The sequence below is a fragment of the Castanea sativa genome, chromosome 5 (genome assembly GCF_040712315.1).
Source record: "Castanea sativa cultivar Marrone di Chiusa Pesio chromosome 5, ASM4071231v1".
Classification (NCBI taxonomy): domain Eukaryota; kingdom Viridiplantae; phylum Streptophyta; class Magnoliopsida; order Fagales; family Fagaceae; genus Castanea; species Castanea sativa.
The window spans coordinates 65,198,159-65,270,247 of NC_134017.1; the positions used below are offsets into that span (position 1 = coordinate 65,198,159).

General features: G+C 34.4%; 5 protein-coding genes across 5 annotated transcripts; 1 reads left to right on the forward strand and 4 right to left on the reverse strand.

Annotated features, from left to right (window-relative positions):
- Window positions 1-27,374: 27,374 nt before the first annotated feature.
- On the reverse strand, window positions 27,375-29,213 carry LOC142637242 (uncharacterized). The gene is made up of 2 exons (XM_075811524.1): window positions 29,080-29,213; window positions 27,375-28,136 (listed from the first exon to the last, which is right to left on the reverse strand). The coding sequence occupies exons 1-2, from the start codon at window positions 29,092-29,094 to the stop codon at window positions 27,747-27,749; spliced, it is 405 nt and encodes a 134-aa protein (XP_075667639.1). The 5' UTR covers window positions 29,095-29,213; the 3' UTR covers window positions 27,375-27,746.
- Window positions 29,214-41,016: 11,803 nt separating this feature from the next.
- LOC142636585 (uncharacterized) lies at window positions 41,017-43,209 on the reverse strand. Its single transcript, XM_075810850.1, has 2 exons — window positions 42,804-43,209; window positions 41,017-41,862 (listed from the first exon to the last, which is right to left on the reverse strand). Exons 1-2 carry the CDS (start codon window positions 42,816-42,818, stop codon window positions 41,410-41,412), a joined length of 468 nt encoding a protein of 155 aa, XP_075666965.1. The 5' UTR covers window positions 42,819-43,209; the 3' UTR covers window positions 41,017-41,409.
- A 9,754-nt stretch (window positions 43,210-52,963) lies between these two features.
- Window positions 52,964-58,798, reverse strand: LOC142636108 (uncharacterized). Its single transcript, XM_075810187.1, has 8 exons — window positions 58,581-58,798; window positions 58,372-58,465; window positions 55,244-55,363; window positions 55,044-55,092; window positions 54,616-54,715; window positions 54,485-54,546; window positions 54,264-54,322; window positions 52,964-53,438 (listed from the first exon to the last, which is right to left on the reverse strand). Exons 1-8 carry the CDS (start codon window positions 58,730-58,732, stop codon window positions 53,334-53,336), a joined length of 741 nt encoding a protein of 246 aa, XP_075666302.1. The 5' UTR covers window positions 58,733-58,798; the 3' UTR covers window positions 52,964-53,333.
- A 2,205-nt stretch (window positions 58,799-61,003) lies between these two features.
- On the forward strand, window positions 61,004-62,831 carry LOC142636304 (uncharacterized). The gene is made up of 5 exons (XM_075810481.1): window positions 61,004-61,495; window positions 61,602-61,713; window positions 61,811-61,892; window positions 62,268-62,319; window positions 62,426-62,831. The coding sequence occupies exons 1-5, from the start codon at window positions 61,025-61,027 to the stop codon at window positions 62,570-62,572; spliced, it is 864 nt and encodes a 287-aa protein (XP_075666596.1). The 5' UTR covers window positions 61,004-61,024; the 3' UTR covers window positions 62,573-62,831.
- Window positions 62,832-62,923: 92 nt separating this feature from the next.
- On the reverse strand, window positions 62,924-66,386 carry LOC142636305 (uncharacterized). The gene is made up of 6 exons (XM_075810482.1): window positions 65,701-66,386; window positions 64,658-64,769; window positions 64,355-64,526; window positions 64,080-64,267; window positions 63,795-63,926; window positions 62,924-63,331 (listed from the first exon to the last, which is right to left on the reverse strand). The coding sequence occupies exons 1-5, from the start codon at window positions 66,267-66,269 to the stop codon at window positions 63,801-63,803; spliced, it is 1,167 nt and encodes a 388-aa protein (XP_075666597.1). The 5' UTR covers window positions 66,270-66,386; the 3' UTR covers window positions 62,924-63,331; window positions 63,795-63,800.
- Between the last annotated feature and the right edge of the window lie 5,703 nt (window positions 66,387-72,089).

The following is a 72,089-nucleotide window of genomic DNA, read 5'->3' on the forward strand; positions in this document are numbered from 1 at the left end:
CATGCTGGTCAAAATGAGTAAAAAAGGCTGCGACCTCATTCGCTGGGTCTAGAATTGTGGCAAAACTGCTGCCCACCTCAAACTGAGAGGGGATAGTGGGAAGCGAACCTGGTAGGAGATGTGAAGAGTGGTATAAGAAATCGTGAAGCAAACCAATTGAATTTACGATGATAGAATGAGGAAGAGAAGGGAAGGCAGCAGACTCACTAGGGCCTGTAAGAATGAGGGCTGTGGGAATGGCAGAAACAGGTGCTGTGGGAACAACAGAAACAGGTGTAGAAGATATGGCAGAAGCGGGTGCTACAGGTGCGGCAGGAGAAATGGCCGTAGGCATATCTTTGTCTGTTGCAACTCCTGGCTCCTCAAAGGTCTCTGCAATTAGAAGAATGGACATGCAAAATAAAGTGAGACCACATTAGAGGGATATACAGGTGCATATACATATATATATATATAAATAAATAAATAAATAAAAAGAGGAAGGCAAAAGAAAAAAAGAACCATATAAAAGGAAAAAAAAGTGGAACTTAGCGAAATAAAGGGGAAGCATACCCATTGTCTTAGTCTCGTGGCCCATGCTCTCCTCTTCCTCAGATTCAGAAATTCTCTTCTTCATGATAGGTTCGTCGTCTGGGTCCTCAAGAACATCTTCAAATCCCTCAAAAGACATTTTCGCGTTAGGCCCACGTGTGGCATAGATAGGAATGGAAGAATGAGTAACCACCAAGGAAGAACCATCCTTCGTGGCCTAAGATAGAGCCGTGAAAGGATCATTGGTAGAGAAAACAAAAGGGGTGGCAGGAGAGACAAAGAAGAAATGGCCTCCTCTTAGGGAGTAAGTGTTTTGGCAGGAATGAGAGCAGTCTCACTAACCCTTCAGTAAGAACTCCCTGTGCAACAGCAGGAGTGGTAGAAGTGGCAAGGAACACCACATCTGCCTCATCAAAGAAACCCTTCATAGGTGTGCCCATTGAGGCATAAATCTCCTCAACTGTGGGGTGATACACAGAGATAGGCTCGGGCTCGGGCTCGGCCTGGGAAACAAAGAGGAAGGTTAATAACATATAAAAAATAAAATAAAAAAATAGAAAGAAGAAAGAAGGAAGAAGGAAAGAGACATACCTTGAACTCGAGCTCATCGAGTGAAATAGGATGGGTGGCAGAGTTACCCGCAGGAAGAGCCTCATACAAAAATAATAAAGAAAAAGAAAAAGGCAGAGCTGACATACTCTCCACTTGGTAGTAGTGGGTGTGAGAGGAGGAGAAGTCTTCGTTTTGTTGCCTCGGGTCCTGTTGGAAGGAGGGACATCAGTAGATGGCCGCGGAACAGTAGGCCTAAACTTGCCTGCGGTTGGGCGCCTGCTGGAACGGGTACAAACAAAGAAAGGAGTAGCGCTCTCTAAAACTATGTTGCCCATGAAAGGAAGGTCACTCTCAAGACATACAATATCTGAACAGGTTTCAGAGGAATCATCACCTTTCATCTTCTTTGCAGACTTAGGCTTGGCAGAACTCTTCTTCGCAGGCACGGGAATGTTGGTCACCTTCACCCTCTTCACCCAACCCGCGGGACAATCACCGGCATGCCAAAACCACCCCCTTTCCTCCTCAACCCACTCAAATATGGCGGTTCGGCTCTACTTCCTGGCATACGCCAATACAGACTTAGAAGGCAGAAGTAATCGAGGATTGGCAGAGACAACCACGCCAAGCCCATCAAGAGGAATAAGAGAAAATCCATGATTGCCCATCAGGAGGAATGAAGTCATCACTGCCTGCCAATACCTGTGCATAGCCATGGTACAAACACCCTCCCTCTGCGAACTTGGAATAGTAACGGCAGTAAAGCGCTCGCTCCAAAACTCAAAGGCTGTGTGTCGCAAGAATGGCCAAACGGAAGTAGGGGACTCCATGAGAAAAGAAATATCATCAGGAATATCCTGATCCAGCCCAAATTGCCTTCTCACCTTGTTAGCAGGGTAATGTACAAATCTGACACCCTCATCAGCCAGGTAAGGCAACCACTTGGCATTGGTGGCTACCAAGTAGGTGATACTCCTCTCCTCAAAGCCAGTCAATGAGGTAGTGGTACTAGCAGTATCAACAAATGGACCCATCACAGAATCCGCACATGTGTAACTTGTGCCTAAATTCCTATATGCTTTCCACGAAAATCCAACCCCCTTATCAAAGAACTCAACAGTAGGATGGCCAATCAGTTCAAGCCAACCCAATGAAAAACCAACAGAAAATCAGAGTCAAACCTGCCACAGAAATCAGTGAGGACCTTTGGCCATGAACGATACTTCTCCTTAGCAAAACGGACGGGCCTACACTTTGCCAAATGCCTAGCACAACGCTCATACAACAAATGTTACAAAATAGTACTATGGACAGAGGAAGTAACTATATGGTAGGAACCTACTTGACTCTTATCACTTCGCAGGATGTTTAACTGAACATACAAATGCCCAAGGAACATGAGTGCTAGTGGCAAACTCACCCCAACAGAAATATTAATAGCTAATCGAAAATACAGAAGCTTCACAGCATAGTGGGGATGAGAGCCAAAGACAAACTTATAAAGCCAGAACGTGATGAAGGCCGCGCGGCGAGCAGCAACGGAGAGCTTGGAAGGGGAACTAATCCAAAATGACAACTTTGCATTGCCACTCATTCTTTTCTTCAATTCAGCCTCCACGGCCTCTTCCTCCAAAGAAAGCTCTAAAGCGCTAGGATTGACATCACCAAGGATGGGCAAAAGTAATTGGTTCACCACATCTTCCAAAGTCACCGTGATCTCACCGCAGGAAAGAAAGAAAGTGTAAGTAGCGGTGCACCATCGACGAACCAAATGGCGAAGGCTGAACAAATCCTTGAAGTTAGATAAAAGGTGGGATGAAATAATAGCCTTCAATACACCGGCTTGCTGTAGCAACCCCATGAAGCCCATGTCAAACAACTCCCTATCTACCCACTCCTTCCAACCCAAAGCGGCGCCTAACCCAAATTCAAAATGAATGGGAACAAGGAGTGAAGTGCCTTGGCGGATGGCAAGGTCAAAAATCGAAGAAGCCAACGGAGCCCAAGAAACATCAGTATTGCGACGACAAAGGGCAAGCCACACACGGCCTGGTTGCGACAGCACGTGATCACCAGGAACTTTAGGGAAATGGTCATGGACATCGTACCAGGGATCTATAAAAGGAGTGCACTTACTATTCGGATCGCGTTGTTCCTCTTCCTCATCGGAATGGTCCGATTCAAAATAAGTGGTTACTTCACCTACCTCGCGCACGATAGGATCATCGGAGACAACCTCTTTTCCCTTACGATGGGAAGAGGCTTGACTTTTCGCCAGCATCATGGAGTATTGGTTGATCGGAGTAGATGGTTTGTAATGTTTGGGAAGAAAGGCACGGAGAAGTAAGGGGAAAGGAGAGAGTGTTTGTGTCCGAAACATGAAAGGACTCTTTCTTATATACCAACGCCATTAAGAGTGGTACGAAGAGATGTGATGGGTCAATCATCAGATAAGGGAAGGTATTAATGAAGTGGAGGTTATGTTTTAGAATAACTGCTAAATCGAGAAATTCAAAGAGACAACACTGTTCATGGCAAGAAAAGAAAAAAAAAGTATATATATACATGTAAATACGAGTTGGGGTCCACTATTTGAAAAAGCCCATGAAGGAAAAGAGGAAGAAGAGAATAGGAGGGATAGGAAAGTCTTTATTCGCAAATGAATTGCAGGAGCATTTCATATGCTCAGGGGGCTAAATGTTGATGCTCATTTTGGAAAGCCCAATAGGAAGAAGAAGCCCAACAACGTGAGCAGAAGAGAGTTAGTAATTGGATAGAAAAGCCATTAAGCCCAAGCGGTAGGAATAATGGATCATGGGTCCATAAAACAAACAAACGGATTTTGAGAAAACAAACGGGCCTAAAAAGGCCCGGAAAGGGAGAAGTAGCAAACCCATGGGCAGTATGTAGAGAAGTAAGAATGGACCACAGTAGCCACAGCAGGCCCGAAGTAACGCAAGTAAAGAAAGTAAAGGGTAATGGAGAGTCTATAAGCCCCAAGGATGAAGGATAGAGTAATTGGATCAGGGAAGCCCAAGGAGTTAGTAAAAGCCCATTGGAAACATAGAATTAGAAATGGCTAAGGATGCCCAAGGAAAGTAAATGAGCTTAGGATGCCCAAAAGGAAAATAAATGAGACACAAGAGCCCACAAGTAACATAGTAAAGAAAGCCCAATGATCATATTGGGTTATCAAAAAAAGAAATAAGCATCAAGCCCAAAGAGGCCCAACAGGTTTGGGACAAAGAACACCACAACAAGAATAGCAAAGTGATGCGGCAGGAAATGAAATCAAGACTACAAGAAAAAGCAAAAGAATGGTCGGAGGGAAGGAAAGCCCATAATTATGCAAAGCCTAGCCCCTAAAAGGAGCAAGCCAATAGAGAATGAGAAAATAGGAAACAGCTCACGCCGTAAGAAGTCAAAGATGGACGGCAGAATGTGCAGACGAGCCTCTAGGCTGTGGCAAATGCATGAGCAGCAAGCAGATTTTGGACAAGCATGGAAGTGAAGCAGGCGTAGGGCCCAGACACTACCAACCTGTACCCATCTAATACAAGGAGTGGTGGGTCATGGGTCAGAAATAAGAGGACATGGTCTAGCAGTGGGGAGAGGGGAAAACCTATTTTGTGGTTCCTACTTACGTTCTTTTGGGGGAAGTGTCCTGCTGGGATGACATACTGTCCAAAAGAAGCAACGATAAGTTAGAACCACTAGGTGCATGCCATGAGGGATGAGAGAGAGAGAGAGCACCCACGCTGTGGCAGGTAAGAATACCATGAAAAGCAAACAAACAAAATAGCCCTCTTCGTCTGATGATGTGGAGTGGCGTGGCCAGCACAGGTAAGTGGTGTTGGCTAGGCAACTGACCATTCCGTAATGGTCGACAAGGACACCCACACTAGACAAAGGTGGTTAAGGGCTAAAATGGTAAAAATCAGTCGTGATAGGCACTATACAAAGGACCCTTGCTGTGCATAGTAAAAAGAAAGGGGGCATGAACACAGTGATATTAATCTCTAAAAAGAAAAATCACAACAACTAGGCAAGCACCGAGAAAGAAAATGAAAAGAAAAGAAAAGAATTAGAGAGAACAAAGAAAACAAAATGGAGAGAATAGAATGGCAGACATACACCAGATAGGTTGATTCCCTCTCTCCCTCTAAAGCCCAAGCTCTCTGCCAAAGGCAAAAGATCCTTCTGGGTATCGGTCTTTTAGGTCTGTTCCCTTAAAGCAATTAATTCCTTCTTGTAAGAGATTTTCGTGTTAAGGAAATGGTTCCCTTCTTGACTTAGGCCCAGTAACATAATGTGTGGGCCTTTTTTGCAAATGTTGGGCTGGGCCGCTTGTTGTTGCACTAGGCCCAAAGTTTTCTGGATTAGGGAGTTGCGACCGGTCCAATAGCAACCTTCCTTGGTCTGGCTTGTGCTCAAACGATGCCCCTATTAACTAGGCTTTGATCACATGCCCATGGCAAGTAGAACTATTACATTAATTATGACAAGCAGATACAATAAAGACAATAATGGAAATTCCTTTGCAATTCGGACAAAAGTGAGTAATGGGCTTTAATAAGGAATGCCCGTTTTATGAAACAGCAACAAATGGTAAGTATTGAATGAATAACAGTAAGCTTATTAAAAGAAATAATTGTCAGTCTGCCGTATCGAGTTACGTTACCAAATCTAAGTCAAGAAGGTGAATCACCTCTTCAAAGTGACTAATCTCTCTAAAAGGAGAAATTAATTGCTTTGAAGGGGCGGGCCTAAATGACTTGTGTTTAGAGAGGTCCTTCGCCATTACCAGAAAACATAGGTCGGAGAGGGAGAGGGAGATTAACCTACTCGGTGCATGCCTACCACTCTGTTCTCTCTGTTTTTTACTCTTCTTTCTATTCCTTAGTTCTTTCCTTCCTTTCTCTTTGTTTTTTACTCCTCTTTCTATTCTCTCTCATTCTTTCTTTCCTTTTTCTTGGTTTTTTAACTCTCAGTGTTTTTTCTTAGTTCTAGTGATTATCCTCCCAGAGGTTCCCCCTCGCTGTGCACAACGAAGGTCCCTTATATAGTGCTAGGCGTGCCTGACTTTTACCATTTTAGCCCTAAACTATTTTTTGTCTGGTGCGGGTGTCCTTGCCGACTATTACTAATTAGTCAGTCACCCAACCAGCGCCACTTACCAGCATTGGCCGCGCCATTCCACCTCACCAGACAAAGAAAACTCTTTTGTTTGTTTGCTTGCCACGGCACCCTTGCCTGCCACGGTGTAAGTACTCTCTTCCTCTCTGTCCTTCATGGCATGCACCTAATGGTTCCAACTCAGCTTTGCCTCTTTTGGGTGGTATGTCATCCCAGCAGGACACTGTCTCCAAAAGAGCTTGAGTAGGAAACACAAAAATGAGTTTTTCCCCCTCCCCACCACCAGACCATGCCCTCTTACCTCTGACCCATGACCCACCATTTCCTGTATTGGCTGGGTACAGGCTGGTGGTGTTTGGGTCTTGTGCGTGCCTCTATGCTCGTCCAAATTCTGCTCGTTGCTCATGTGTTTGCCGTGGTCTGAAGGTCCATCTGCCCATTTTTTCGTTCATCATTGGCTTCTTATGGCGTGGGTTGCTTCCTCTAACTTTTCATTTATGGCTTGCCTTTTTTTAGGGGCTTGGCCTTGCCCGATTGTGGGCTGTTCCGTGCTTTTATTCTCAGCGTTGTTATTTGCTTCCTGCCACATCATTTATGCCAGCCGTGAAGTTTGCTTGACCCAGGGCTGTTGGGCCTCTTTCGGGCGTTACTGTTCATTCCTTCTCTGATGGCTCAATAAACTCATTGGGCTCCTTTACTACTTGCGGGCTCCCTCGTCCCACCTACTTCCCCTTGGGCATCCTTGGCCCTTTTACTTTCTTAGGGCAACCTCGACCCTTTCTAATTCTATACTTCCCATGGGCCTTTACTAACTCCTTGGGCTTCCTTGGCCTAAGTGCTTCATACTTCATCTTTGGGGCTCATGGATTCCCATTACCCCTTACTCTCTTACATCACTTTTCTACATCCATACTGCCTATGGGTTTGCTATTTCTTTCTTTCGGGCCTTCTTAGGCCCATTTACTTCTTCATGGTTCATTTGTTTGCTTTATGGACCCATGATCCATTATTCCTACCACTTGGGCCTAATGGAATTTCCATCCTACTCTCTTCTACCCATGTCTTTAGGCTTTCCCTCTTTCTGGGCTTCTAAAGAAAAATGAGCATCTGCACATAACTCGACACAGCGAACTAACTTTTTTCTCTTTGATTCAATAAGCTTATTACTATCTCTTTTGTATTTATTTCTGCTATTTCATAAATAAAAAAAAGGGCATTCCTTGTCGTGGCCCTTTATTTACTTTTGTCTGAGTAGCAAACGTATCTCTTTTGTTATCTTTGTTATATCTTGTTTGCCGTAATTTTTCATAACAGCTCTATCTGTCATGGCATGTGATAAAAAAATCCTTGATAAACGGGGCATAGTTTGTGCACAAACCGGACAAAGGAGGATTGCAATTGGACCGGTCCCAACTCCCTAATCCAAAACATTGTAGGCCTAATATAGCAGGAGGCAACCCAGCCCAACATTACAAAAGGCCCACCACAATAATAAACTGAAGATGTTTTATTTTCGGTTAACCTTACAATATTTTATTACTACATAAGTTTTTGAGACCTCAAAATTTTACACGCCATTATATATATATATATATATATATATATATATATATATATATATATATATATATAATTGAATTCAAAGTTCATTTAATTTTTGAATGCTTTATTAGAATTTTGGCACTTTAAATTTTATTTTAAATGATGGAATACTTTTTTTTTAAAATTATATAGATATAATAGAATTTTTTATAATGTCCGCTCCATGATAATTGTCATCTATTATCAAGTCAAAATACCAATGATAGAATATAGAGTTAGAATATTATCATTATAATAATAATAATAATAATAATAATAATAATAATAATAATAATAATAATAATAATAATAATAATAATAATAATAATAAACTGCTTAATTCTTACTGTAGAATATTTAGTTCCATATACAAAAACAACTATTTCTCTCCAAAAAAAAAAAAAATACAAACACAACTATAATATATAAATAAATGCCAATTAATAATTTTTATAATGATCAAATTTCATATTTATAAAAGAAAAAAGAGGAAAAAAACTATATTATATTAAAATTTCCTGTGCCTCGGATGGATAATCAACTAGTCTATATATTGGTGGTTTCATGTTTTTTTTTTCATATTTCCTATGGAGGTTGCTACATCAAATTGTTGGTAAGTTCTTGATTTTCAAAGTATATGTAATTAACCAAGGCAAGGTATTTTTATTCTCTTACAAATTTCAAATTTAATTTTGATTGTAAATGTACAATATTTGGAATAGATCTAGTTTTTGTTCCACTGCTTTATCATGCGTGTGATGTATGATGGTTTTCCCAACAATACTAACAAATTAAAAAAATCAGCAATCTATACATTATTCACAATCACAAACACATTCGCTTTAAACAAACAAAGGAAAAATAAAGGTAGCAGTCTCTGAGGACACTATGAATTCATTTAGCATGAACATAGAAACACACTTTGCAGGGGATTCCTTGACCAAATAACGTATAGAACAAGTGCATGGTTAGAAAATATAACGACAAACAAGACACTATGGAGCACGGACAACAGGAGCGGATCTAGGATTTCAAGCTAGGGGGCCAAAGTATTAAAATAAAAAAAATAAAAAACCAAATAGGTATCCATATATAGGAATGGCAATGGGTTGAGTTCGAGACGTTTTTTTTATGCCCGAACCCGACCTGCAGGCCTACTCTCAAAACTCGAACCCACTCTATTTAATAAACAGTTTTTTTTAAACCTTAAACCCACCTTGTCAGGCCCTGCCCAACCATGCCACGATTTGGGCCCAATCCATGCCCCATAATTAATAAAATGATTGCTTGAAGCCTATACCATGGCCCAATCAAAAAAAAAAAAATGTTTTCCTAGATTCAAGTAGCTTGAATTTAGGCAAACATTTTTTTTTATTTTTTACTCGCAGGAGTATACTTAGGTAGAGAAAATCATACAAATCAAAGAATGAAATTCCCACATACAAAAATGGTTGAAAAATAATAAAGATTTGAACTTTGGTAGAGAAAATCAAAGAATGAAATTGGAAAATTGAAAAATAAAAAGACCCACCAGGAAATTTTGGATGAACAATGACCAAAGATTTATGATGGAGAAACATGGAGGGAGCGAGACAGCCGGGCTAAGGCAGTGAGGCGAGGGAACGAATGGGGGTACGATCGGCGGCGGTGATGCAAGGATGAGAGTGAGAGTGATTGAGGGTGACAATGTGTGAGGGTGAGGGAGGGGGTGACTAGGCTAAGGCAGTGAGGTTGAAAGTGAGAGGTGGCTGGGTGTGTTTGTTGAGAGAGAATTAAGAGAAAATGAGAGAGGTTAGGGTTATGTTTTATTATAATATATATAGGTTTTTTGTAATTTTACTTTTATTCTAAACAGGTCGGGTTCGGGGTGAGTATTGCAAAAACCCGGACTTGCTTCAGGTTTTATTTTAAAAATCTAGTCCTGAGTCTACTGTTATTGGGTCGGGTCGGGTAACAATTTCCATCCCTGTCCATATAGTATTAACAAACTATCAACCAAGATAAATGCACAAAATTATTGTTTCTTAATACTTTAAGATGCAATCATCCACCGACAACGACAAAAAAAAAACACAAAATAATATTGTTTCTGAAGAGCATTAGCTATTTTAAAAAAAAAATCCACAAACCAAAAATTACTTTTTCTACTTTAATATAGCATTTGAAATGTCTCGTACAATAGTGTTTTCGATATTTGGTGTTCTAAATACTAAAATATTTAGCATTTAGAACACTTAATACTAGTACTCTAATACTAGGTCGACTAGGATTTTTATTTTTTATTTTAAAGTTTTGTTTTTATTAAGTTTTTGAGTTAAGTAGTTGCTAGTTGAGTTAGGCTAAGTAAAAGGGAGGGGTTCAAGTTTTTGAAAGAGGGAGGCCCAACTCTAGAAATAAAAATATATAACCAATAAAAAAATTCTTTTTTTTTTTCTTGGGGCAAGGGGCCCTAATTTTTTTTTTCTTTGGGCCAAGGTGGGTCCAGGCCCCCTTGGGGCCCCTTTGGGTTCGTCCCTACATTAAATTGTCTTTCATGGTACTATAATTGGGAGAGAGAATTGAACCCTAGATGTTTCCATTAGAAACATTAGGAGGGGGATCCAAATCCTGCATTTCTCTCTCTCTCTCTCTCTCTCTCTCTGTGCAGTGGATTGTATATAGCAGGGCGTTTCTATACTTGTAGTTATATTAATGGTGGATTGTCCAATCAAGTTGGTAACTTTAATAAATGATACATCAGATAGTTTTAGCCAAATTATCTAATTGGGGGTTGGGGATATCTAGAAACAACCTTTTTTTTTTCTCTGTCTTTAATCAATGCAGTAATTGTTTCCTCTTGAATTTGATCACCATAAGGAACCACACAAAGAACCCCAAGAGTATAATATGACAGAGGTGAATATTTTCACATAAGTGGTGAAGATAGTGTTCCACAAGTATTCATTCAACAACATTCCCATACAAGAAGACATACTTTTTGTGTCTACATTTCTCAAAAACATGCGAAACATACTAGTATAGAATTTGGGGATACTACAACAAGGGGAAGACCTTCACTTCTAATCATATGCAGGGTTCTCTAATGAACTGGTGGTCAACTATTCAACCTAGCCTCTTGCAGAATGGTGCTCTTGCCTCAAAAGTTTTGACTTCAATTTCCATAACTCCCAATGGTCTCTTGACTCATTTGCTCATAGCTGCCATTACCCTTCCATAGTCATCACAACAGATAATTATCAAGGAGCTGATAGAAGTGTTGTAGCAGAGCAAGTGATTATTGATCAAATGTAGACACAACAACCTTCAGTGCTTGAAGTTTTGAGTAACATAAGCAAAAGAAAGAAGCTAAAACAAGATGGAAAAGAAGCTGCATAAATGACAGTGTAGTTTAGTTAGTGTTTTAATTTTTATAATGGAATGGCTTGTAGTTTTTTGTATTGATAGTTTAGTTCACAAGTGTCACACACGACTGAGGTGGTTATGTTGGTTGTTAGATTCTTCAGTCTATTAAGTTAGTTTTCCTTTGATTGGGGATTTACTTTGATTTCCTTCCTTTTCTTTTTCGATCATTGCTATTGCACTAAGCATTCTAATTTCATCACCATTGTTGCTTTCTTAAGGTTTCCCATCACCATCACTACTTTCTTTTCAAAGTTCTTGAAGTTCTTCAATGGCAATTGGTACAGCAAGTGCTTCCACTTCTGAATCTTCATCTTCTTCTTCGCAAGATTCATGTAATCCAAACGATCCTCTGTTCTTGCATCATGGAGAAAATCCAGGTGCTATTCTCACTTTTAAGCCACTGATTGGGGGTGAAAATTACCTTGCTTGGGCAAGACCAGTGAGAAAATCTCTCATTGCCAAGAATAAACGTGGTTTCATAGATGGTTCTTTAACCATCACTTCACCTTTGATTGATTCACCAAATGTAACTCAAGCTTGGATTTAAGCTGATAATATGGTTGCCACATGGACCATTAACTCAGATTCTCCAAAGATCCAAGCAAGCATCATATATAGGGACTCTGTTTTGGAGATTTGGACTAATCTCAAGGACACTTTTTGTCAAGGCAACAGACCTAAGGTGTTCAACATTCAAAAGCAAATTGCTGAGCTTCATCAAGGTGAGCAATCCATCACTAATTACTTCACTTAACTCAAGATTCCATGGGCTTGAATGATACATTCTTTCAAAGTCAAGACACATATTCTATTGATGGATCCACTTCCATCAATTAACGAAGCTTACTCTTTGTTCATCCAAGAAGAAAAGTAGAGATTAGTTGGAGGTTCTCTTCAAGATGAGTCAATTGCCTTGGCTACAAAGGCACACAATTCTAGTTATAATTCCAAAGGAAAAGAGTGGCCCTTGTGTACTCACTGTGGAAAATTAGGTCACACAGTGGATAAATACTACAAGTTGCATGGTTTTCCACCAGGATTTAAGTTCAAGAATAATAAGAATGCTATGACACATCAAATTGCATCCAATCTTGATGCATTTCAAGGGATTGCAATTGCCACAAGCCAAGAATTCAATCCTATTGTTGTTACCGCACATACACCAACTTTCACGCCTGATCAATACCAACAATTTCTAGCTGTGATTGATTCTTCTTCAATTACAGCTCAGCCAACTACACCAGGCCAGGATTTCTACATGACAAATAATGTTGCCTTGCCATCCAACACTGTTGTAGGTAACCCTACTCACCTTAAGCATTCTGTGTTTTCTACCAAAGTGGTTAACAGAAGAGCTTATGGAATTGAAACATGGGTAATTGACACTTGAGCCATTGATCCCATTGTTTGTTCAATGCATTTATTAACTTCTTTTACTAAAATTTCACATACTATGGTTGAATTGCCTAATAGGGAAGCTATCCTTGTTACTCATATTGGTACTATAAAACTTTCCCCTCATGTCACCCTTACAAATGTGCTTTAGGTTCCCTCTTTTTCATTTAATTTGTTGTCTGTTAGTGCCATGACCCATTCTCAACCCCTTTGTCTTGTTTTTCTGTCCACATATTATTTTATACAGGACCTTACTTGTTGGAGCACGATGGGAATGGTCCAAATGCATAATGGTCTTTACCTATTACAAGGATCAAGCCTCTCTCAAGCTACCGATTCACTTGTTGAGTTCCTTACTAGGCACAAGTTTAGGTCTTTTACTGCTGCCTCTTCTTCTATTTCTTCAAATAACATGTATTCTCTTTGGCATTCCAGATTAGCACATCCATCTGATGTAAAACTTCATTCATTAAGTCATATGTTTCCCTTCCTTCATAATTGTTGTACTACAGATTGTATTGTTTGCCCCTTAGCCAAACAGAAAAGGCTTCCCTTTATCTTTGATAATAAAAGATCCATTCATTGTTTTGATCTTGTTCACATGGATGTTTGGGGTCCTTTTTCTGTATCAACTGCTGATGGTCATAAATCTTTTCTTACTGTTGTTGATGATGCATTAAGGGCTATTTGGGTTTTCCCTTTAAGGTCTAAATCAGAAGACAATTGATTCCTTCATTTTACACTATGGTACAAACTCAGTTTGGAATCAAAATAAAATCCATTAGAACTGATAATGCCTTGGAATTCAATTTAATTGATTTTTACAATTCTAATGGTGTGGTTCATCAACAAAGCTATGTTTACACTCCACAACAAAATTCTATTGTGGAGAGGAAACATCAGCATATTCTTTCAACTGCTAGGGCATTACAAATTCAGTTTAGTGTTCCCCTTTCTTTTTGGGGTGACTCTTTTCCTATTGTTGTCTATCTCATTAATAGACTACCATCTCCTTTTTTGCAAAATAAAACTCCATACGAGGTCCTCTTTAATTAGGTTCCTTCTTATTCTCATCTTAGGACTTTTGGCTGCCTTTGTTATGCAACTAATGTCAATCCTCATAACCATAAATTTTCTCATAGGGCTAGAAAATCGATGTTCCTAGGCTATCCTTTTAATGTCAAAGGGTACAAGCTTTTTGATCTAGAATCACATTCTTTCTTTATATCTAGAGATGTGGTTTTTCATGAAGAAGTTTTCCTTTTCTCTCAGATTGTGGTTCCCTCATCCACTTCCGTCATTCCTTTACTTAGTATACCTATTGTTCCTTCTGTTTTTCTTGATTCACCTTCTAGTACTTCAGTTTTTGTTCCAGCATCATCTACTATATCTGATGATTCTATAATCCAAATTCATCATGATTTTGATGAGGATGTTCAGGGCTTTCCTGATGAACCTGAACATCCTGATCCCGCCTTCATCCCGATCCCGCCTTCGTCCCTAGAAGGTCCACTAGAGTTTCTAAGCCACCTTCATACCTTGAAGCTTATCACTGTAATTAGGTGACATCTGGTCTTGTTTCAATTCAGCCTCCTTCAGGTACTTCACATCCTATTTCTTCTTATCTTTCCTATGCCAACTCGTCACCCATATACAAAACCTTTTGTTGTTCCATATCCACTATCACAGAACCTAAGAATTATTCACAAGCAGTTGGTGATCCCAAATGGCATGTAGCCATGGTTGCTGAGATTGCAGCATTGGAGGCTAATAATACTTGAACTTCAACCTCTCTTCCCCCTAGTAAGCAACCTATAGGTTTTAAAAGGGTGTATAGAGTTAAGTATTGGTCAAATGGATCCATTGAAAGATACAAGGTAAGACTGGTTGCCAAGGGATTCTCTCAAAAGGAAGGTTTGGATTATATTAAAACCTTTTCCCCTGTGGCTAAAATGGTTTCTGTCAAGTGTGTGCTTGCAGTGGCTACTATGAAAAGCTAGTTCCTCAGCCAACTTGATGTTAATAATGCATTTCTTCATGGTGAATTGCAAGAAGAAGTTTATATGACTCTTCCACTGGGCTTCCATAGCAAGGGGGAGTAGGTTTGCAAACTCAACAAGTCACTATATGGTCTTAAACAGGCATCTCGAATGTGGTTCTCAAAGTTTTCAGTTGCCTTAGTTCAGTAGGGGTTCACTTAGTCCAAGGCAGATTATTCACTGTTTACTAGACAACAGCGTGAGTCTTTTATTGCTTTGTTAGTCTATGTTAATGATGTTTTGATAGCAAGCAATGATAAGGAGCAGATTGAACAGTTTAAAGTCTTGCTGGATTAGAAGTTCAAATTGAAAGATTTAGGGCATTTAAAGTATTTTCTTGGCTTGGAAGTGGCTAGGACAGCCAATGGTATAGCCCTTTGTCAAAGGAAATATGCATTGGAGATTGTAAATGCTCATTTTTCTTTGGAAGCCCAGCAGGAGGAAGAAGCCTAACAACGTGGGCAAAAGAAAGTTGGATAGAAAAACCATTAAGCCCAAGCGGCAGGAATAATGGATCATGGGTCCCTAAATTAAACAAATGGACCTGAAAGAAGTAAAAGGGTCTAAAAAGGCCCAGAAAGAGAGAAGTAGAAAACCCATGGGCTCTATGGATGTAGAAAAGTGAGAACGGGCCACAGCTGCCACAACATGCCCAAAGCAATGTAAGTAAAGAAAGTAAGGGGCAATAGAGAATCCATAAGCCCCAAGGATGAAGTATAAAGTACTTAGGCCAAGGAAGCCCAAGGAGTTAGTAAAAAGCCCATGGGAAGCAAAGAATTAGAAAGGGCCAAGGATGCCCCAAGAAAGTAAATGGGCCAAGCATGCCCAAAAGGAAGTAAGCAGGATGCGGGAGCCTGCAAGTAATGTAGTAAAAGGCCCAATGATTTTATTGGGTCATTGGAAAAGGGGTGAACAGCAAGCCCAAAGAGGCCTAGCAGTCCTGGGTCAAGTAAACATCGCGGCAGGCAGGAAATAATGGCAAGGCTAAGAATAGAACACGAAGAATGGCACGAAGGAAGAGAAGCCCACAAGCAGGCAAAGCCCAACAAGAATGAGAAATCAATAAAGCTACCCATGCTGTAAGAAGTCAAGAAAAAACGGCAGAACAGGAAGACGAACCTTCAAACCGCGGCAAGTGCATGAGCAACAGGCAGATTTTGGACGAGTATGGAAGTAAGAAACGCGCAAGGCCCAGACACCACCAACCTGTACCTAGCCAATATAGGAAGTGGTGGGTCATGGGTCAGAGGTAAGAGGGCATGGTCTAGCGGTGGGGAGGGGGGAAAACCTATTTTTGTATTTCTTGCTTAGGCTCTTTTGGAGCCAGTATCTTGCTGGGATGACATACCGCCCAAAAGAAGCAAAGCTGAGTTGGAATCACTAGGTGCATGTCATGAGGGACGGAGAGGAAGAGAGTACTTACACTGTGGCAGGTAAGAATGTCATGGCAAGCAAACAAACAAAATAGTCTTCTTTGTCTGGTGAGTTGGAGTGGCACGACAGCACAGGTAAGTGGCACTAGCTGGACGACTGACCAATCAGTAATGGTCGGCAAGGATGCCCACACCAGACAAAGACAATTAAAGGCTAAAATGGTAAAAGCCATCCGTGACAAGTATTCTATAAGGAACCCCGACTATACATGGGAAGGAGGGGGGACGACAACAATAATTAAAAGAGAGGGAACCATAAGGACTAGGTAAAAAGCACAAAGAGATAAATAAAAAATAAAAAATAAAAACGAAAGGGAAAAGAAAGAAAGAATCGGAGAGAAAAGGAAAAAGAAAAAAGAAAAAAAGAGAATAGTACAACAGGCATGCACCGAATAGGATGATTTCCCCCTCTCCCTCTCAAACCATGCTCTCTGCTAAAAGCAAGAAACTCATCTGAGTACAAGTCATTTAAGGCCCATTCCCTCAAAGCAGTTAATTTCTTCACTGAAGAGATTATTCGCATTGAGGAAATGGTTTTTTCCTTCTTGACTTAGACCCCGCGACATAACTCTGCACGGTAGACTAATATTTCTTTGTGATTCAATAAGCTTATTATCACCTGTTCCGTATTTATTTGTATTGCCCTCTCATAAAACATGTGTTTCTTGTAACGACCCACTATTTATTTTGTCTAAGTGGTGAGTGAATCTTTGTTATTATCTTATTTGTATCTGCCAGCCGTAATTGTCATAATAGCTCTACCTACCAAAGGCGTGCGATTAAAGCCTGGGAAAAACTAGGCATAGTTTGCACACAAGCTGGACCAAGGTGGATTGCAATTGGATCGGTCCCAACTCCCTGATCCAGAACACCTCGGGCTTAGTATGGCACGAACCAGTTCAACCCAATACCATACAAAAGACCCGCTACAAAGATTTTAGAAGATGCAAGTTTACTTGGTTGTAAGCTTGTGAAGGTCCCTATGGAACAAAACCTAAAGCTTAGCAAGTATGAGGGTGACTTACTTGATGATCCAAGTAAATTTAGGAGATTGGCACGCTGTTATACTTAACCATTACAAGACCTGACATTACTTATGCAGTGCATAAGCTAAGTCAGTTCATGACTAAACCAAGGAAGCCACATTTTGAAGCTGCTTTGAAGGTGTTGCATTATTTGAAGAATGAACTAGGCAAAGGTGTATTCTACCCAGTAGAATCAGATTTTTATGTGAAAGCTTTTACTGATTCAAATTGGTCATCTTGTCCAAACACACGGAAGTCAGTCATAGGTTATTGCATATTCATTGGAGATTCTTTGCTTTCTTGGAAATCAAAGAAACAGTCCACTATCTCAAGGTCTTTTACAGAAGCTAAGTATAGGGCAATGGCTGTTTCAACTTATGAGATTGTATAGATTTAGTGTCTGTTGAAAGATCTTCAAGTTGGTCATAGCGGAGAAGCCTTATTGTTCTATGATAGTCAGGCAGCTCTACACATAGGGTCCAATCCTATTTTTCATGAAAAGACCAAACATATTGAGATTGATTGTCATGTTGTAAGGGATAATGTGCTGGCCAAGGTGATCAAGCTAATTCATGTTAAGACTCAATGTCAATTGGTAGATTTATTAACTAAGGCCTTGAGCTATAAGCAATTTTCAAATTTGTCATCCAAGATGGGACTGATTAATATATATCAATCATCAGTCCATCTTAAGGGGGAGTATCAAGGAGCTAATGAAGTGTTTCAGCAAAGCAAGTGATTGTTGATCAAATGCAGACACAACAACCTTCAGTGCTTGAAGTTTTGAGTAACAAAAGCAAAGGAAAGAATCTAAAACAAGATGGAAAAGAAGCTGCATAAACGACAGTGTAGTTTAGTTAGTGTTTTAATTTTTGCACAATGGAACGACTTGTAGTTTTTTTGTATTGATAGTTTAGTTCACGTGTCACACGTGACTGAAGTGGTTATGTTGGTTGTTAGATTCTTCAATCTGTTAAGTTAGTTCTCCTTTTCTGTTTTTGCTCTGCTGAGTTGTATATAAGCTTTCCTTGAGTAATTAATAAAGTGTGAAATCAGTTTTAATCAAGTTCCATTTCTAACAATAATAACAACTACACCTGCTTCCTTCACAACCGCAAAAACAGCTCCATCCACATTCACCTTGTATAACTCTTTACCCCTTGGGAAACCAATGCTTGAGGAGTCAAGACAATCTTAAAAAAGAGGTATCAAGTGAAAGATTTGCATGTGCTCCTTCAATGAGGTTTAGCCATAGCTCAGCTATAGCAGTTAAGGTAGAGTTTTCAAATATAGTCATTCCTTGTCTTGTAAATTGATATTCAAGATTGATTATCTCTTTTGTGTTGCTTTTTTAGGTTCTATGGTATCTCTAGCTCTAAAATTAACAAGTGGCGGAGCGCGGGCTCGTAAGATAATTAATCATGCGGCTGCGATAGTAGCCATTTCTGCGTATTGTTGTCTTGCTCTTTGCCAATGCTGTCGGAGCCAGTCCTTACTTTTGATTTACTTTAAATGAGTAAACTAGCCAAAGAAAAAAAAGGAGGAAAATTTAAAAAACAACAGATTAAACCATGACTTTTCAAAATGCAATAAATCAAACCTTGAAGTCTATCAAACAGTTGAGCAACTAAAATCGATTGCGTGCTTTGTCTATCAATTAGTTTCATTCCATGTAGCAAAGCAGGACAAATTTTTTCTTTTTCTTTTTGAGGACTAATATGTTTAAGAGAAAGATAATCAATTGAAAAAATGTCAATCAATATACCACAACATAAACTTACTGTTAGCGTCGGTCTATTGCAATGGGACAAAACCATATATACAATCCCAACCTCATATCAATTTAATGCAAAATCAAATTCCAATACCTATTTGGCAAAAACTAATGGATCTTATAAAATCAATTTAGATTTTCAAATTGGTAAAATGGATCTAGATCTTCATCATTGATGTTAGAAATCGGTGAAGCAAAGTGCTGGAGCTTTATTGTTGATGCCTTCTCAAGCAAATGGAGGTTTTTCACTAAGTAAAGCTAAGTATTTCTTCTTCTTCGTTCAATCAAGTAAATAAGTAAATAACATTCAAAATAGTTTATATACAGTGAAGCAAATGGCATCATTTTGTTCTCTCTTTTTGTTTTTTTTTGGTCCAACTAGGATGATGATGTGGCATTTTTGACGAGTAGGATTAATATGTGCCATGTGGCAAATCCCATGTGGCACTTAACAAGGCAATGATAAAAGAGTTGGATGACATGGTGCTTTTGAAAGCGGAACCAAACATTAAGGGCCAAAATGAAAACAACTGCAAAAACATTAAGGGCTAAAAGGGAACTTTTGTCTTTGTCAATACATCAAATGTTTGATCCAAGGAAGTCAATACCGTACTGGAAGCTGTACCGGTTTGGCTACCGGTACGATATATTTCAGATACCGGTCAATACCGGTATACCGTTTCGGGTTTACCCCTATATATATATACACACACACACACACCAAAATCTCTAGAACCATTTTTATTAGTATATAATATTTCATTTATATTATAGTAAATATAAAAGTTTATCATAAAACATTATCTCAATTCAGAACAAATTATTCATTGGTTTAGACTTTAGTATCAATTAAAAGGAAAAAAAAAAAACACAATATAAAAAATAGAAAGTTTTGTTGTTCATTGCATACTAAGAAAATAAATAATACTAATAAGTTAATGTAAATAAGTTGCCCTTATGCCCTTACAAAAATTCAAAAATTACAAAACTAAAAAAATAAAAAACTTTTTTCTGTACCAGCCGATATGCTTGGTACCAGCTGGTATTGCCCGAAATTGGCCAGTATGACCAATACGCGGCCGATACGGTTGATATTTTTTTTAGTACAAAATAGAAGTGTACCAATACCGGTGCACTAGCCGGTACCGGTACGGTATCGACTACCCTGGTTTGATCATAGACTTAAACATGGCTCAGTTTCTTAAAATCCTTCAAAATCTTTATGTTAACAATTATTAAAAATTTTGAGGCTGAACAAGGCTTGTATATTGATTCACATCGATAATTGCACATCACATGCATCATCGAAAAGTATGACCATCAAAAATAAAAATGAGAGTATAAGATGAGTAAATACAATAAAACATTGTCCCCTCAAAAAAGTTTCTTGGTTGTATTTTTTATTAAACTCTAATCTTTTCCTAGTAAATTATCTATGTACTGGGGAAATGTACTAAAACATTTTCTTTATATATATTTTTTGTTATTATTAAAAAACTAGTTGCAGATCCACACAATGCGTGAGAATAGATAATTATTTTATATTATAATACAATGTGTAATTTTTTTCTCCAAATTTTTTTGAAAAAATTTGTTTTCCCTAAAAATTAAACAATCTATTCGATCTAATTAGGTCTACCTTGGCCCTATTTGGTCCACTTAGGTCTACTTCAATCCAATTTGTACCACTCAGTCAATTTTGGTCCCCCCTTCAATTTATTTTAGACTAAGTGGGCCTTAAATTGATTCTTTTTGTAGGTTTTCTTTTCAAGTAAATTCATTTTTTTTTCTTCATTTTTGGGTTGAAAAGTATGAAATTTTATTATATTTGGGCTAAACTCTTTAGTTTTGAGTTTTAAAAAAATACAAAGAAAAAATACTAAAATAGAAATTACAAATTAGAAATATGAGCCCTAAAAATGCAATAAAAATTATAAATATTCAAAAGTCTTATTTAGTCCACACTGGTTCTATTCGGTCCATTAGGTCCTCTTTGGTCCAATTTGGTCCTATTCAGTCCATTCGGTCCTATTTAGTCCATTTTGTCCACTAAAGTTCTATTTGGTTCAATTCGGCCTATTTGGTCTTATTCAGTCCGCTTTAGTCTAATTCACTCCATTCAGTCTACATTGGCCCCATTCAGTCCACTTTCGTCCTATTTAGTCCTTTATGTCCACTTTAGTCCTATTCGAACCATTATGTCTACTTTGATTCTATTTGGTCATATTTGGTCCTAATTGGTCTTATTCAGTCCATTCTATCCACTTTGATCCACTTCAGTCCTATTTGAGCCATTTGGTTTACTTTGGTTCTATGTGGTTTATTTTGTTCACTTTGGTTCTACTCGGTCCATTCTATCCACTTTGGTCATATCTAGTCCACATTACTTCTATTCAGTCCACTTCAGTTCAGTCTATTCACTCAATGGTAGCTTTAGGAAATTTTTTTTTTTTAGGGTGATTATTGAAAAACTTAAATTATACAATATTTAATAATAAAAATAGTTATATCTCATTATTAATGCTACAAGTTATATCTCTTTCAAAATTTTAGTTAAATAAAAAAATTCTTGGATTTTTCATTTTGTATGTAAAGGCCCAATATATTGTTAAAAGGACCGAAGTTTGACTACAAACTTAGTTGTAGTCTAAGACTACAACTTTCACCAAACAAATTAATATGACTACATATTTTGAAAATCTAACCATTGAATTGTATGTATTTTATGCTCTTAAAACACATGTCAATTGAATGTTATTTACTATTTGATTCATAAACTTATTTTTTGCGTATATTTTTAGACTGCAAAAGCTTGAAAATTAAACATTTGATTGATGACATTAGTTATTTATCTTTAATCTTCTTAAAGTTTTGCAAGTATGGAAGATATAAGAAAAAAAATGTAATCTAATTGTGGAATTGCTAAAATTCATATCTAATAAAAAAAATATTGAGTGGAATTGTAGCCTTAATCTACAACCAAATTTGTTGCTAAATTTTGTCCAAAGTTTAATTATATTGGACCTAAAAAAATTTAGGGTGGTTGCACACTTTTTTAAAGGTAAAAAAATCATTAAATTTTTAAATTTTATATATAACAAAGACTTTTTTTCCAGGCTAGGGTGGTCCTATGACCACTCGGACTCTAACTTGGAGCAGCCAGTGTGTCCACTTTTGTCCTATTTGGTCCCTTTCGGTCCATTCTGTTCACTTTGGTCCTATTCAGTCCACCATGTTCCAAATTGGTCTATTCGAATTCAATCCATTCCAATCACTTCGGTTCATTTTGGTACACTTCGATCTATTTTTGTGCACATGAAAAAAGACATGTTTGGCTTGAAAGCACCTAATCTAAATCCAAAATTTTAATATATATCAAAATGATAAATGGATAGAGGAAAAGTGATATTAAGTGACTATTTGGATTGCGCTTGCGTCTGAGCATTTGGGCGTTTTTCTATGGGTCATGTGCACTATTCACATAACCCAAAAGTACGAATTTTAGCAAAAATGACTTTACAATTGGGTCCCTCGGTACTATTCACACATTTAAAAATTATTTTGCTATAATGTTTTTAGTTTTCAGCAATAAGCGATATCCAAACAAACTTTAAGGCAGATAGTAGTGGGTAGATGAAAAGATAAAAGGGAGGGGAAAAGTTTGAAAAAGTATGACAATAATTTGAGAAATTAATAAGAAAAAAAAACTAAAAATAAGAGAGAAAATATTGAAAATAGGTGAATGTTTGGCTTAACAAGAGCATAACAATATAAATGCTACGCTTCAACTTTTAGATATACTAATTGCAGACCCGCGCGATGCACGTGATAATTTTTTAGATAAAATACTATTTTAGTCCCTAGGCTTTATAAAGAGTTACTACCACGCACCCTTGGTGCGATTGTCACTACACAAGTATAAATCCTTGTGGGGTGTAGGGGCAAGGGTCAGGGTTCAAGTCTCTAAAATAAAGCACCACACACATATACACTTAGATTAGGCTAGAGTAGAAATTCTATCTTGTATAAAAACAAAAAACAAAAAAACAAAAAAGAGATTTTTTTTATTTATAAATAGTCTTCTCATATTTTTCATAATCTTATCTATAACATTTTTTACCATTATCATATATTTATTGGTTGATAATTTGAATAAAATAGACATTCAATGAGAGGTAGAACTATTTAATAATTTTTTTAAGTCATGGTATATGAAGATTATGAGTTTATATATATATACTTTCCCTAGTTAGAGTTTGATTAGTTTTAAGTTTAAATTTTGTATTATTATATTTATTTGTAGATTTTAGTGCACTATAAAGTTTTAAATGTCCTCTGTATAACCATCTCTATTTTATTTCTTACTCCTCTTTACCACCTTTTTATTTTCCAAATAATAGTTATTAATTGACGTTTGATTTCATTTCTTTTTTTCTTCCTTCATTTATTCTTTATTATTTTCTATGTTCCCTTGCTAGTTGTAAATTTTGTGGTTATTAATAAGAAATAGATATCATGGATGGCTTAAATAGTTATAGATGTAGTTATGTTAGTAGTATGTCAAAGGTTTTTTTCTTTTCTTTTCTTTATGGAGGATGTGGCTAAATTTAAATGTTAAATAAAATGATATGAGAAAAAAATACATAACAATAAACACTAACTTATCCAAATAATTCTATGTAATATAATAATAGGACATTCTTTTATACTATTTTTAATTATTTATAATGCAATATGATAATATTTAACAATCAAATTCATAAAATAAATAAATAAAAACTTAAAACACAAACCTAATTCCATCAACCAAAATACAGTTCTAAAGATACAAAACTTTATCAAGCTAAAATAGAGAAGAGCAATAAAAATAAAAAACCACCAAAAAATTGAGGGAGAAAGAGAGGGAAATAACCACTTTTTTGTGAGAGAAAATTATGTAAAGAATGGAAGAGTGAATGACAAATTTGTACTGAGAGGATGATAATAAAAAGAAACAAAATAAAAGAAGATAAAAGGAAAGAGGAAAAGTAATATCAAGGTAGAATTTTTGGGGAGATGAAAAGGTAAAGAGAATAAGAAAAGTTTGAGAAAGTGTAAGTGTTAAAAAAATGAGTACAAATTGATGAACCTAATAAAAAATTACATTTTTTTTAAAACAAAAAGAGAGAGAAAATATAAATAATTTAATGATAAGGAGCATGTAGTTAAATTTCAATATTGAGTAAAATAGAAGAGAAGAAAAAAATAAGAAAAATTAAAAGATATAACAATAAACACTAAATTATTCAAAATATGGTATATAATGGAATACTATTTTATTTTTATCTACTATTTATAATTTTTTATAATGTAATCAGATAAAATTTAACAATCAAAGGGCAAAATAATAATAATAATAATAAGATAAAGCACAAAACTAAATTGTTTTAACCTAAAATAGAGTTCTTAAAAACACAAAAATTTATCAACCTAAAGTGGAGATGCAATAAAAAATAAAAATCCACCAAAACATTTTGAGAGAGGGAGAGAGAAAGAGAAAGAGAGAGAGAGAACCTTTATGTGAGAGAAAACTATGCAAAGAATGAAAAAGAGTGAAAAATTGAAGGGATAAGAAGAGACAAATAAAGGAAGATGAATAGCAATATTAAAGTAGAGGGTAGAAGGGAGATGAAAAGGTAAGGGAAGAAGAAATGCTGAAGAAAGTGTAAATATTTAAAAAATAAGTGAATGTAAAAAAAATTACAGGAAAATTGTATAAAAAATAAATATATATTGTAAGAAATAGAAACTTGCAACGGAATACAAGTAATCGGTTTTTGAGCATACCTCTCTTGGCCTAAACCAATGATCACACAGGAGCTTTGAGATTGTTCTACGCTGTCTAGAGCCAGCCTTCATGCCGACCAGCTATCCAAACACGTTTTCAATTCCAGTTTGTGTAACCCACGAACAAAAAACGTTTCTCTGACAGTGTTGCACACTACTAGAGTGATGCAAACATAACCCACAACCTAATAGCCTCACAACACTCTGTAAACACTATGAAAAATGCAGAATTTGTGCACGCTTTAATGGATACCACTTTTGGTGTTTATATACACACCACTCCATTAATATTGAGTGGGATAGTGGACTTAGTGGGGTAGAGTAATGGTCCAAACCATTACTCTATAACTCTTGGATGGGGTATACAAAAGGACATGTCCACTTTGGGTGTCCATCCATATCCTTTTTCAGTTTCTAACATATATAGATGTTAAAACCGACAAAGATGAATATGTAAAATAAATAATCTATTTATAGATATATTTTTTTGTAAAAAAAAGGAATAAATAATAAATAATAGTTATGTGGTGATGAGGTGGCGTTACAGGAGCTCAGCAGCAATAAATGTCACGTTTCAGCTTTTAGTAATATATAGATAGATTATGGTATGTAATGGAATACTGTTTTATTTTTATCTACTATTTTTAATTTTTTATAATGTAATCGGATAAAATTTAACAATCAAAGAGCCAAATAATAATAATAATAATAACTTAAAACACAAAACTAAATCGTATCAACCTGAAATAGAGTTCTTAAAAACACAAAAAATTATCAACCTAAAGTGGAGATGCAATAAAAAATGAGAGAGAGAGAGAGAGAGAGAGAGAGAACCTTTTGTGAGAGAAAACTATGCAAAGAATGGAAAAGAATGACAAATTTATAGTAAGAGGGAAGGGATAAGAAGAGAAAAATAAAAGAAATGAAGGAAAAAATGAATAGCAATATTAAAGTTCGTGGGAGATGAAAAGGTAAGTGAAGAAGAAAGGTTGAAGAAAGTATAAATATTTAAAAAATAAGTGAACATAAAAAAATTATAGGAAAATTGGAAATAAAAAAGAAATATATATAGATGTTAAAACTGACAAAGATGAATATGTAAAGTCAATAATCTATTTATAGATATATTTTTTTGTTAAAAAAAGGAATAAATAATAATTATGTGGCAAATGATGTAGAGATGAGGTGGTGCAACAGAAGCTCAGCAACAATAAATGTCACGCTTCAGCTTTTAGTAATATATAGATATAGATATAGATATAGATTATGGTATGTAATTGAATACTATTTTATTTTTATCTATTATCTTTAATTTTTTATAATGTAATCGGATAAAATTTAACAATTAAAGAGCCAAATAATAATAATAATAATAATAACTTAAAACACAAAATTAAATATATCAACCTAAAATAAAGTTCTTAAAAACATAAAAATTTATCAACCTAAAACGGAGATTCAATAAAAAATAAAAATCCACCAAAATATTGAGAGAGAGAGAGAGAGAGAGAGAGAGAACCCTTTTGTGAGAGAAAACTATACAAAGAATGGAAAAAAGTGACAAATTTATAGTAAGAGAGAAGGGATAAGAAAAAACAAATAAAGAAAGATGAAGGGATATAGCAATATTAAAGTAAAGGGTAGTGGGGAGAAGAAAAGGTAAGGGAATAAAAAATGTTGAAGAAAGTGTAAATATTTAAAAAATAAGTTAATGTAAAAAAAAATTATAGGAAAATTGAAAATAAAAAAGATATATATATATATATATATATATATATAGATTTAAAAAACCGACAAAGATGAATATGTAAAGTCAATAATCTACTTTTAGATATATTTTTTTGTAAAAAAAAAATAAGAATAAATAATAGATAATAATTATGTGACGAATGACGTGGTGATAAGGTGGTGTAACAAAAGCTCAGCAGCAATAAATGTCACATTTCAACTTTTAGTAATATATAGATATAAATAATATATATAGATAATGTAATTGGTATAAATTCGTTATCTTGTCTTTTGTTCATATTTGGTGTCTTCCTCTTGTTGCAATCTTTTATTTATTTATTAATTTGCCCCAAGCTTGATTCAGAAACACTTTGAGCATTGATGTATGCACTATTTCACTTCCCCTTCCTCTATGAAGGAAATGTTAGAATTGATGTATGATCCTGATTTATTTTGTTTGTTTTTCCTTTTGAACATTCATCAAGTTTAGGCAAAATGAATCAGTTTCTCATATGTTTTCATAATGCTGATAAATTGCACATATGGCAAGCAATAGTTACATAGACTAGAGTAACTTCTACAACAAATGGCCCAAAAAAAAAAAAAGAACTCTATTCAAATTTGAACAAAATGGATTTCATTTCTTCTCTCTCTTCAAATAAAAAATATTATTTTATACATGGTGTCAGCTTTTTTTAAAATCAAACACACACATACTAAACACATTTTATGTTTTTCAAACATTGAAACATGTTATTTAAACCATGGTACCAAACACATTTTTTGTTTTATGAACACTAAAAACACATTTCAACAACATTTTTAAATCACAATTTTCACATTATTTTAAACAATGATGTTTGGAATCTACTACCAAACCCCTAGCATGTATGAGACATAACATAGAAAACAGAATATCTTAATAAAAGTAAAACAGAAATATAATAGCAATATTATTATTATTCAAATCTAGAAATCACTTCTCATCAATGCACATCATATCAAAATCATATGACCCTTTTGGAACCAACATCCACACCCCCACCTTGCACGCTTAAATCCTCCTATGAGTAAACTTCACAGAGTTTCTTCCATATATGGACCATTTCATATATAAGGCATATGGAAGAATGCTGACATGGCTCCAAGTACTGACATTGTCTACCTTCGAAATTTCAAACCCATCCAAAGCCTTACCTGAATCATACTAGAGAAATAGAACTAAATAGCATACCCAACCTTGAAACAATGCAACCTAAATTAAAAGACACCCAAAAGGGCCAAAACTAAAACCCCTCTTCTAGTATCACTTCATTCATATGCTCTATTCCTCAATCTTCTCAACTGGGACTTCAGTGCTAGGTTCCACAACTGCTTCAGCTGGCTTCTCTTCCTCAACTGGTTTCTCCACCTCGGCTAGGGCTGCTTCAGCTGGCTTCTCTTCCTGTGGCTTCTCTGCTGCTGGCTCCTCTGTCTCAACCTTGGTTTCCTCAACCACAATATCCTTGGTCTCAACTTCTTCTGGAGCTTCTACAGATTCTGGAGTAGCTGGTTGCTCTGCTGCTGGGGCTTCAGGTGCTACTTCTTTTGGTTCTTCAGTGACTGGTTCTGGGGCAGCGGGCGCAGCCACTGGCTCTACCTTGATTGTCTCCTCAGTCTTTGTCACCTCAGTTGTCCCATTGATCTCAGGCAATGCTGATGGAGCTGATGCTACCTGCAATACCCGATTTATCTTAAATGAACTAACCAATTGAAAAAGGATCTTAAACAACTCTGTGCTTTGTTCGATCAATTACTTACACTACCATTACCTTATAGCAAAAGATTTAGGATTAATACATTGAAGAGAAAGACAATTATTAGTAAGCAATAGATAATATAATGCAGCCAATAACAACATAAATTTTTTCTAATAAATCTGTTCGAATTAAATTTACCATTTTGTAATTGTTTAATTTTTAGGCCAAATGGTAATTTATAATGGTAGTAGAGTATAGGTAATCATGAGATCAAACTGGCCTTTTCCTGATAATATAAGCTTTTGTGACAAATGATCATTTATCAATATCATTCAAGCCAAAAAAGAAAAACTTGGGTTGATCAAATTAATCCTCTTGTTAATAAAGTTGATGAATTGATCTATCAAAAGAGCTAGATTTAATTAGTTTGATATAAAACATTGCCGAAGCTCAAAGATGGAGTTAGTGCTATAGCACATGCACTAATATCATGTATAAGTGGCAAAAAACTTCTTTTTTTCTGTAGGCACCACAAAACTAGATGAAGATTGATTGATCTGTTACTCGTGAGAGACCTAGATTGTGTTCAGTAACAGAAGGATCATACGTTTTTTGTGATCGTAGTAAAAGCAAGAAAAACCATTCCCATTTCTGACACTACATATATGGTCAGGTTAATCAGATGACATAAACATAAATAGACAAGGGACTCTACGTGCGAAAAAATATGATTGTCAATGAGAAATGGCAAACGGGCTTGTTGAAAGCATCAAATATGACTCCACAAATACTTTGAGCTGTCAAAGATGGAATTGTAGAATCATCTATATATAACAGAAGATGCAAATGGGCTTTTCAAAAGCAAAGCACTAGAAAAATATATAAGCAAAAGTGAAGAAGACATTAGTTGATGAATACCTCAACTGTGGCCATTTGGGATGCGAAAAGTGAAAAAAGAAAACCGGAAGAGAGAAAATTGAAAGAGGTGAAATATGAGTAACAAAGGAATGAGAAAGAGTGCTTGTGAGTGAGAAGCTAATCAATGAGAGAGCTATATATAGAGATGGTGCGGAGAATACTAGAATTAATAAAAGGAAATGGGAGTGAGATTAGTGTGAGCACCGGCCTAAAGAATCTTTGGCAAGAAGACACCTCACGACACTGACACAAATTAAAAGAAATTGGTTAAGTACTTAAGTCTAGCTGTGAATGTTTTTCTTTTGTTTTTTAAAGAATAAAGTATATTTAGATAAGTATTATTTTTTTCTCCAGTTTCAAAATTGGAAGAAAATTTTTGCCCAACTCTTCCAATGATCTGTATGAGCTAATTGGAAGTCATTCTAGTTAATAATCACACGTAATAACACATTTTTTACTATGGTTTATTTATTTTTAATCTTTTTAAGTTTACCTTTTTTATTTTTGCTATTATACTTTACCCCTAAACTTTACCTCTTTTTACACTTACTCCTTAAACTATCCGAATGTACACTTACTCTTCTCTAAACTATACTATTTTTTATACTTACCTTCTTAAACTATAAGAATACATATTTACTTCCCTAAATATTTCACAAGTAATAGTTTAGGTGGATAAATGTGCATTCTCATAATTTAGGGGGGCAATTGTTACATGCGTAATTATTTAGGGAGGTTAAGTGTGTATTCTCATAGTTTAGGAATTTTTTTTTTTTTTTTAAGATTTTCAAAACATGTGGGAGATTTTTTTAAAATTTTTTGGAAAAAGGGCCATTAGGACAGTTTTTTTTTGACGAGGAAATTTTTTGAAAAGGGTACGTAGCTTTTGAAAATTAGGTTTTTTTTTTTCAAAAATGTGAGAATTTTTTAAAAATGACTCATATTTTTTTGAAAAAAGTTTAGAACTTTTGAAAAGATTTTTTTTTCTTTTTTTAAATTGACAATATGACGACGTATTTTGAAAAACATATGCTTCTGAAAACAGTGGGTATTTTTCAAAAGATTTTGGAAAGCAAGTATATTTTTTTGAAAAAGAGGTGATGAATGGGCGAAAATGTATTCTTCTAAAACATGGATGCATGAACGCGCGTACTTATATACGCAGGTACATGTACAATTTAAATATTGTGATAGGGTCTTAGCTAAGACATTGTCACAATATTAAAATTTTCATAATGAATTATGTCATATGTTACAATTGAAGTTTTTCATCAAAAACCTTCAACCATACACAATGAAAATTTTTTAATTCATACTTTCTTCTTTATCAATCTACATGAGTCTAAGTGCAATATTTAGCTTACTTAGTTTTTAAAGAACACCCATTTTAGGCAAGAAAAAAAAAAGAAAAAAAAAAGAAAGATAACAGAAGGCATGTATCATCAAATTTTCAATTAGGTAAATTATAAGTTTCGAATATTTAAACCTAAAAAATCAAAGTTTGTTAGGTAATAAATAAAACACCTTATATCACTATTCCAACTTTCTAAGCATTACTACCGTCTAAAATTTAAAATAAGTGAAAAAAAAATTTTGAATGTTAAAATTTAGTGAGAGTATTTTAGACATTACACAATGTAATATTTTAAGAATTATAAGCTTTGATTAGTGTTTGACTGAGAGTAAGGCTATAAACAAGCTGAGCTTTGTCGAATAGTGAATGTTCAAGCTGGCTCAACAGCAAAAGTAGAATGTTCAAGCTTGGCTTGAGCTTGATACGAGCCTACAAATAATGTTCAAGCTTGAACTTGTTATAAAGTATAAAAACTTGAGTTCGGCTTGGCTTGATTTGATTCATTGGTCAAGCCAAGCTTGAGCTCAATATCAAGCCCAAACTCAAGCTCAATATCATGTTTTTGAGCTTGAGATCCAACACAAGTATATTATCAAGCCTATATCAAGTTTATTATCTAGCCTATTTGGTTTGAATGAGTGGTCTCAACTTATAATTAATTTAAGTCTTAGAAGGATATAAGCTTACTTGTCAAGCTCATATCAATTTTATTACCAAACTCATAAATAAACCTAAACTCAACTTGTTTTGTTACTTTTGTATCGAGCCTTAGTGTTCACAAGTTTGTTCATGAACAATATTTTTTATTCAAGCTCAGCTCATTTATTAAACAAGCCTAAAATTAAAGCTTAAGCTTGGCTTGTTTATAAACAAACAAACATGAATAAGCTTTGTATCGAGCCAAAGCCGAGCTGTCTATGAACAGTTTGGTTTATTTACAGCTCTAACTGAGAGAATAATAAAATGACATATTTGCTCTTTAAGGGGAAAATTGCTTGATTTTAAAGTTTAAAGAGGAATTGTGAACTACCCTAATCATAAAGGATGAAAATTGTTTTTATCCGTAGTTTTTTTTTTTTTTTTTTTTTTTTTGTAAATCTATGTGTTTTTACTTAAAATGGTGCATAAATATAAAAATACAACAAAAAAAATACAAAAAATCATCCCAAGAAAACTGTATGTGAAATAGTAAATTTTGGTTCAACAAAGTTGACTAAAAAAAAAAAAATTCTAGAAACACAACATAATGGTACAACATTTTTGTAATACCTTTATAATTTTGTTATATCTTATTTTGACTAGTAAATAATTGACATTTTAGTAATTGTGAAAATATTATAATGAAAACAAAATATCTTAATATTCTCACAAGAGAAATATTATATTCACAATATTTTCATAACAAATCCTAAAGTAGTAGATTATTACAGGTTATTGTTAGTAGGCAAAAAAGTAATTTCATTGGTAAGTTTGAATTAGAATCAATAACAATTTACCACTTATGATTTGTTATGAAAGTGTTGTGAAAATTGTTGTTGATGTCGCACTTTTTTTTCACAGTACCTTTTTTTTAATTGTGGTTGGTTACAATATTATATATATATATATATTATTCTTTTAGGATTACAACTCATATACAGATAAAAAAAATAAAAATAAAAAGCGTGTTCAATAGGCAATATTTCCCCAAAAAAAGCTAGTTTTCATAAGAAAAATGCTACGTTTACAACATATTTACAACAAATTATAAAGTAATAGATTGTTACGGATTGCAATTGGTAGGTAAAAAAATATTTTTATTGTTAAATTTAAATTATAACTAATAACAATTTACCATATATGATTTGTTGTGAAAAATGTTGTGAATGTTGTACTTTTTTTTTCACAATACCTTTAGTTTTAGTTGTGGTTGGTTCTAGTATGCTATTTTTTTTTAACCTATAAAGAATTAATACCTCAACAATTGTGAAAATATTGTGGCAAAATGTTGTGATAATATTTTATTCTTTTAGGGTAATAGCTCATATGTAGATAAGAAAAATAAAAGGTACATTCAATAGGCGATATTTCCAAAAAAAAAAATAAAACAAAGAAAAAAGAAAAGAAAGCCAATGAAATAGTTTTGATTGGATAAACCAAAACTATTGTAGCTTTGCTACTGTGGCTTTGCTACTGTAGCTTTGAGTATTGACTCTTTTTATATATAGAAGATTAAATTGGAACAGATAACAATTTATCACCTGTGATTTGTTATGAAAATATTGTGAAAAATGTTGTAGATGTAGCATTTCTTTTTTCATAGTACATTTATTTTTAGTTATGGTTTGTCCTAGTATGATTTTTTTATTATATTATTTTGACCTATAAAGACTCAACACCTCTAAAAATTGTAAAAATATTATGACAATTTGTTATTTTAATAGAGTTCAACATGCGATATTAACACACAAAAAAAAGGGCCAATGGAACAACGCCACTTTAACAAACCAACACACAAAAAAAAGGGCCAATGGAACAACGCCACTTTAACAAACCAAATGCACAGTTTCTTTACTCATTTACACTATATATATATAATATATATATATATATATATTAAAATTAAAATTAATAACAATTTACTACTATAATTTGTTATGAACATATTGTAAAAAATGTTGTAGATGTAACATTTCTTTTTTTACAATACCATTATTTTTAGTTATGGTTGGTCCGAGTATAATATTTTTATTATTTTATTTTGGCCTATAAAGACTTAACACCTCTAACAATTGTGAAAATATTATGATAATTTGTTGTTTTAATAGAGTTGAACAAGCTATATTAACAACAAAAAATAAAAATAAAAAAGAAAAGAAAGGTCAGCAGAACAATGCCACTTGAATAAACCAAAAGCATTGTTCCTTTACCCATTCACACTTTTTATGTATAGAAAATTTTCGATTTTTTTTTATGAAAAAGGTAGAAAAAAATTTTTGAAAACATTTTTTAAAGTTGAAAAAATTGCATTTTCTGAAAATACTTTCTTCTTTTTTTTTTTTTTTGGCAAAAATTCCAGATTCCTCTTAGAAATGAAAGAAGGAAAACCTTCTTCTTCTTCTTCTTCTTTTTACAACACCAATATTTAAAAACACATTTTCTTTTAACGTGGTAAAGATGTTTTTTGAAAACATATATATTTTTTAAAATAAAGCCATAAATATAAAGGGGAAAGAGGATTACCTGGAAAATATAATGAATGACATAAATAAAAGGGGAAGGGCATGCTTGGAAAATAAAAGGGATGACATAAGGGAAAGGGGGTTACCTGGAAAATATAATGGATGACATAAATAAAAGGGGAAGGGGATGTTTGGAAAATAAAACAAATGACATAAATTAAAGGGAAGAATAGTAAAAATCCATAGATGCCTAGGTGGGATGGGATTTGTTCCCCGTAAGGGTACTTCCATACAAGTCTTAGGAGATGATCCAATACCGATCTAGAGAAACAAGCACGGCAAGATAAACAAACAATAACAACATGAACATAAAGATAAAGAGAGAGATATACATACACAAAATTATAGGAAAATAAAGCAACTATGAACAATAAACAAGGTAAAGAGAATGATTTTATATATGGAAATGATGTTTACAAGATAATAAAAGAGGATGGGATGGGTGTAGTTATTAATGAACTACCCCATCCCTACAAGCTTACCCACAAAAATTACAATAAAAAATGGATGAGGCTTTCTTGTGGTGGGTTCCCGAGAGGGAGAGGGAGAGAGAGAGAGAGAGAGATTTTGAATTTCTAGGGCTATTTTTCTAGAATTTTCTCACTTTTTTCTGACTTTCCTCATTTTATCCTCCTAATTTCTCTATTTTTCACTCATGAAAAGTTCCTTATTTTTTATTTAAAAAAAATGAAGGGGTATTTATAGGTGTAATATGTTACACCTAAGCTAGTTTGCCATTTTTGTGATCTCATCAGCTTATTTTGTCTTTTTCTCCTGCTAACTCCTAGGATGAGAAGTAGGTCCCTTGTTTTTGGCAGGAATAGTTCCAGCCTTTGTTGCCCCTCGGTAGAGTGAGTCTACTTAGCGAACTGGCAGACCAATTTCGTGCAGCTGTTTGGAGGCCATTATGAGCTCTGTTTTCTGCACACTTTACATGTTTGGAAAGCTCTGGATGTTTAGTTTCCAAAGGTCCTAGCTCACTTGATTTGGAGCTACGGTCGTTGAAATATCACACTCAGAAGGAAGGTGCACAGTGCTGAAAAATTATGTGACTTTTTTTCTTGAAAAATTCATATCTTCCCATCCAGGGCAGATATCGCTGAACCCTTTTTATGAAAAATAGCTAAGAACTTGTTCTTCAAGATGGTACATTCCGCTCATTCCAATTCCTACCCAATCGGTACAATTTATTGTGCAACATCGGGTAAAAAACTACCAGTTTTTCTTGAAAAAAGTGAAGATTTTATTATGGTTTTTGGTATTTTGGTCTTAACTACTGCAAAAATGATTTTTAAATATTGTGACCTTTTGATCCACCATCCAATTATATTGTATTTATTTATTTTTTACCCTCTTTGGCATTAAATTCACGATTTTGCACCTTTTTTCAAATTTTTTTGATTTTTTGGTCTCTGTTTTGACGTATAAATCAGGGTCGAACAAAATACAATATCGACAGGCGGCAGTTTGGGGCTTGGGTCAGTGTCAAGTGGAAGAATAGATGGGTTGACGGCTAGGCTAGGAGAGATGGATCAACAAGGAGTGGAGGAATAGGATAAAATAAATGAAAGGGAGAGGAGAAGAGAAAACTAAATGAACACTATGTGGGATGAAGAGGAAATAGGAAAAAGAAAAAAGGAAAGAGAAAATATTAATTAATTGGAGGATGAAATAACGTATTGATATTTTGGTATAGCTTTAAGCTACAGTACACTGCCATAAATTGTAGTTCTTTTTTTTTTTTTTGGTAGAAAGACGATTCATTAAAAACTAAGGAGGAACATCAAGCTCATTACAGATCCTATTAAAGAATCTGCCATTACAATCCTCATCTAAAACACTCTTATTATCCTTAAGAGGATTATCAAAACAAACAAAGTTTAAAACCTGCACAGTTCCTACTCTAGCTAGCATGTCCGCACAACAATTAGCTTGTCTGTAGCAGTGCTTTACTTGGACTTGTTGGAACAGCCCCAACATCTGCCTGCAATCATCCAAGATAAGAGAAATTATATTATTCTTAGAGTTCTACAAAATATCAACAATTGCTTTGGCATTAAGCTCAACAATGAGGGAAGGAATATTGAGATTATAGCATAATGAGAGACCATCTCTAAGGCCCCATAGCTCCTCCACAAAGCTGGTAGTTGTCCCAATTCTTCTTACAAATCCAGCAAGCCAGTTACCGTGCTCATCCCTAAGCAAACCCCCACAACCTGCCAGCCCTGGGTATCCATCAGTAGCCCCGTCCGTGTTAAGTTTTACCCAGCCATAAGGTGGTTTCTCCCAACACACCCTCTTGATAACTTGGCGTGTCAGACCCCTTGGTGTAGCAACACAAAACACATATTCCAGAGCTTGCTTTAAAATATTAGACTCCAAATTTGGATTTTGATTTCTCTTATTGAAAACTAAACCATTCCTACTCTTCCATATGCTCCAAATGGCAATAGGAAGAATAACTTTCAGAGGAATTTTCCCAGCAATGTGATTGGTGTTTGTCCTACCATTCATATCTAGCCATTCATGCAAATTAGACATCCAGAAACCGTGATTACTCAGCTGCACACCAAGCTGTCCTATCTCCACACCGATTGAGCCCAGGGGCAATCCTTGAGAGCATGTAAAATGGATTCAGCTTCCATTCTACAAATGGGACAAACCACATCTTCCATCACACCTCTCCTTGCAAGCCATTCCTTCACTCCAATGCTATTGTGAGCACATTGCCACTTGAAGGTTTTAATGCGAGGCAAAGTTAGAGCTCTCCATAGCCATCTCGCTGTGAAATGAGAGATTGGATTAGGCCCCATTGCAACTCTATAGGCACTCTTAAGCTCAAAATAGCCATTCGGATTCTCAACCCAAGCAAGCTTGTCACCACCTCTACTAGTAAGGGAAAAATGAGTAGCTTGAAGCTTTTCCTTAATTTCTGTGGGAAAATCAAAAGGCATTCAGCTCCAATCCAACCCTGATTCCACCACAATATCCTTAATTTCCCAATTGGTTGCATCCTGAGTTAGGGGGCCCTGAATGAGCTGTCTGAGAGGGCCTTCCTTTAACCACTTACCATGCCAAAAGCTTAGAGTACTACTCCTTACCATCCAGACACTTCCTTTAGTAAACACTTCTCTTCCTTTTTTAATTGTAGCCCAAACCCGTGAGCAGGGCAAATTCTCTGCATTTGTCACATTCACCCTTCTGTTGTTACAGTATTTTGATTGTAAGGCTTGAGACCAAGGAGCATCATTCTCAGTATGAAGTCTACAATTAAGCTTGGCTAGCATGGCTATATTTCTCCCCCTAGCTGATTGAAGGCCTAGACCCCCTTCTTCCTTTGTCTTGGTAACCTTTTGCAACCTGACCCAATGTAATTTCCTTGTTGATTTTGAAGTGCCCCAAAGAAAATTACGGTTAATTCTATCTATACCACCCAAAATTTTCCTTGGTAATAAGGTACACTGCATGACATAAGATGGAATGGCCGCTGTGGAAGCCTAAATGAGTACATTCCGACCAGCCAAAGATAATAAATTGGCCTTCCAACCCGCAAGTTTCTGCTTCACTCTATCCAATATGAAATTATAATCTTGGGAAGAGGCACCCGGCACCCTCATAGGAATTCCCAAGTACTTGCCAATGTTTGAAGTGGATGCAAAGCCAATGACATCACTCAAGGACTCTCTAGTGTCCCTATCAACATTAGGAGAGAAAAAAACTCTTGACTTAGCTTCACTCGTAGATTGACCCAACATACTGCAGAACATATCCAAGACATCTCTTATAGCTAAGAAATAAGTGAGGTCCACTTTGACAAAGAAGACAAGGTCATCCACAAAAAGAAAATGAGAGAAAGCCGGGCCACTTTGAGAGACTTTAACTGGCTGCCACAATTTATTGTTGCATTTCTTCTCAATGAGTTGGCCAAGGAAGTCCATGCAAAGAATGAAAAGATACGGGGATAATGGGTCCCCTTGCCTTATCCCTCTTAAGAGATAAATCAAATCAAGTGCTTCACCATTAACCAAAATCGAGGTAGAGACTGTCGAGACACAGCTCATAATGACCTCAATAAGATCCATAGGGACATTAACTCTGTAAAGAATATCTCTAATGAAACTTCATTCGAGCTTATCATAAGCCTTCTCCAAATCAATTTTCAACACCATATAACCCACCTTTCCTCTCTTTTTGCTAATGGAATGTATGACTTCTTGGACTACCCCTGCATTGTCAATACCCCTTCTTCCTAGAACAAAGGCAGTTTGGAGGGGGGAGATGAGCTTGTCTAAAAAAGGCCTCAATCTAGCCACAATGATCTTTGTGACAATCTTATAGACCATATTGCATAGACTTATAGGTTTATAATTTCCTAAAGTCTCTGGGCCTTGAATCTTTGGAATAAGAGCAATGTGGGTCCTATTCAAATAATCAGGAACTCTTCTCTCTACAAAGACCCTCTTCACATCATCAACTACTGAATTTCCCACAATCAACCAAAATCTATGAAAGAATCCAGCATGCGACCCATCTGGACCTGAAGCTTCATAAGCTTTCAAAGACTAGAAGGCAGCTTTTATTTCATCTTTCGTTGCAATCCCACTAATACTAATCCTTTCCTCATCCGTGAGTTTGACCAGCCATTGGGAAGCTGACAGAGCTACCCTAGGAACACTAAGGAAGGAGGATGTGAAAATATCCCTAAAACCAACCCTAATGTGCTCCTAAACCCCATTTTCCTCATATATTCATTCCCCCACTGCATTTTTAATTGCCAAAATCTAGTTTCTTTTCCTTCTCACCAAGGTTGAGACATGGTAGAAGGCGGTGTTCCTATCCCCTTGTATCATCCAGTTAAACCGAGACTTGAGTGCCCAAAGTTCCTCTTTTTGACTTAGAATCATATCAAGCTCTTTCACCAAATCTTTCTCAAGGTTTAGGAGGAAATTTGAAGGCTTGGAAGCTACTACCTGCTAAAGACCGCTTAATCTCACCATAATATTCTTCTTTTTAACAAAGATATTACCAAAATTTTCTTTGTTCCACTCAGAGGAATTCTTAGAAAAGAGATCAATTGCCTCTCCAAGGCTATGCGGTTGTCTCCAAGCCTAAGTTACAATGCTTGGGAAGGTGGGGTCTGTCAATCAGCAAGTTTGGAACTTGAAAGGTCTTACTCTCCCTATGTTTGTTCTTGGAAGCATTTCAAGCTTGACAGGGCAGTGATCTGAGTGGCACCTTGTGAGATGCATAACTCTAGCATTCGGGTAAAGTAAGCACCGGCTAGGATTAACGAAGAATCTGTCTAGTCTTTCTTGAATAAGAGCATGGACTTCCCTTTTATTTGTCCAAGTGAATCACAGACCAGTAAATCCAATGTCAATCATGTTGCAATTATCTAGACACTCCTTGAACAGCAAAGAACTACTAACCCCAACAGCCCTTCCCCCAAACTTATCCTCAGCTGAGAGAGTTTCATTGAAATCACCCGCAAGAACCCATGGCATATCATGGAGCTCTGCAAATTTATTTAAATTATTCCATAAGACGTGCCTTTCGGCACTCCTAGGACTAGCATAAATTGCAGAAAATAGCCAGATAGAATTAGAATTCCATACCTTAATTACGGCATGAATCTCTCACTTGGTGTTGGACAGCGGGTTAACCTCCACCCTATTTGCATTCCAGAGCATCCAGAGACCACTAGCATACCCGATAGTGTCCATGTGAATCACACCATCGAAAGGGAGACGGTCGGTAATCTCTCTAGCCCTCTCACCACTAACTTTTGTTTCCATCAGAACTAAAATAGTCGGGTTGTGGTTCTAAATCAAAGGTGGGCTTCAAAGCTTCCCTACAAGAGTTCATTGTAGCTCAAGTGATGAAAATATTAGCAATATCGCCGCTATTGCAACCTCATTTTTGTTATATGGGTAGCTAAAACTGAACTTTAGTCTTTACTCTTTATCAATACATCAATTGTGTGATCATAGACATAAACATGGTCCACTATCTTACAAGCCTTCTAAATCTTTATATTAAAAATTTTGAGGCTGAACAAGGCCTGTATATTGGTTCACATTGATAATTGCACATCACATGCATCATCTAAAAATATGTACCATCAAATATAAAAATGAGAGTATGAGATGACTAAATACAATAAATCATTGTACTCTGAAAAAAAAAAGTTTTTTGGTTGTATTTTTTACTAATTAAACTCTAATCTTTTCCTAGTAAATTATCTATCTACAGGAGAAATGTACTAAAACATTTTCTTTATATATACTTTGCTATTATCAGAAAATAATGCAATTGGGATAAATTCGTTATCTTGTCTTTTGTTCATATTGGTGTCTTCTTCTTTTTGAAATCTTTTATTTATTTGCTCCAACCTTAAGCAAAGAATAAAAGGACATGTAAATTAATTAGAAAAACAAAAGAATGAACTTGTCATTGGTATATTCTAATCGGTTTTTACATCGTAAAACCTACTTAATAGAACTCTTTGTAATGGGTTCAACCAACCAACATACTGTATTGAGAATGATTTTGCAAATTCAGATCATGTCCAAATTTCAAAATTTACAATTCCTATCATTTTAAATTTTCTACTAAAATTATAGCCAAACTAGGAAATTTATAAATGATGGGATTTTAATTGATGGGGATGCAAATCTCAACATTTGTAAAACATTTGCTCATTTAACAGTTTCTTCATCTAAACACACTAAATTTGGCAAGCCTGCATTATGAGCAACCACATGATTCAAAAACACTTTGAGCATTGATGTATGCACCATTTCACTCCCCCTTCCTCTATGAAGGAAATGTTAGAATTGATGCAGCAGCTGTACACATTTCAATTTTTCATCAGCTAGTGCAGACTTCCAAATATCAATGATGTGTGCCTTGCTCGATCATGCTTTGCTGTCGGTTTAATTGAGCTGTATGATCCTGATTTACTTATTTATTTTTCCTTATAAATATTCATTAAAGTTTTGGCAAAATTAATCAGTTTCTTATATGTTTTCATTATATATATGGTTGATAAATTGCATATATGGCAAGCAATAGTTACATAGTTAATATAGTGACTTCTACAACAAATGGCCCAAAGAAAAAGGAACTCTATATTCAAATTTGAGAACAAGGATTCATGATTCCATTAAGCATCCTGCTCCTTTGACAGGTTGGAATAAAGTTGATACCATCATATTATGTGTCCCATCTAATATTATAGAGTAGTGTTGACAAATGATTTATGTGCACCAAGGCCACTGCCCCAGTTAGAGATCAAGCATAAAGATCAAGCATGTATGAGACATAACATAGAGAACAGAATATCTTAATAAAAGGAAAACAGAAGGATAATAGTAATATTATTATTATTCAAATCTAGAAATCACATTTCATCAATGCACACCATATCAAACTCATCTGACTCTTTTGGAACCAACATCCACACCTCCACCTTGCACACTTAAATCCTCCTATGTATAAACTTCACAGAGTTTCCTCCATATATGGACCATCATATATAAGGTATATGGAGGAATGCTGACATGGCTCCAAGTACTTACATTGTCTACCTTCGAGATTTCAAACCCATCCAAAGCCTTACCTGAATCATAAACATAATTAAACTAGAGAAATAGAACTAAATAGCATACCCAACGTCCTTGAAACAATGCAACCTAAATTAAAAGACACCCAAAAGGGCCAAAACTCTTCTAGTATCACTTCAATCATAAAGCTCTATTCCTCAATCTTCTCAACTGGGACTTCAGTGCTAGGTTCCACTGCTGCTTCAGCTGGCTTCTCTTCCTCAACTGGTTTCTCTACCTCAGCTGGGGCTGCTGCTACTTCAGTGGCTTCAACAGTCTCTTCTTTGGTCTCTTCCTCAGCAACAGGTTCTGCTTTCACTTCTTGAGTCTCTTCCTCTGGCTTCTCTGCTGCTGGCTCCTCTGTCTCAACCTTGGTTTCCTCAACCACAATATCCTTGGTCTCAACTTCTACTGGAGCTTCTACAGATTCTGGAGCAGCTGGTTGCTCTGCTGCTGGGGCTTCAGGTGCTACTTCTTTTGGTTCTTCAGTGACTGGTTCTGGGGCAGCGGGTGCAGCCACTGGCTCTACCTTGATTGTCTCCTCAGTCTTTGTCACCTCAGTTGTCTCATTGACCTCAGGCAATGCTGATGGAGCTGATGCTACCTGCAAAACCCGATTTATCTTAAATGAACTAACCAATTGAAAAAGGATCTCAAAAACAACTCTGTGCTTTGTTTGATCAATTACTTATACTACCATTAACATATAGCAAAAGATTTAGGATTAATATATTGAAGAGAAAGACAATGATTAGTAAGCAATAGATAATATAATGCAGCCAATAACAACATAATTTTTTTCTAATAAATCTGTTTGAATTAAATTTACCATTTTGTAATTGTTTAATTTTTAGGCCAAATGGTAGTTTAGCAAGGTAGTAGAGTATAGGTGATCTTGAGTTCAAACTCGCCTTTTCCTAATAATATAAAGCCTTTGTGACAAATGATCGTTTATCAAAATCATTCAAGCCAAAAAAGAAAAACTTGGATCGATCAAATTAATGATCTTGTTAATAAAGTTGATGAATTGATCTATCAAAAGAGCTAGATTTAATTAGTTTAATATAAAACATTGCCGAAGCTCAAAGATAGAGTTAGTGTTATAGCACATGCACTGATATCATTTATAAGGTGGCACATAACTCTTCTTTTTTTAAGGCACTACAAAACTACATGAAGATTGATTGATCTGTTACTCGTGAGAGAGCTAGATTGTGTTCAGTAACGGACCAAAAGGATCATGCTTTTTGTATGATCGTAGTAAAAGCAAGAACAATCATTCCCATATCGAAAACTATATGGTCAGGTTCATCGGATGTTGTAAACATAGACAAGGGACTCTACGTGCGAAAAAAAACACGATTTTCAATGAGAAATAGCAAATGGGCTTGTTGAAAACATCAAATATAACTCCACAAATACTTTGATCTTTCAAAGCTGGAATTGTAGAATCATTTATATCAGAAGATGCAAATGGATTTTTCAAAAGCAAAGCACTAGACAAAAAATATATAAGCAACAGTGAAGAAGAGATTAGTTGAATACCTCAACTGATGCCATTTGGGATGCAAAAAGTGAAAAGTAAAAGAAAACTTGAAGAGAGAAAATTGAAAGAGGTAAAATATATGAGTAACAAAGGAATGAGAAAGAGTGCTTGTGAGTGAGTGAGTGAGTGAGGAGCTGATCAATGAGAGAGCTATATATAGAGATGGTGCGGAGAATACTAGAAATAATAAAAGGAAATGGGAGTGAGATTAGTGTGAGCGCTTGAAGATTCTTTGGCAAGAAGACAACTCACGTCACTGACACAAATTAAAAGACATTTGGTAAGTCTAGCTGTGAATGTTTTTCTTTTGTTTTTTTAAAGAATAAAAGTATTTTTAGGTAAGTATTTTTTTTTTCCTTCAATATCAATAGCTTTGTACACCATTATTTGTATAAGCCAAATGGTGGAGGCCATAACTCACATCAGTATCATATCTTATAAGTGGGTTTCTCTGTGTTTTGTAAGGTGGGACATCATCAGTACTGGCTATATATCATGCATCCATGTTCTAGGATTTATCTTTTCGCCATTGTTTTTGTGTTATCATAGACCCTACCATGAATAAGGTTGCCTCTCTATTTTTCCCCCTGAATACGATTACACAACAACAGGGTGTTAGGGCCTCTTTGTTAGTATTATTTAAATAACATAATTCGTATTTTTACAACACTTTTTTATCTATACGTATTTTTACAATACTTAAATAATATTACTAAAACAACATTACTAAACGGACCTTCAATCTCAAATTTTTGAGTTAATTATAAATGTTTAACCGACTACTCAAAGTTGACCGAAAGTTGAAACATTTCAACTTGTAGCTATAAATGTTTTATTCATAATAAAATGATTAAATTTTATGTTAGCCATTAACTTATAACAATTCTCTTCTCTTTTTTGAATTTGGATCTATCTCTAAACAAAATATTAACACTAATTGGATTTAGAAATGAGAACATTCTGATATGAATAATTACAATTCGCCTTTCTGTAGCCATTAAATTAGACCATCTTATGATTTTTCAATTTTAAGAGTTGTTGTCACGTACCTTTTATGGTTGAGTGTATCTATGAATATAATTTTTTTCTTTATTTAAGATTTGGCTTGAATTCAATGTTCTAATACATTGCACCCGATGCAATATGTACAAATCTAAAATTTACCTATATTTGCATTGTGTCCAATCCACTGCATTAGACTCAAGTTTTGCCCATTGGATATGACTTACCATTGCTGGTAGAATTTTTTACCTGTCATTTGAGTATATCTGACTATCGATAGCCATAAACTTATGTTGACACAAATTCCTGTACTTGAATCTTTTTTTTTCCCCCACTGCATGCCAAGAAAGCATGACTCAGCTGGCAATGGTCTAAAATTGTATTATTCCATATATGGAACAAAACAACAGGTACAAATTTAAGATTATAAAATAAATTAAAAACAGGTACAAATTTAAATGACTAGATTCTTCTTTATGAATGTTATGTAAACAATTTTTTTACAACAAATTTTAGATGATAATAAGTAGTGTTATTTGCTGTTATTTGTAGATAAAAAAAGTAAGTTTAGTGGTGAAATCAAATTAAAATCAATAAAAACTTGTCATATAGAATTTGTTGTAAAAATATTGTGAAGACGTAAAACCTCTCAATTTTTTTTTCTTTTTGAAGAATGATGAGATTTTAATACTCTCTCAAAATCACACTAAAGGGGTGTTTGGTAAGGGATTTTAAGCAATATTTTTCAATGTTTAAATAACATTACACTTATTTTTACATATTTTTTCACTCACACGTATTTTCAAAAAATATAAATAATGTTACTAAAATAACATTGTCAAACGCGCTCTTAGACATCCATACCATACATTATGGTTTAAAAGAATAAAAAAATAAAAAGAGAAAAAGACAGCCCTTCTGTAATTGTCAAAAAAATAGGTGGCTTTAGCTTTAGTAGTCACTTTAGTTTTTGGTCAAATTCTTTAAGGTTTTTTTTTCGTTCACAAATCACAATTCGATCACAACTCTTTATTTTAAAGAACAAGAAAAAAAAAAACCAAAACACACAAGTATGGAGTGGTATGGACATTAGCCAAACAAAAGGAAACAACGGCTCAAAGGGCGGTGCTGAATTGGGACCCACATCACCAACTATGATCATTGCCATTCGCTGAGCCCCACACAAAAAAATAAAATTGCTAGCGTGGCCATCTTTAACTTCCTTGATCCTTCATTCAGCCCATTACCACCTAGCTTTGGGAAACCGCCCTTTCTAAAAGATGGGGCCATGGGGCCCCACCAGGTTATGCTTTCCAGGTAGGACTCTCGTGACTTGGGACCCACTCTTACAGCCGTCTCTGATTTTGCCACGCCGGATCGTATTCATCGTTCTGATCATTACCTCGTAAAATACTAATATGTCGCCATCCATCTCATCAAGTAACGCTATGAACACACGAGAAATTATCATTCACAACTGTTGATTGTCAAAAAAACTGTTGATTGTCAAAAGTTTACTGGTGTATTTAGACCCATTTTATTTTATTGGAATTGAAAATTTATTACTGAAAGTACTATAAATAAAAGTAAAGGTTAACTGAAATAGTACAGTAGAGTCCATAAATAGTATTAAAAAATATAATAAAATTCATAAATAATAGCAAAAATAAATTAAATACTGAAATAATTTTTATTTTTCATTGGTATCCAAATCAATTACTAAAGTCATTTATTTATCATTTTTTTTAATGTTTTTACTTTTTAGACTTTATTTGTATCAACTACTAAAGTCATTTATTTATCATTTTATTTTTTATGTTTTTACTTTTTAGACTTTCACATCTCATTGAGGTCTAACTTCTTAACGTGATTCCTATCAAAAAAAAAAAAAAAAAAACTTCTTAACGTGACATTGAAATTTTTTTTTTTTTTTTTAAGATAAAGACTGACATTAGTAAGTGTATGTTTGTATTCAGCTTATTTGACTAACTTTTAACTTATAGTTTTTATATACAACTATATAACTTATGATATCTATACTATTATTTAAGGGGTTTTCTTTGTTTAGATTTCTCATTTTTTAGTTTAAAAATACTCATACATCCTATGTTTAAGTAGAGATAAAATTAAAGGATAATTCGGTAAAAATTTAACTCTAACTCCCACTAAAAAATAGGATCACTCTCTTATTAATTTTTAAATTGATTTATTCACTTATAAATTAGATTTTTAAAATAAAAATTATATATACATATAAACTAATTAAATACATTTTTTTTCTATAAAATAGGACTACTAAAAAAAAAGCCTCATTGCACGCACGAAACTCGTGTGATGAGGCTAGTATATAAATAGTTTATTTGGTGTGTTGTACCCGTATTGTATCAGTATTATACATGTGTCATAATAGTGTCTTATTTGTCATATCATATCATAACTTTTTAAAAATTGGTTTTGTCGTCGTGTCGTACTCGTACTCATGTCTGTGTGACCATATCTACGTTTGTACATTCTAGAATACAACTTTTTTAAATCTTATATTTTCTCATATTTTCAAAGAACAAGCATATTTTAATCTACTTTCAATAAAAAGCTAATTAAATTTATCTCAAACAAAAACGAAGTGATCCTTTGGGTATTCCACAGTTTTCACCAACTTATTTACATAGTGTTTATTAAAAAAAATATAATTTTTCTAAAATTTTTTTTATGTTAAATGTGCGACAAAAATCTAAAAATTATATTATTTATAAATAAATAAAAACACTAAAAGTTGTATTATTTGCAAAAAGATGAGATTTATAAAAAAAAAAAAAAAAAAAAAAACTTTTTCCAAACACTTGCCAATATATTACACAAATGATTTATTATTAAAATAAAAACTTTATAGTTTGATGTATCAATATTTCATAATGTAATGTGTATCCCTTTGCGCCAATTACAAAATAAATCAAATAACAGATTTTATTCAAAAATTAAATCTTATTAGAACTGTCCAAATCCACAATTCATCATTTTTAAATCATATTAGATTGCAACTTTGATGAAATAAGATGATCATTCCTTAGCTTGGTATGATCTATTATTTCTTAGCTGAAATGATACATGGCCATGAAATAAGAATCAAGCGGCACAAATTAATTGGATGATAGAATTGTGGAACTACCGATCTATTATTTCTTAGCTGAAATGATTCATGGCCATGAAATGAGAATTAAGCGGCGCAAATTAATTGGATGATAGAATTGTGGAATTACTTTTCTTCTTCCATATTTTAGACCTTAATTTTGTGGAATAATATATTTATTAAAGGTGAAAGTTGAAACAGGCAAGAATAGGAATCTCATATCAATTTCCTAAAAAAGAAGAATCTAATACCAAAGCATTGGGTAAGTATGACATAACTACCTAAATAATTTTTCTATAGGGCCTACCTAAATAAAAGTTTCTGACAAAGGCTATAAAAAAAACTATAAAACTCCTAAAAAAAAGGCTATAAAACAAAAATATAATTAAGATAATTAATTAATTAATTTTTTTTTATTTTATATATTTATATTATTATTTTTACTATGATATACATTCATTTTCATGGTAGATTGTAAATTTTTAATACTAAGATTGACATTATTTTTCAAATTTTTTTTTTTTTTACAAATGGTTTCATAAACCATGATCAAACCAACCAACCCCTCATTATGCTATGCCTCCCAAATTACACAAAATTCAAGGGCAATTCCATAAGTTACTCGTAAGAGATCCAAGAAGGATGCTGGTCATAATAATTTTATTACGCTTATTGTAGATCTCTACAGTTTAGTAATTAGTACATACACAGAATTTTTTTTTTCTTTTTTCTTTTTTCTTTTTTCGATAATGGTACATTCACAGATGAAATTGAATTTTGGACTTTCACATAGAATGCATCGAGATGTTTTTTGTTTCTCAAAAAAAAGAATGCATCGAGATCCGTGTCATCGTGATTCGTGAACCATATAAAGTGAATTCTCCTTCTCCACCGTGCCGTATCCAACATCTAAAATACTCTATATAATGTATTGGTTAGTGCAAGAGTTTTTATATGTTACACAAAAAGGGCTTCACCATCTTTACCATAAACGTAAATCTGTAAAGTGAAAAAAGGTTGATGGAAAGTTGGACGGTGGAGAGGTCCCCATTTTCATCATGGGCCCCTAGTACGACGACTACCTATCACTAGCATTACACGGGGAATTGCCTAACGTGGGACCACATAGTATATGCTAGAGGAGTAGAGGTAGACTAGACTTTCTGTTCTGTTACACCTACAAGTTACAACTATACATGGGGCCCATGGATATGGACACCGTTTTTGCCTCCTAGAGCATCCACACCAGCTCATTTATTTTACACATTTATTTTTACACTAAAAACTTATTTTTTTTATTTTACACATTTATTTTTACAAAACACCCACATCAGTTTATCTATTATAACCTATCTTTTAATTAAATAATCAACTTTATCATATTTTTTATTAATTCTCTTTTAACTACCACTATACATACGCGTCCTCATTCTCTCTTTACCCATTCTGAAATTGCTCTCTCTCTCTCTCTCTCTCTCTCTCTCGGTACCCATTTTCCAGATCTCCTCTCCGATCCGACGAGCCACGAGCTCCGATCCGACGATCCACCACAGCTCCAAGCCACGAGCTTCGATCCGAGCTCCGATCTACCATCCACAGCTCCGATCGACCATCCACGATCCATGAGCTCTGTGTTTGTGTATCTCTGTCTTTTTTTCTTTTTTTTTTGAGCAAGTGTATCTGTGTGGAGGTGTTTGTGCGTGGGTGTGTTTTTGTGCATATGAGGAAAAAGAAGAAGATGAGCAGTTAACTGGGAGAAGAGAGAAAAAAAAAACGAGCGAACTGGAAATTATTAAAAAATTGGATAAACGAGCTACAGTAACCGTGTTTATTTACACGGTTACTGTAGCTCATGGATGGATTTTCACATTTTTAAACATTTTTACATCCACTGATGTGAGTGTTTTTTTGCTCAAAATTTGTAAAATTGATAGTTTTTTCTGTTTTACAAGTTTTTACATGAGCTAGTGTAGATGCTCTAATATGTTTAATAGCACTGGCTATTAAACACAAGCTCTTCCTTATTTACATTATACACCATCAAGAGCAATGCTACGATTGCACAAAGAATTTTACAACACATTTACTGATTTTTATATAGATCTACCAATAAAATCACATATTTACAATTACAAAGTTCTTGGTGCAGTAGTCATTCTATAAGTACAAATGTTTGAGAAGTGCGAGGTAAAAATTCAGGTTCAAGTGTCTAAGAGAGAGTTTCACATACATATACTTAAATTATTCTAGAGTAAAAGTTCTATTTTGTATAAAAAAATGAAATCACATTTTTATTTATCATTAATAATATTCTGCATTAATAAATATGTAATTTTTTTGTGTTTGAGAAATCTAAAATCATGCTTTTATTGACACAATAAAATCTTAAAAAAAAAAAAATGAAAACATAGTTCTATACGGGGAAAGTGATAGACAAGTCCGCTCATAAACTTCTGAATTCTGATGAATCATCACCTAAAAGGACTTTCACAGAGTTGGTCCAATAGCTGAATCATTTAGGAGTTTTTTTTTTTTTTTGAGAACCAGTAATTTTTAACCTGCATGGGACCCACCAGTCAACGGATAGTCAAAATTCTCATTGATTCTCTCCTTTTTTTTTTCTTTTCTTTTTTTTTCAAAAATTTGATTCTTAATGATTCTTCAGAGTTTATGATTGATTTAAAATGTCTCCCGCGTGTATACACGTAAAATCAGGCTGGCATCTCACTCTCACTCTCACTGACTCACATCAGCACGGTAAAAACTGAAAATTGCTAAAGAAGTGACCAGGATTGTGATTTATATTATGATCACCAGTTCATTTGGATTCAATATGTGTCCAAATCAGAAAGGACCCAGAATTTAAAATTTATAATTTAGAGTTAGGGCAGCTTTACTACTGGCTATATAAAATTGGTTGATTGAAATTAATATTTTTTTAATTTTATTATTAGTAATTTTTAGCTGTTGGGTTAATTTTTTTGCTTTTGTATATATTATTTTTAGAATTTAAATCTAAAAAAATGAAGAAAATGTTAGAGTTACAAACTTTTCAAATTGCTAACATGGTGAGTGGTTTTTGGTTAGCGTTATATATTTTGTTTTAGATTCTAAATCTATAAATTTTTTATGGTATTTTAAATTAGAAAAATGCTAGAACTATAAATTTTTTTTACAAATTACTGATTTGGTGAATGGTTGTTGGTAAGTAAAAAACGATATAAGCGGTGGACCTAAATGAATCAATAGAAATTTGCTACCTCAATAATTTGTAAAAATGTTATAAAAAAGTTTGTAACTATAACCAAGGTTGTCAAAATCGAAATCCTACATAAGATCGTGGAAAGTAGGTGGGATCGTAGATTATAGGATCGGATTGTGGATTGTAAGATCCTACATTATTTGAGGAAAAAAAAACAAGAACTACACATTAGTATGTTAAATAATCATATAAATTATACATTTATTGATATAATTACCATACATTACTACGTCTATTTGTAAACATCATTTAAAGAGACCAAAAATCTCAAAATGTAACACTCTATTAGGATTTTTTTTTTATTTGGGTCCAACTGACACACTCTCTATATTAGAGTAGAAAAATTTGGTCTATTGGAATTTTATTTTTCATTTAGGTCCAGTTGAGCCTTTTATCAAATTAAAGAAAAATTACAAGAAACTAAGGTTGTTTGGGATCGCCAAAATCGTACGATCCTATCGATCCTGAACGATCACAAAGATCCTTGAAAGATCCTGATCGTTTTGGGTAGATGAGATCGTAAAATCACAGGATCGTAGGATCCAGATCGGGATTTTGACAATCATGACTATAACATTACTCTTAAAAGAATCAATGATATTATTAACGGGAGCAAAGTGTGTAATTTTATAAAACAAAATTGTTAAAATTAGTACTATAGATATATATATATATATATATATATATATGTGTGTGTGTGTGTGTGTGTGTGTGTGTGTGTGTACACATACTAATATTTTATAATAAAAATTTGGGGATTGCCACTCAGTAGTACGGGTTTGTTTTAATATCGTTTATTACTGAAAATATTGTAGTAAAATAATTTTTAAATGTGTTAATAGTGCCGTGGGACCTAAATTTAATAAAATTTTTTCTAAATTAGACAACTCGTGGATTCCGTGAACAGTGCACGAGACCCACTGATAGAGAATCAAACGTGCTGAAATTTCATTTGAGCGCAATCCAAACCCAACCTATATATATAGTACTATATTAAAAGAATTGGGGATCCCCTCCCCATATATATATATATATATATATATATGTGTGTGTGTGTGTGTGTGTGTGTGTGTGTACACACACTAATATTTTATAATAAAAAAAGGGGATTGCCACTCAGTACTAAATATATAGTACTAATATTTTATATTAAAAAAATGGGGGATCACCCCCCCCCCCCCCCTCCCCCCAAAGTCCAGCAGTGGTTTTATCTTTGTGTTCAATGAATTAATACATTTTTTCTTTTTCACAAATGTTGAGTTGAAATTTTATTACCGGTTTATGATAAAAATAAAATTAATAATGAGCATATGTAAAAAAAAAAATTAAAATTTTGGTTTTTTTTTTCATATGATAATAATAGACTTTATTTGTTAAATTAGAAAATACACGGAGAGAGTACTAATTTTTGGTCTTACAGGATTTAAGAACTTAGATGAAGAATGAATAACTATCATAATTCTTAAGTAAATAGATTTTGCTACAATTTGTGACTATAAATAATCTCTGAATTGTTAATTTGTTATGAATACGCATGTCGCATAATCTTATTGTGTGGATTTGATATGTATATCACTCGACCTTATGCTCTGAATTTGATGCATGAATCAAATGATTGATGAGTGTTTCAAATCACTCTTCATATTACTGTATATGAGATTATCTAAAAAATATTACTGTATATGATATTATGATTCACATCAATTTTATGAAAAAGTTCATATTATCTAGAGTGATCTTAGCAGCTTGTGTTCGGCCATTTCCCATAATTGTATTTCCACAATATTTTAAGCTCCCGTAGTTCACGAAAAAAAGTAGAACTCAATTATCTAGGCTGGCCCGTCAGCTAGCTTTTTGCCAACATGCCTTCCTTCTTAATTGCGACCAATTGATTTTCTTCTTTTCTATGTGTTCCTTTTTTTATCGTTAATCGAACCCTCACTTTTGTCCTGTCAATTAAACATAGCAACATCCACGGTCCGTTGTAAAAGGGGCTGCTAATGAAAGTGGGCCTTCCATGGAAGATATCAATCATCAATCGGAGGTTCGAAATATTCAAAGTTGCAGCCACTTCGGAAGGTCGTTTGAATCTAACTTGCTTAGAATTTACTCAAGCTCCAACAATATTTGTAATGTAATCATTGCCAAAGTTCCTTATATTTCAATTTCTTGTAGGAACATTTTACTGAAACATTAGACTACCAATCTGGTTGTCTCATCCGTACCCACTAAGAACGCAGCTTGCAGCTGAGTTCCAAGCAGAATATTTTTGCCACAGCTTGAGCAATTTGGCTTCTTAATAACTTCGCATTAGATGTTTGTGAGGCAAGTGCGTCAATTCAAAACGTCAACGAGCCAAAGCCATAGCCACCCGGTGCAGTGATTGGCGATTAGAGACCATGACCCAAAGCCATAGCCACCCGGTGCAGTGATTGGCGATTAGAGACCATGACCGCGACTTCAAAAAGAAAAGATGCTGCACTACAAGTACAAGATGTTAAAGCTATTGCTAAAATTGGATAAATGTGAGTAGGACATGAGATTGAAGGACATCTAACTTGAAGGTGACTCCTAATTAATAATGTAAAAGGAACCTAACTTGTCTCGAGTGCTAATAATGCTATTGAGGCGGCCCAGCAACAAGCGAATTTGTTACATGCTTGAGGACCCCCACATGGGAAGATAAGGAACCCATATGGACTTACCAGATAGGTTCCATCATCTAGACGTAATCATATTTAATTAAAATCACAAATGCCAACGCATAATTCAGATGCAAACCAAATAGGCTTTCCTTAAGCGATGAGCTTTGTAATTCAGTGGCACTGTTCGGTTCTCCACATGAGAACTTGGGTTCTTCAAATTTTCTATTACTAAATGAAGAGTTACAGTCGAGATAAGAAAAACCCTTAATAATTTTACATTGTTGTGAGAATTGAGAAAATTTGGGAGGCCACCAAATATCTCTTGAAGGCATCCAACTATAACAGATTAAAAACATTTGAGGGGCTAAAAGTTTTGGGGGCATGGCCCCCCTCGGTACTCAAGATGTAGCTTAACACTGGGAAACAAGAACAAGTAGCAAAGAACCGTGCTGTGTGTAACCCTGTCAAGCTGGGAATTAACAAATTCCATTCTTCAGCTGAGTACTTTTCTCAATACTGCTTCCGCACGCTGCTCAAATTTTGGTAGGGCCCAATCGTGCTGAACTATGTCAAGACTGTCTTTCTCAGCACCCAAGCTCTGAAAGGAAAATAACATAAAGTTGATAAGGTTAGGAGTCATTCATGATGCAGAGTGATGACCATCTGATCGGACTACTCTACCACTACCATGATTCTTAAGAAAAGGACAAAATAGATTTTCATATACTCCTCACAGGGAACAGTACTATATGTATGTAGGGAAGAATAATGGTTGAAATCCCAGACAAAAGTTTCTTACAATTGTGTATCGAACTCCTAAAACACAAGTCTTTTCATAATAACGAAAAAAAAAGAGGGGGGGGGGGGGGGGGTCACTCACAAATTATGGGTACATGTTGAGCAATAAATAAATGTGGGAAACTATCACAGAGAGCCTGCATGCATAATTAAGTGGGGCCAGTTCACTGGCAGGACCAGCAGCTGCTATAAACAAAGGTACAACCCTGACAATGCATGCTGATCTCTCATTATATATAAACAAGGGAAATGGAGTATGAGTTCGGAAATAATTGTGAACATGAGCATGTTGTTTGAAAAACTTGAGGTACGCAATATAGCTGCATTCGCACATGAACCAACAAAGTACCCAAAAAGTTTTAAACAAATAACACATTACACATTAAAGAGTGTACAAGGATAGAAGATTGATTTCATATTTCCAAACAATTCTCTTTTTAAACCTGTAGATTGTATTAGATTTTGATGTTAAAATTTTTAGTAGTAAATATCAGAAGTACTGTAGTGAATATTATACCATGATTAACTCATTCTTCATGAGTATTGTAAAACAATGTATGAAAGCTTGAAGAGTTAAAACTTTCTTTAGCCTAACAAAGGCAACAGAAAACAACTAAAATTGTACCTTTGTTGGATCAAAGCCAAACCCACTCATTTGCATCATACGCTGGGTGTCATCTGTGGCTGCACCAGAAACAACATATCATAAATTCAGCGAGTGCATCTAGAAATCTCAGTATCAGAGGAAATCTGAGTTAAAGTAGTAGTGCTTCACAATCATTTGAAAACAATCAACAATTTTTTTTTAACATTTAAAGTGCTCTACTGCCCTAGATTAATACTAACCATTGTCTTCTCCCAGTATGAGACTAAATAAACCTCTTAATCCAAACAGATTGAGGAAATACCTGAAAGAAATTATTTTGAATTATTAGAAATCCAAGGTAAATTCAGAAAGCTACCAGTTGGACACATACCATGAGCGACTACTGACATAGCTAACATCCACAGTACTCAAGTCAATTCCATTCTGTAGCATTGACCTGAACCTCTGAGTCAATGGAAATGGTATTTTAGCTGCAGAAAAGAGAGGCATTTAGATAACCATAACATCGATAAATGACCATTTATGGAGGTAAAGACTGATAAAACTGCCTGAATTCTGAGAGACCCTATAAGTCAGAAAAGGAAAAGGAGGATGAAAACAAACATTTGCAAGAACAAAACACGAAAGAACAGGATTAATGACAGAAAAGGCAAACATTAATGTATGTTCCTAACAACTCTGCAGGATACCAAAAATAGCATGCAACTCAAGAACGTTTTCATTTATTTCAAGATAAAAATATGAAATGAAGAAACAACTTGGGCATCGAGGAATTAACAGGCTGGTATAGAAACAAACCTGCTACAAATCCCGAGAAGAAAAAGTTTACCCAGGCAAAAGTAAGAGTCTGGCCAACAAGAAAGTATAAACACAATCAGTTATCTAATTTATGTAATTACAGCAATAAAGGTCAAGCTATTGCACCACCACATTACAGTTATATAATAAACAATCAGAGTGTCTTAAAAAAGGAGAGAAAACTATGCAATTTGCAATACCTGGGGAATAATCATTGAAAGGTTCTTCTTCATCATATCCATAGCCATGTTTGGATCAGAGAACATTTGTGCCTGGGGATTTGGAGCCTGGCCCTTAGGAACATGCAATAGCCCATTTTCCTGCCATGTCGCAACAAATATATAACTTCTATATCAGTTAATTAGCAGCAATAAAATGAAGATTAACGAGCTTGTATGTGAATTCCCTTTATAGACAGCACCACACGCTAAAAACAATCATTATAGGAAAGAGAAATCAGATTAGATCAATATTATTCTACTCTTTAGAAAAATACAAAAGATTGTTTAGAAAAAGGCAATCTTAAGCCCAAAATGGAAAGCAAAAATATTTTGATAAAGAAGTTCCTCAGTAATTTATTTATTTATTTATTGGTGAGCTACAGATGCAACCAATGGATCTTGAACCCATGAACTCACCCTTCACCTTAGACTTGCAGGGGAAAGAGGGGCCAATAGAGTTATAACTCATTGGCGATATTCCTCAATAATATCTTCATGATTCTCGATCTCGAAGTCGTGTGTAGTAGCAATACCAAGCAAAATACAACGATTAGTGAGGTTCCTGAGCTAAGCTTTGGCTAAAAACCTTGGAAATCTTAAGGCCGTAATGCCTTTCAAATCCTCCTAACCATTATCCAACAACAAAAATTATTGCTAAGAAGAATTCCCATGTTATGCTAATTCCACCCAGAAGGTAATGAGCCACTCCTACAATGCATCCTTGGACAATGCTCTCAAGGTTCTAGGTTGGCATGCTTAGAACAAATACTGGACAGCCCATCGTGTTAATATAATTAAACCCACCAAACAATGGAGAAGAACAACACATCTCATCATATATTCACAACTATTGTGAATTATAACAACAACGATAACCAAGCCTTAGTCCCAAATTTTTGGGGGTCGGCTATGGATACTCAATAGATTAGTCAAGGTTGGCCGCATCTATTCTTTTTCGCCATTCTATTCTATACAAAGTCATACGCTCTGTTACTTTTTTTTTTTGATAGGTAAGAAAGATGCATATTCAAAGAACTACTAAATGCAAATTAGCACAAAGCATAAAAAAAAGTACAAAAAAAGAGAGAACAACAAGAACATAGAAGAAGCACTAATTACAAGGGAAGAGAGAGCTAAGGAACAAAGGGAGAGAATCACTAGATGTGAGTCCCCAAGCCCTAGACCAATCAAAAAGAGAACCAGAAAAGAGAGCAAGCAATTGGTCATCGGATCTATCCAAGTCCTCAAAAGTCTGCTGATTTCGTTCCCTCCAAATACACCACATCAAGCATAAGGGAACTAAATTCCAAATGTGAGATGAATGCTTCCCCAACCAATTCTACCAACCAACTAGAAAATCTGTCACCGAACGTGAGGGAACCCACAAAATACCAATAGTACTAAAGACAATGATCCACAGCCGATAAGCCTTCTCACAATATAACAACAAATGATCCATTGTCTCCCCGCAATGACACATAATACACCAGTCAACGAAATCAAAACCCCTACCCCGCAAGTTATCTCCTGTGAGAATCCTATCCCATATGGCTGTCCAAACAAAGAAAGAGACACGCCGGGGTGCCTTAACCTTCCAAATACCTTTCCAACGAGTAATAACTGAAGAACCATGTAACTTATGATAAAACGAGCAGATATTAAACTCCTCGTTCTTCATCAATTTCCATCTCATACGATCTCCATCAGCCATTGAAGGTAAATTGGATGCCAAGAATTGGAAGAAATCATCCATCACATCCACCTCCCAATCATTAGGACTCTGAATGAAACGAACATCCCAAGTTCTCCTATCCCCCGCTCCTTGGCATATCAAAGATGAGTTTATAGAAGCCGCTCTGTTTGTAGCAAAATTGTACAAGACCGCTCTGTTACTTTCTTAATAAGCATGTCCTTTTTTACTATTTCGACTAATGTTATTTTTGGTATTCCTCTAACGTTCTTCGTTCACTCAACTAGGATCAACCCATTCTTTCTCACTGGTGCATCAATTGCTATCCTTTGAACATGACCAAACCAGCTTAAGTAACTCTCCCTCATCTTTTCAACAATAGGGGACACCCTTATCTTTAAGCAAATTTACTCATTTCAAATCCTATTGTTCCATTTATCCAAATTAACATTCTCATTTCAGCTACTTATTAAAAAAAAAAAAAAAAAATTCTGATTTCAACTATATTCATTTTATGAATACGTTGCTTCATAATAGCCCAACATTCAGTACCATAGAGCATTGTAGCTCATACATAGCAGTCATATTAAAGTCTTTCCTTTAGCTTAATACATATTCTAGGATCGCACAACACTCCTACTGCACTTCTCCACGTCATCCACCTAGCTCTAATCCTATGATTCACATCCTCTACAAACCCTTTATCTTGGTGAATTATTGATCCAGGCTATCGAAAACAGTCACTCTTTATATTCTAGTGTCTCGCCAAATTTCTAACTTGGCATTGACTTCACTTCTAGTTTCATATACTACAATTATATCATCTATAAAAAGCATACATCAAAGGGCTTTCTCTTAAATCAATTTAGTGAGCTCATCTATCACTCTTACAAAGAGATATGGACTTAATGCTTATCCTTGACACAAACCTGTAATGAGAGAAAACTCACTTGTGATGCCTCCACTTATTCTCATACAAGTTGACTCCATCATACATATTCTTAATCAACTTAAATGCATAACCTCGCCAGAGACCCTATCATATGCTTTCTCTAGGTCAATAAAAACTATATAAAGATCTTTACATGCTTATCTATCATGTCTTAACCTATATTCAATCAGTCTCTCCCAAAGTTTCATAGTGTGACTAATAAGTTTAATTGCACACAGTTTTGAATATGCCGCGGTATTAAAACACCTGTCCTCCACTCACTAGGTAAAACTTCAGGAGCTTTAAGTTTGAATTCAATCAGCATAACAATTCTCTGAAGCCTTAGAAAAAATAATCAAACAATTTAAGCTCAAACATCCCAGTACTGAAATCAATTTATACCTCAAATCATTCCCTAATCTAAATATGCCTAATTACCAATTACAATAACAATCACCAATCAAATACAAATGATCATAATTATACCTCATTGCTGAAATAGAATCTGCGAGCACGAAACGACCTAGGAGGAATAAAATTAGCACCGGAACGTAAATTCCGAGCCCTAACAATCAATTGCCTGAAAAAGAAGAAGAAAAAAACAAAAATTTAGCACCACAGAAGCTCAATTCTTATGAATCAAAATCATATAACATAAAGGAGAGATTAAAGATTAGGGTTTATATTAGACTTGCCCTTCTTTGATGATTTTGGCATCGGGAACTTGGCTAGAGCGCATGAGCTTGGAGACGAAGTGCCGGAGGATCCCGATGAGGACCATGACCACGGAGAGAGGGATCAGGACCCAGTCTCTGATCGCCGTGTCTAGCACCAGATCTTCCGCCATTGTTGGAGCTGAGAGAGGCTTTTTAGATTTCAATTTCTGAAAACTCTTCTATTCCTCTTTTCTTTTAGATTGAGTTGTTGTGGCATTGCGAGGAATAAAACTAGATTTAGGGGTGTTTATGTCTTTTTAACCCTTTTATTTTTATGTATAAGAAAAAACATTTTCGTTTGATAGGGCGGAAAACACAAAGAAAATAAATAAATAAAAACGTTTTCTGATTAATGGAAATCATTTTTAAAAGTGTAAAAACGCGTTTCAAAACTATTTTTTTTTTTTTTTTTTTACAAAATAAACATCACACGACAGTAAAACTTGTTGTTAGGCACCAAAGCCATTTTTGTTGTAACAAGCACGAAACCCTTAAAGCATCTTGGATTACTTTGTTGTTAGCTATTTTGTTTGATTAATAAAATTTCTAGTTTATCAAAAATAAATAAATAAATTTTACATTATTATTGCAAAATCGTACCTTAATCTCTCGGATTATTTTTTTTGTTGTTAAATATGATATTTATTTAATTTTTAAATACTACCTATTTTACGTTTAAATAAAAATTGGAGAGGATTCTTTAAAAAAAAAAGAAGGGAATTGGAAAATTAAATGAGAGGAGAGGAAATCTTATCCCATCTCTCATTCCTCAACTATTGATTGACTATTAATTTCTTTCCAATTTCTTTTACCTCCGTTTTCCACTTATAAAAGTTTCAAAAATATAATATATGTTAAATTTAGGAACCATTTATTCATATAATATATACAAAACTCTTACAAAGAGACTTTTAAAAGTATTTGCTCTATCCACGATTGAGTAATAGTGTGACAATTTTAAAGATACCTCTCTTACTTCAAATGTTTACCAAACTAAAGGCTTTTTTACTTCTTAAAACTTCCTTTAGAACTTTGTCTCCACTCAACCAACGTCCTAGATTGAGGATTATGAGCCTTTAGCTTTGAAGATGTACTACGTCCATAAGGTACTTTGTCCACAATATTTTCACAATAAATTATAAGTGTTAAGTTGTTATTAGTTCTAATTTGAATCAACAATTTAAATTACTTTTTTATCCATCCATAATAACCAATAACAATTTACAGCTTAGGATTTGTTGTGAAAATATTATGAACATAGAATTTCTCTTAGTTTTGTCTTAAGTAGCTTCTCATAGTTCCAACTTAGCTTAACAATCACACCTCTATGTAAGAGGAGGGTTACATGTACTCGATGCATATAATACCATCTCCTAAAATAGAGTTTCTCAATGATGGTGTTCACTCTGAGATTGATTCACATGTCTCCCATAGTTTGAATACCTAACATACTTATATAGTACTTAAAAAAAGAGTTTGCGGCCAATCCTTTCAATAGAGAAAGTCAAAGGACACAACAAAATGTCATAACATTTTCACAATATTCTTGTTTTTAGTTGTGGTGGGTCCCAATAAGGTTTTTAAAAAAAAAAAAAAACTTATTGTGAGTTGACACTTCACTTATTGTGAAAAATATTATGACATTTTGTTATTACAGTAAAAGAGAAATCCTTTTTATATGGCTTGCTTACGTGTTAGGTAAGGGGGGTGTTAGGAAGTGGTTCATAAGGGGATGGGTGGAAAGTGTATGGAAATGAATGGTAATTGTGTATGAATTGACTTAATTTGATGTAGTTACCTTCCATAGAAAAATATTAAGAGACAAAAAAAAAATGCACTATATGCAAAGAATTGGTTTATTCGATGGTTACATGCATTATCTATACAACTCAAGCTCTCTCCCTATTGGTGACTCGTGACTTAATCCTATTTGCTTAGCTTGTGCTCTCACCAACTAACCCTTGTGAATATTATAGTTTCACATGTACCAAGAGCTCTAATTAATCTAGTCTAATCTCAACATGTGCAACTAACTGACTAACTCAAATTGAAGGGTGGAACTACAAGAATTATCAGGACATTAGGCTATTAAAAAAAAGTGGGGTTTGTAACATTGAGGACCTAACCTTATATCCCCTTGGTTTAGTGTACTTGCGCATCATACTTAAGAAGCTTCAATCTCCAATTTCAGACATGTGAAAATGATTTTTGTGTCTTTTAACAAATATTCCTAGTTTCTCAAAAAAAAAAAAAAACAAAAAACAAAAAACAAATATTCCTAACTTACTGTTGATGCATGGTCAGGTTACTTGATTCTTTTCCATCATAATGATCCAACTATTCCTTTTGTACGTACGTTTCGTCTAGCTATAAGATGTGTAATGGCTTCCCAAGTCATACATGTTCATTCTCTCAACGTAGAAATGGCCTTGGTCTCTTTCCCCACCAAATACAGCAGTAGATTTATCTTGTATTCCCCACATTCCCTTTCTTACATCTCTCCACCAAGAAAGTCACAGAACCTTCCTCTTGGAAAACCACAAAAGAAGGCTTATGTTCTTTCTCACTCTCCAATTTCACACCAACCTTTGATTTACAGCAGCTTCTCTTCGAGGCACACACGCTTAGCACTAGTGCCAATTAATGCTAAAAACTCAGAATCAGGAGAGGAAGATCACTTTGATGCTAAACACTCGGGATCAGGAGAGGAAGATCATTTTGATGCTAAAGACTCGGGATCAAGAGAGAAAGATCATCGAGCTCTGGAGACTGTAAACAAGTTTTACGCCGCAATCAAGAACAAAAACATTAATCAATTATCTGATATAATTGGAGATGAATGCAGATGCATCTGCAATTTCTCCTCATTTTTCCAAGCCTATGAAGGGAAAATGGTATATGCATTTCAACTAAGAAGACACACATGAATTTTATTGTTCTTGATGCATGCTCAATGTCACTTTAATTGCTCAAGTCTCTATGGTGTTTCTTTTTTTGCAGCAAGTGTTGAATTTTCTCTCTTATCTGATAAAAAGCTTTGGAAATAATTTTGAATTTATTGTAAAACCAACATTGCATGATGGTATGCATGTTGGCGTTTCATGGAGGATAGGTATGCCATATACTTTCTTTTTAGTTATTTTATTATCTCTTTCTAGATGCGTGGAGTTCTAATCTATTCGATCTTTTCCGTGGTGGTTTATCTTCAGAATGCAAGAATATTAGTGTGCCTCTAGGAAAGGGTTTCAGCTTCCATATCATGCAGTACTACCAGGGAAAGGTGTATTTAAGGTGTGACAAATACTTTTTTTCTTTTAAGCCATTCGATGAATTATCTACCCATCTATCTACCAAATAATAGAGTAAATAAAGAATAGTCTCTCACTCATAAAATCTACTGGCGTAGCTTTGTGCATACACTGTTAATTCCACAGCTTCAACCATTTCTCCCTATATATGTATTTGATGAATGTTGGTTAAATTGTTTTATATATATATTGCTCCCAATGTTAAAGTATAGTTATACTTCAAAAAAGTGAGACTTTACATAATAACTAAATATGATTTTAAAAAAAGAAACTCCAAAAAAAGAAGAAGCATATATTAACTGTTGATAATCCCACTTTTTGGTATTAATGTACATGATATCATTTTATAACAATCCAGAAATGTGGAGATGTTCATGGAACCGCTTCTTCATATTGAACCGGTTAGACTGGTATGAGACTTTCCCTTCCCCTTTTATATGTTCTCTGTTTTTGCTATTTACCACAGAATCATTGTGTACAATGTTAATTTGTGTTTCTATGATCTCTCTCTCTCAGAAATTGATTGCGTTTGTGATGAAACTAATAGACAAGATGGATATTCACATAGGATCCAAGAGTAAAGGCAAGAGAGTCGCGTATTTTTTACTCGCTGTGTTCCTCATTGTTGCCTCTGTGTACTTGTTTAAACTCATTTTGAATTAGTCTCAAGGCATGGACCACAATGATATGTAATTTAATTCCACTTGATCTACATAGAAAAAAGCAAGGTCCCTCATGCCAATACGGGACAAAATCGATAAAGGGGGTGTGGGGGTGGGGAACCATTGCAGAGTTGCAATTGTCCTGTGACTCTCTCTCTCTATCTCTCTCTCTCTCTCTCTCTCTGTGTCTCTCTCTCTCTCTCATTATTTTACAGAAGTGGTTGCTACTTTAAAGTTAAAAGTTAAAACCTCGGTGAAAATAATTCTCTTAAATGAATTGCTCATGAACCACAGACCATTTGCCATATATATCCATACAATTCAAGCTAGTTGACCATCCAAATAAAAGCAATTGAAGAAGAAAAAAAGAAGCAATGACTTAACAAGATAACACAAGTTATAGTTAAATGCAACAAGAATTGCTGCCATCTAACAAGATACACATAACTATCCTCAAGGATGTACAGAGGATTTACCATTCTAACCAGTTGCCTTCAGTCAGTTCAGAGGTTAGCATTGGATGAAAAGGAAAGGCCACAAAATGAGAAAGAAAAACTAAATCCAGGGCAACGGCAATAACTACAAGACACTCCTTGCCCTTGGCCCATGGATACATATTCATTGTCATAATAAATAGCAAATTAATATAAAACATGTCATCTAACCATGTCAATGCACCCAAAAGACGAGAAAAAGTAAACAATTCTTCACTATCTGTTCTACCATCAGAGAAGACCAGATGCCAAGGTCTCATATGCACCTGCAAAATATAAGATAAAACTATTCCATCAATTGTTTAGCACAAAACCAAGGATAAGAAAAATATTTAATGGTCAACCATATCAAAATATATTGGTTGACATAAAGCCATAGGAGCACATCAATTTTAAATATATAGTTACTTTATATGCAAAATAATATTGGGAGTGTGCTGTTTGAGGTTTTTAAGCATAAAAAAAATAATGAGAAGGTGATGCCAACATATATTCTTTCTGAAATTTGCAAAAAAACAATTCATCAAAATAATACCCAATAAAGAAAAAGAATAATAGAGAATTCCAACACGAAGTGGAAAGTTGATAGACTTTTCAGACATGCCAAATATGAAACATAAACTTGAAAGCATATGAAGGGAGATATGCAGAAATTCTAGAGACAGATCAATTGAATATGAAAACCAAAAGGGACAACATTTGCATGGAGTTAATAACAGTCAACATTACCAGGCATCATGACTGATTGAATAAATGATGGCGTGTTATCATCTCCGGTATCCCTAGTGCAGAAATGGTTTCACATCCAAGAAGATCACGAAGCTTCGCATCACATAATATCACCATTGAATTTAAAGGATCCTACAATGATTCAAATAAAGCAGCTAAGATTTAATTGCCAAATGAGAGAACCTGCCAAAACAAAGAAAGATAACTTCTAGAAAGACTAATTTAAGTAGAAAATTTAGACAAGAAAGAGAAAGAACACATAGACATGTTCCCCATGCTACCTACCTCCAAATGGTTAACCTTAATGTACTCCCAAACACGTGTTATAGCCTCAGATTGGGGCATCTCCCTTCCCCCAGTGCCCAAGAATTTGGCAAGGGCTTCAGATATTACGACAGGAGATGATCCACGTTGAACACTTTCAGTTGTAGACTCAACTTCTACCTTCAATCGTTTAGCTTGACTCGACTCCTCTGCACACATTTACAAGTGGATTAAAATGACAAAATCAAAAGCACCACAGGACAAAAATGTATTGTGTTTTATGCCACATCACATACTTGTAGGTTCAAGTGCAATAATATGTTTGGCTAGCAACTTATTCATCTTGAACATGTCAGTACAGTCAGTCTCAAAGACCACACGCAGGGCATCATCACAGATAATCTTCCTCTTGTTACTTGGATCTTGAAGGTTGTTTTTCCTGATGTATGCCCACAGCTGCTTCACAATCTGTATCAATCAAACCGGAGTTTTGTAAATACCTATATCAAGACTACTACTTCATAAACATTAATGCTTCTGAAATGTACGTAATAAAAGAGGCCAATAAATAGAGTTGTAGTAGATTTGGAGATAACAACCTCAGTCCTTGGCAATGCTGGCTCACCAACAACTGCCTGAAGTTCAGGTGAGACGCCACATACTTTGTTTAAACCCCCCGGCCCACCTCTCCTTTTGGCTCCCACAGGTGCACTGAAACAAAGAACATTTAATTGTTAGTAAGTAACGGTGCACTGACATAAGATACAATACACACAAATGCAACGGGTCATCCATCACACGACATACTTCTACCGGTTACACGACAAATTGGTTTGCACAATAAATAAATAAATAAATTCCATACATAGATCATAAAAAATGTCACCACCCAAAAGTTCAAATTTTGCATAACAGACGTGGAATATCAACTTGTTCTCGCACAGTGACAATATGGGGATTGTCTTAAACAAGACAAATACAAATTCAATGTCCCTTTTTCAACTAGATTACTTTCCTAAACCGAAAAGAACCTTTCATCTATCAAAATTTTAATACAGCCAAGCACCCGATAAAGCCTCCAATTACAGCCAAAAAAAATTTCTAGTCAATAGCCTAACAGCTTAGAATTTTTTTTTTCCCAAAATATGCGTCAGGTTGACTTGAATGACTACTATTTTAACATGCACACAAGCCTAACATAACATAATATTTTGACTAGAATTGGAATTTCGACACCCCCACAAAAATAAAATTCAAAACTTCACCACCTTATGCTACGCTACTTCCAAAATTTCGTTCCAAAACCACAGTTCTCATGACTCTAATTCTCAGACCTATCTAGAAGTGGTCAAATTTAAAAAAAGAAAAATGACCACTTGTAATTAAAATATGTCAGTGATACCCAATCCCCCCCCCCCTTTGTTTTTTTCAACCTACACCAAAAGATAATTAGGCATGCAACAGTGACATATATAATTCCTTTTTTCTATATACACATACATGCTTTTACATAAGCAAAAATAGATAATTTAAAATAAGCAACTTTTACTGCAACAAAAATAGAAAACCCTAATTCTGACAAATTAGGATAAAGTTTAAAGCTTTAAAAAATTGAACCAAACAAAAACCCTAAAAAACGAACCTTTCTTTGGGTGTGTGAGGAGTGGCATTTTGAGCGAAAGCCTCGGGCTTTAGAAGCTGCGGCGGAGGCTGAGACTGAGGCGGTGGCAGAGGCTGGTGGTGTGGGCGGACGTGAGGGTGAGCGGCTTGGAGGGCAAAATGGGAAGGAAATTGTTGTTGTTGTTGGTGGTGGTGGTGGTGTTGGTGTTGGAGGTGGTGTTGTTGTTGTTGTTGTTGTTGTTGGTGCTGTTGGTGTTGTTGGTGTTGTTGGTGTTGGTGGTGGTGGGTGGATTGGAATTGAGGGTGGTTGTGGAGGGCAAAATGGTCTTTTGGAGGTTGTTGTTGTTGTTGTTGAGGTGGTTGTTGTTGTTGTTGTTGAGGTGGTGGTGGTGGTGGTGGTTGAGGTTGTTGAGGGTGAGAGCGGAGGAGAAAGTTGATCTGGTCTCGGATGAAGCCAGCCTTGTGAGAAAGGTCTAGACCTAGCTTCGCTTCCACTTGTTGAACGACGCCGTTTAACGAGTTCACGGCGTTTGGGTCTGACTGACGCAGCACCGACTCCACACCTTTCGCTATTTCTTGGTCCGACACCATGGTTTCTCCACCTTCATATAGTAACTGAAATAAACCAACTCTCTCTCTCTCTCTCTCTCTCTCTCTCTCAAATCGCTTCTCTCTCTCTCTCTCTCTCTCTTTCACTCCCTGCTCACACTCTCTCTGTCTCTCTCTACGTCTCTCTCTTTATAACCCTGAAATGACAATAATACCCTCCACAAGCCACACTGCAACAGATGGTAGAACTGTAATTCCACTAAAGCTTCCTTGTCCCTCTCTCACCTCTCTAATTAAATTTGACTAAAGTACCCCTGTGCTGTTGAATTCAGCCAGTGGAAAAGTTAGTCCAAATATGTAATTGTGCAGTCTGGATATAACGGTAATTCGAAAAAGTTGCAGTGGTGGTATCTCTTTTTAAAAAAATTTAAAGGGTAAAAAGATAAAGAGGGTGAACTGAAAATGAAATTTTTTTTTTTGAAACTGCATAGTGAGAGATAGAGTGGGGAGGTGGGTGGGTGAATTTACTGAAATGGGCCTACTGGTTTTGTATACTTTGTTTGAAGACGGGAGGGGTGAAACGGGAATTTGGATGGCGTGTATGGTGGGCATATTGGTCAGTGGAATTAGGTTTGTTGTTTCTGACTTTAAACCGTTTGGATAGAGGATAGTAGTGGGGCGGTTTGGTCAACAACTGTAGACTCCTGTGAGTGACCGCCTGATGAAACGTCGCTTCATCCAACGGTTGAGAACGTATGTATGTATAGTTTTATCGACTTTGTGTAGCCGTAACCCACATTCCTCTTTCTCCTAGCATATTTTCCGCTAAAAAAAGGTTATTCGTTTGTTAAAACTATTTTTTTGCTTAATCTAATAGCAAGTATGTTTGTTTTGTTTCTTTCAAAAAAAAAAAAAAATTTATAATAGCAAGTAAGACTATGTTTATTTCGATGTAAAATATTTTTCAAATTTTCAATTGTTTAGTGCAATGTAAGATATTGGTTATATTGAATAAATAAATAAATGGATTAGGGAAAAAAAAAAGCATTTGTATTAGTGCTTATATAATAGAAAAAGTACCAAATTTTAGTTAACCAAGCCCAAAATTTACTTACATCAAGTCATTCAAAGTAGTGTAAAAAATAAATATACGTGGTTACTACAATAATACTATAAATTTATATTTGTGTATTGGTCTAATGATAAAGAGTTATCATCAGGAGTAGACACCATAAGTTAAAACTCTTTAAAAAAAAACATAAATTTACACTAGCATGCTCGCATTATTCATTTTGCTTTTAATTTTTTTTTTTAATGTATTCTAATGATGAAGAAAGAAATCTCAATGATGAAGAAAGAAAGTAGAAAGTTGTTGTTATGTATGAAAAAAGATATACAATTTTAAAAAAATCAAGAACATTGATATTTTAAGGAAAAAGTTAATGGGCATTAGTTTAGGAAATATTTTTAGAATCTTTTTATGAAAAAAGAAAAAAACAATTAATTTTTTTGACAGTTTTTTTTTTCTGATAAAAAGTAGTATTAAAATTTTTCAAAAATGACTTATTAACAAATGCCCTTAGGACATTTGTTAACATGACTCTTTAATAAAATGTAGTGTAAAATAGGTAATATGATGTAAGGTATTTCAAGAAGTAGAGTATCTAAAAAAAAGAGTAGGTTCTCATGCAAACGGCAAAAAATGTTTTAGGGCGTAAAACCAGTGGACAAAAAAAGAAAATTGTTGTGGGTTTTTTTTTTTTTTTTTTTAAAGAATTGAGACATTTGTGTGCAATTGAAATATCTATCAGAAAACCCTTTATTTGGTGAGTGATTCGACTGATAACCCCAGTGGTATATGTGGTATTATCCATTATTATCACATGGCGTGGAGTCAATGAGTCCACACTGAATACCTCATTCTTTTAAAAATAAAATAAAAAAAATAAAAAGAGGAAGGAAAAAGTAAAACCGTTAAGACATTGTATAATGGTCTGAGGATATCCTGGTGTCAGTCCACCAAGGAACAGCAACACTATAACCTTCATCCTAATGAAACCATAAAGAAAATCACTTTCACAAACCAATTCCCAATTCTAAATTGTACTCCATCATTGATTGATTTCTTTGTTAGACCAGTTGGACTTCCTAAGGTTTGTGAAGATCCTCTACCCTTTTCCCAAAAAGGGAATCCTACTTCCCACACCAAAATGCAGACTTCTAGATATGTTTAGTGGGATTTCTTCATTATATAATTTCTAAATGTATCTAAGGACACATTGCGTAACACTTTATTGAAGAATATTTTAAAAACTAGAACAGTTATTCAAAATTCACCCGGTAATTTTATGATGGTGACAATAAATTCTTTGTTGGGGATTTTTTTTTCCTTATTATATTTCAATATACCATAAGTATTTAGTCATTTTTGTAAATTGTGATTGTATTCTTTAAGCAAAAATATCATTTTGGTCACTGTTAATTTGGTTTATACATGTTTATAATAGTCAATTTACTTCATATTATTTTTAACTTACAGTGAATTTCTATTAATGAGTTAATGATAAGGTCCATAGGGACCAAATTAATTGTTTCCAAAATATAGGGACCAAATTAACGAAAACCCCAAAATAACATTTTTGCCTATTCTTTATAAAAGTTTGGATGTAATTTTTACAAAAAGTTTTAGCAGAACTCATTATTATTTCTATTTAGAAATTTATAGTTTTGACAAAAATTCAAAAATCAATAGTCAAGCAATGAGGAAATTAGGGTTAACTTGAGTACACAATTTTTTTTTCTAAAGGTTAGTGAGGGAAGTCAAAAATTCAGTGTGAATAGAGGATCAAAGAAAGAAAAGAATGGAATCAATTGGTAAAGAAAAGAGGTTCAAGTGAAGCAGTCCATATTATATTGAGTTATGGTTCCACTATGTTGTTTGATATTAATTTCAACTAATGTGTAATCCCGTGTATATGCACGAATACATTAAAAAACAATCACAATTATGTATATATAATTTAGAATCTAATTAAATCTAGACTCTTCTATTTTTGCATTCAATAATTTACTTGCCACAAAAATTAAAAAATTAGATGGAACACATACGCAAAATTGAACTTCAATTTAGAATTTAATTAAATTTAGACTCTTTTATTTTTGAACCTAATAATTCTCTTGAAACACAAATTAAAAAATTAGATGAGACATGTGGTGCAAAATTAGACTCAAATTTAGAATTTAATTAGATTTTCTCTTAGCTTTGGCTATTAATATATGTGTGTGTGTGTGTGTATATATATATATATCACTTATGAACTTGAATTATTTTTAGTTATACAAAAAAAAGCTCATAAATATAAAATCATTCAAAAATTATATTTTTTATGGTTTACTTATATTGGACTCCTCGTTTTTTACACTAAATTAACTCATTTAACACAAAAATTAAAAAACTTAGATTAGATGGGACAAATGACACAAAATTAAATTGTATTTGAAATCTAATTTTTATATTAAATTAACTCATTTGGCACAAAAATTTAAAAACTTAGATTAGATGGGACACATAGCGTAAAATTAGACTCTAATTTAATTCAAATTTGAAATCTAATTGAATTTTCTCTCAGTTTTACCTATTATATATATATATAGATTCCCATCAATACAATTCGAGAAAATTTAGTAACAAAAATGATTGATTTGGTAATGATGTTACTCTCTCTAGTTAGCATAGGAATATGATACGGTTTTGTTATTAATCTGCTTTCAATATAATTTTTTTTTCCAACCATGGGGGAAGGTGTAAAGTATAAAATGATAATTTTCTTTTAAGAGTCAGAAGACTCAGAACATTAGTTTTTTTTTTTTTTTTTCTTTTCCCATTCTGATTCAAACTTTTACATATATTTTGCACTTTTTGTTAATAACGTATCTTGTTTAATGGTTTTTTTTTTTAATTCATTCTAATTCAAAATGGTACATTTTTTTTTGTGCATTTTTTGTTCAATCTAAGCATTATAGTAGGAGAAAATCTCTTAATCATGCCCGTTAAAAGGCAAACGAAATAAAAAAAGAAGCTAACCAAGACAACACTCATTACCCCAACTATCAAAAGAACAAAAAGTAGACATCTTAAATTAAATTATGGTCTCTCAACCCAAACAAAGCTAAAATAATAATATGATAATCTTTTTGCTGAAAATTTGATAATCTAAATGAGATTAATCCCAGTACAGAGAGAATTGTAAAGGAAATAATCAGAATAAATATGACAAACTTCAAAGAATCCATGCAATTGGTGAGGAGTATAATTATAAAGAAAGAGAGGTTTTTTTTTTTTTTTTTTGAGAAGAAGAAAAAGAGTTTTAAGTCTAAAAAATTATTGTAAACTCCAGAAGTATATTTTCTCCCTTTCACATAGAAATGAGCTTTATGGTAGGTGGGACCCACCTTTTTGTGAAAGAGAGAGGGAGTATACTCCCCGTATACACAATAACATCATGTTAAGTCTAAGACTATAGCCCAAACATAATACCGATATTTTAGAGGTAAATCTATAAAATGAATGAAGTAAAATCTATGCGCATGAATCATTCCCCTAATATTCTCAATAAATGAAAACAAATTATAAACTTAAACTTCCACTATAATGACAATGGGAATATCTCTAATGACAATTCTGAATTTATGCAAACATTTAATTGATGGACTGGGCCCTTAAACTTCCACTATAATCAATATGTCTGTTTAAGGGCCCTTTCCCCCACTATTCCCTTAATCTATATATTATTTTTACATTTTTTTAAAAAAAAATTACTTGATTGCATAATTTAAGAATTCTAGTTTCATAAATTCAACATTGTTTTTATGTTATGAATGAAACTAGAAATTAAACTAAAAGGTAATATTAATATTTTGTCAATATTTCCTAATGAAGTTGTGGAACTTTAGTTGCGCATCCTCAATCTAATATGAACTCTCCTTCTTTTCTTTTTTTCAAGCACCATTGCCTGTGTAGGTTACAAACAAGAATGATTTTTGATAGATAAAATAATATTTCAAATCTATAACGTCCACTTCATGATGATTACTCTTTATCATCAGGCCAAAATAAGCCCAAAAAAAAAGAAGATTTTAAATTCGATGACATTCAAAAAACTTCCCTAGACTAAATATCTTCAATCAAAAAATAAGTCTTGCCTTATTTAATAGTTTATTGTGAAATCTAAGCTATGCTTAAGCACGCACTAGAAAAGTACTAGTGAATTTTATGGGAAAAATAGGCATTTGCTCCTAATTTACAAACTATACAGCAAAATACCATTGATTGAAATTATTTAGCAAAATGCCTCTGTTTTTTAAACTTGATTTTAACAAAATCGAGTTACAGGTGGAACTTGATATTAGCAATATCAAGTACTATGCATATTTTGCCAATTAAATTTTTTTGAAAGTTTAAGTGAAACTTGATATTGTTAATGTCAAAGTCCACTTAAAAATATACATATAACTCAAATTTGAGGATATCAAGTTTTACATTGAGTTTCAAAAACAAAGGCATTTTGCTAAATGGTTTCAAAATAAGAACATGTTGCTGCATAGTTTGTAAATTAGGAGCAAATACCCATTTTGTAACAAGTCTTAGACTCAAATAGTATTTTGTGCTTAGGTTTATAAATGATTAAAGTCACTAAACTCTTACTTGACAAGGATCTTATTCTAGATAATTTAATATATGCTTAAAAAATAGATCAATATACACCCTCGATAATACCACTTACTTCAAATAAAACTCTACAAGTCGTCAACCATGTATTTCCAACAGCATCAAACACAAGTGCAATCTCGACTAACTAAAAA

What these genes read in the sequence shown, in the direction of transcription:
- LOC142636304 (XM_075810481.1), top strand. Translation starts at nt 61,025, where the DNA reads ATGGCCTTGGTCTCTTTCCCCACCAAATACAGCAGTAGATTTATCTTG. An exon ending in AAGCCTATGAAGGGAAAATG is followed by an intron (nt 61,496 to 61,601) that starts GTATATGCATTT and finishes CTTTTTTTGCAG; the next exon opens with CAAGTGTTGAATTTTCTCTC. An exon ending in CAGGGAAAGGTGTATTTAAG is followed by an intron (nt 61,893 to 62,267) that starts GTGTGACAAATA and finishes ATAACAATCCAG; the next exon opens with AAATGTGGAGATGTTCATGG.
- LOC142636305 (XM_075810482.1), bottom strand. Translation starts at nt 66,269, where the DNA reads ATGGTGTCGGACCAAGAAATAGCGAAAGGTGTGGAGTCGGTGCTGCGT. An exon ending in CAGCATTGCCAAGGACTGAG is followed by an intron (nt 64,527 to 64,657) that starts GTTGTTATCTCC and finishes TGATTGATACAG; the next exon opens with ATTGTGAAGCAGCTGTGGGC. An exon ending in TTAAGGTTAACCATTTGGAG is followed by an intron (nt 63,927 to 64,079) that starts GTAGGTAGCATG and finishes GAATCATTGTAG; the next exon opens with GATCCTTTAAATTCAATGGT.
- LOC142636108 (XM_075810187.1), bottom strand. Translation starts at nt 58,732, where the DNA reads ATGGCGGAAGATCTGGTGCTAGACACGGCGATCAGAGACTGGGTCCTG. An exon ending in TATGTCAGTAGTCGCTCATG is followed by an intron (nt 54,547 to 54,615) that starts GTATGTGTCCAA and finishes AATTTCTTTCAG; the next exon opens with GTATTTCCTCAATCTGTTTG. An exon ending in CATACTGGGAGAAGACAATG is followed by an intron (nt 54,323 to 54,484) that starts GTTAGTATTAAT and finishes TTTCTGGTGCAG; the next exon opens with CCACAGATGACACCCAGCGT.